The following is a 72,089-nucleotide window of genomic DNA, read 5'->3' as shown; positions in this document are numbered from 1 at the left end:
ACAATAATCTTTCCTGACCTAATTTCCTAATTTTCACATTCCTGATTTCTAATTCAGGTTTAGCTGTTAAATGGCTGAAAATACACTGGGTCAGTACCCCATCTCATTTTTACTGGGAGAAAAGAAGCAGAACAAGAAAACTCTGTTCTTCTCTCCCCTTCCTACATCTTTGGTGCTGATGAAATAAGAACAAACTTCAATTTTAAAATGTCAGGATGTAATTGGAAGGAAGGGAAAAAACTGTTGGGTTAAAACCAGGAAAGGTACAAAAAAACTACTGAGCGAGTACAAGATCCATTTTACTTCTTCTATAGAAGGGAAATATTTCCAAGGGGAAAATGTTGTTCCTGTTCTTTTCAGTGTTGTTGCTCTCCTTTTGCCAGGTGAAAGGGCAGTCAAAGGTGTCACCTCAATTCAGAGCTTCCCTCACTAAATGTCCCAGTCTTCCTGTGAATGTGTAGCATCAGTGCCAGACCAAAACAGATAAAGAAGGAACACATAACATCAAGAGGGAGCACCATAGAAGAAGGAAAGTGGAGATACAGGACAGTATTCTGTAAAATAAAGCAAGTAAACACACAAATTAAATAAGAGCAGAAAGTAAAGTATATATATATATATATATATATATATATATATATATATATATGTATATATATATCTGCTCAACTAGTGATTAGAGAGCAATTCCTATTAGAATTATTTATTGTGCAGACATTTGTTATGTTGTCCTGTAGATACCCAATAGCTCTCTAAGTTTACAAAGACATGGAATACATGAACAAGTTCATTGTATGTAGTAAAATACCAGGTTTGGTTGCTTTACATGGCTACAGTTCCAAAAACTTCACAGAGTAAACACTCAGCCATGTATAATCCAGAAGTAAATTAGATAAATAAAACTTTTTTTTTTAAATTATATTGCTTCTCTTGCAGATATTAATGTCCCAGTTCATGAATCCCTACCATGATGTAGTTTAAAAGCTGACACAAAATGCAGCATGCATTTAAACACCTGATTCTTACACTCAACAGTGACTCACTATTAATTCCCATAGTTAAAAAGCAAGCCTGGACGCTAAAGGAATTTTCTCTATTTTAAGGCACCCTGAAGTTCTCTCAGTATTTTTTCCATGTTACGGGAGCACAGAGTTTTGATGTTTAAACTCAACATTACTTCAGCTGTGACATATATTGGCGTTGATGTCAGTATAGAAAAAATGGATTTAAAAAGCTCTATTGGAAGCAGCACAGGAATTCCTGTAGCTTGGGTGCTAGACTGTATTGACACAGAAGAAAGCTGTATTAATTCTGCAAAACTGATATACACATGCCTCATCCTAACTAAAATTCAAAATTCAAAGGAAAAAGAAATCTCTAGCACCTTCCCATATTTGATGTGTTTTTTAATAGCTTTATTTAGAAAGTAAAGTGTTCAGCTTAGTAAGACTTGCCCCCAGGAGGTCTCTGTTTTCCTTTAATAAAGAATGGGGACAAGTTTATAAAACGAAAACTCCTGATTGCACAAAGACCCGTGTTTACCATGTAGGTGCAAGATAAGATTTAGATCTTCAGGCAAAGAGAAAAAACGGATGCAAAAGAGCATCAGCCCTCGGTTGTGAGCTCCAGAATCTGCAGTTACAGCCTCCACATCCATCTCTTCATTTAGATCAGAGCTTTGATAATCTTGATGTTGTGGGGAGTGTTCAGAAGAATTGATTTCATGTGACCTGCTGTGGTTTAACCCAGGCAGATAAGGTCTCCATCAGAAAGGGAGAGGGAATATTGGAAGGGTAAAAGTGAGACTACAGAGATTGAGAGAAACGCAAGACTAAGAAATAAAATAAAATAACCAAATATGCCAGCAAATAAAACATGCTGAGCACAAGGCCATATGATCTGGGACGTCCCTTGAGGAATTGGGATGGTTGTCCTGGCTGTGTCCCCTCCTGGACCCTTGTGCACCCCCAGCTCCTCTCTGGTGGGGTGGGGTGAGGAGCAGAAAAGGCCTTGGCTCTGTCTGAGCACTGTCCAGCAAAGGGAAAAGATCCCTGAATTATCCACGTTGTTCTGGTCACAAATCCCAACCACAGCACCCAAAGGGCTGCTATGAAGAAAATCAACTCAATCCCAGCCAAAAGCAGCATCCCTGTGGACTTCACATCTCTGGGCATCAGAGGTGGGAGCTTTGGCTTTAGGGCACAGAGCCAGCTGGGTCTTCTTCCCAAACAGCATGGCATTCCCCTGATATGGAGTATAAGGAGATTCTTCCCAAAGAAGCATGACATTCCCCTGATATGGAGTACATGGAGATTCTTCCCAAAGAAGCATGACATTCCCCTTGATACGGAGTATAAGGAGATTCTTCCCAAACAGCACAATATTCCCCTTTATATGGAGTATAGAGATAATTCCTTCCACAATCTCTGTGAGAAATATGATCTAGAAATGGCACACAGCCTATCCAATCCAGCCACCCTTTCCTGAAAGAGAATTTCCTCTCTATCTTCTTTTCCAAATAAGGGGGGGAAATCTCCTCCTCATTAGTTTGGAGCTAATGATGAGGCATTTGGAATATTTTCAGCAACATATCCCTCTCATACAGAGCTTGAAGTGTAAGTGTGACTTTGGAGAAAAATGTTTAAGATAAAATAAAAGATTCTTTAGAGCACAGATATTTAAATGGCATTTTGGTTAGGCACAACACAGTAAGGCTGTAATCATAGTTCAAATATTCATCCATTTCAATATACTTGTGAAAGGATTGACTTCTAGGGAGTTGATTACAAAACTTATTAAGAAATCTCCAAAAAATAAATGATGTCTCCAGAAACTGGGAAGAAAAAAGGTCAATACTTTTAAAAAATAGTATCTAAACTACTCAGAATTAATTTAAAAGTAGTACAGAATCACAGAATATTTGGGTTTAAGGGAACTTTAAAGATCATCTTGTTCCAACCCCCTGCCATGGGCAGGGACACCTTCAACCATCCCAGGTTGCTCCAAGCCCTTCCAACCTGGCCTTGAATACTTTAAGAAATGAGGCATCCACAGCTTCTCTGGGCAACCTCTGTGTCTTTATTCTTCCTAAATGTGATCTAAATCTACCTTTTTTCAGCTTAAAGCAATTCCCTTAAAACTAATACATATACACATATAAAGAAACAGCTTTAACTCCTGCCAGTTTTTTTATTCTTTAAGAAATCTCAGAAAATGCTCATAGAAGAAGAAAGATGTTCCACGTCTTCCTGGAATAAAGACTGGCACCACTATTAGCAAATTTCTTAAACTAATGAGACCACCAACAGCATCTGTAAAGGACTTATGCCAGTAAAAGATGAAAGCAGGAAATATATTTTTCTTCTCTTCAGCCTCTGAAGAAAAGTTTCATCCCCAAATTTCAGTATCATTCTCCTAATTTCTTAGACTGTTTCAGACTGTTTTTCTTAGACCTCAGCTGTTTTAAGGAAAGAAGCAGTGACCAGGATACAATGAACAAAGGATCCTCAAAGTGGCACCAAAAAGAAACAGCCAAGGAGCAGTTTCCCTGCCAGTTTCCCAATTTTTGCCATTATTAACACTTCAGTATCAAGGACAAGACAAACAAAGCTATGAGGATTACTCCCTTAGAAAAGCTTCCCAAATTATTTCAGTTTTGTCTGATTTTAATGGAAACCTGGAAAAATATTTATAGTCTTAAATAGGAACAGCTTCTCTAATTAAATATCAAAGTGATTTTGCATATGTATTTCTACAGAAAAAATATATTGAACTTGGTTAAATGAGAAGTATTTACATTCTTGCTATTCAATATATTGTGTATCTCAAGAGACTCTATTGCAAGATGTCTGTGTAGCAAGTGAATTTGTCTGCTTTCTTTGATTCATATTTATTTAAGTGCATACTTTTTGCCATGTGCATAACTTTTTAAAAATCATTTCTAACTGTTTAGGTTATCTCTGATTAAAACAAGCCAAAGAAACAGAAACAAAATTGAACAAAACCAGAACATACCTAGCCATGACCCATCTGGCCATTTCCAAAAATGTATGGAATATGAATTATTTCTGATGGCCCAAAACTGATTTTTTTTTTTCAATTTGAATATGTCACCTTTAGATTTAATTAGAAATCAATAATAATTCCGAGAGGGAATTGAATACTGTGTGTGTTTGAGTGAAGGAAGTAGTTCTATGGCAACTTACGAAAACCATTTTCATATTTAGTTTAATTTTTCCTTTCTCATTTTCTCTTCTTTAATAAGACAAGGATTTAGTAGTATTGTGATTGTTGTGCTTCCCTTTCATTATCCTGCTGTTTGACATAGGGTGGAGAACCCACATTGAAAGAACAGTCTCTGAGAAAATTTCAAACGGTTTCTTGCATGTTTTCCAATCCTATTGTTGCCTCATGAACAGGCCCTGCTTTATCAAATTTTCAAGGTAACATCCATGGTTTCTTTGATTTGGCCTTTTAAGTGTTATTGTGTCCTTCAGTTCCATCATTTATTACACCAAGACTGATTCGCTCCACCAAGCCACCACAAAGTGACCTTGTTTCAACAGCTCAAAGCACCCAGCAATGCAAATTAATCACAAAAGGGGGAAAAAAAATCTCTTCTCTTAAAACCACCTTGAACTGCATACCAGGAATAATGCTCTCAGCGTGGGATTTTGCCTCTAAAAATGTCATTGTTCAAAAGCTCTCACTTCTGCTTTTGAAGAAAATGGAATGTAAAATTTAAAAACAATGTTTTTTGGCAATATTTGTTCCTGATTATCTGCATAGTGCTGGCCCTGGGTGAGTGTTGTCTCAAGCAGACTTGGATGTGGGGATGAAGCCGTTTGTTCTGGAAGGCTCTGACAATTATCACATATTGGCCTTACCAATTACTAATGGAAATTTTCTTCCAGGCTCAGTGTTTTGTTAAAGGAAAGGAGCTCACATAGGCATCATTATTGTGACTCCATCACTTCCAAGTCATTCTGTTGCATTATTGTACAAGTATCAAGCCACAAAACCCTAAATTACAGCTGACTTCAGTTCTTCAGTATCTTTAATTGTGAAAGATCCTGACTGATGAAGCTTTCTTACAAAATTTGTGCAGAATAAACAACATCCATCTCCTTTCTCAGAAAAAAACAAGCAAAACTTGTGACCCACCTAAAGAAAAAAAATACTCCCAAGGATTATACTAATTACTCATTCTTTTGATATGAAATAGTAATTTTTAATCCATAAAATAAATTTTATTTCATACAAACATATTGTATTTGTGGGGTGCTCCATGGCAAGAAGAAATGATGAATCTGATTCCATGTTCTCAGAGAGTTAATTTATTACTTTATGATGCTATATTATATTAAAGAATACTATACTCTACTATACTAAAGAATGCAGAAAGGATACTTACAGAATGCTAAAAAGATAATAATGAAAACTCCTGACTCTCTCCAGAGTCCTGACACAGCTTGGCCCTGAGTGGCCAATAAGTCAAAATAATTCACAGCAATGAAACAATTACCTGTGGGTAAACAATCTTCAAAACAGCAAAACACAGGAGAAGCAAATGAGATAAGAATTGTTTTCCTTTTTCTCTGAGGCTTCTCAGCTTCCCAGGAGAAAAATCCTGGGCAAAGGGATTTTTTCAGAGAATATTAATGCGACACACCCACATTTAGCTGAAGATTGTGTATGTGGAACAAACTGCCTGGGAACTCTCCTACCATCAGAAGGAAAATGGAGAGAAGAAAGAGAGTCCATAGCCCATGACTAAATCTCATATTTGCTGTGCTTTTAAATGGCTGACACCTTTTCATGCAGTGATAGGGCTGCAGTGGAAAGAGATGTTTAGCAGTTCAATCTGTTCTCTTCAAAAAGATTAACTGAGGCTTCTTTCAGAATGAGACAGGTGTTTTTTTTTCATTCCTGAAATGGCAAAGACAGCAATTATTTCTGTAAAACCTCCTGTGTTTTATGCACACACATTTTTTCAGCTGCTTGAGATTGAGTGTCAGATGTAAAAAAGTCTGAAAACATAATGGATCATTAAATGATTTCACTATTTCTGAGAACAAAGATCTTGATTCCTGTCACTAAACAAATCAGGGAGAAGAACAAAGTGGCTGCTCGTGGAGCAATGAGAACATACAAGGCCAGGTTGGACAGGGCTTAGAGGAACCTGGTCTGGTGGAATGAGAAGCTCTTCCAACCCAAAAACATCCTCTGATTCTATGGTACCACTGTACTGTTCATAGTCATGTTTATGAATCACTTGCTCCTTGCAAAAAATGATTTTTTTTTTCAAATATTGACCCTTTGTTAAGAGGTCTGCATTTTGCAAGCAGAAAAAATTTGTACAATTTTTGCACATTAATTTCTCTCAATACCGTGAAACTATCAAGAGTTTTTCCTGAAAGATGCATCTCTGATGTCCTCAATTCAGAAATAACAAAGCATTTCCAGTAATTTTTCCCTTACACACTTAAAATGGGAGCAGTCCACTTGCTGCTTAATTACTTTCAAGAAAGCAAGGAATTTACACAAGAAAATTTTTGGAAACTGGAAAAAGTGTGTTGAAAATATAGAAACATCCATAGCTAATAAAAATAATTTTTAAAAGATTGTAGCTAATAATTAGAAAAACCTAAAAAATTGAAAGCTTTTAGAAAAAAATTCTGTCTACAAAATTTTAAAGTGGAAAAACTAAAGGTGCAAAAGCAACATAAATAATTATAATTATTGGTTCTTGAAGGTAAGATAAAGAAATCATTCATTGTATTTGCTAAAATAGAACTCATGAAGCTTGTAAATGTTGACAGTGGGGTGTAAAAAGAGATCATCTCAGCAGGAAAATGAGTGAGACTGGGAAAGGATTGAGTAAACCAACTCTCTAGTAGGTGACTTTAGAGACTCTGAAAAGTATGTGACTATTTATAAATGAGATTATAATAATCTGTCACCCCTTTCAAGGCAATTCCAATGTTTTTCCAGAGAATTATTAATTTATGGAGCAGTCTTGGAATCATAGAATGATTCGGGTTAAAGGGGACCTTAAAGATCATTCAATTCCAAGCCCCTGCCATGGGCAGGAACACTTTACACTGTCCCAAGTGCTCCAAGCCCTGTCCAAGCTGGCCTTGGACACTCCCAGAGGTGGGAATTCTACAATTCTACAACACTACAATTGTCTCTGGGTACCCAGTGCCAGGGCTTCACCATCCTCACAGGGAAGAATTTATTCCCAATATCCCATCCAACCCCACTCTCTGTCAGTTTGAAGCTGTTCCCACTTCTGGCTCTCCAAGCCCTTGACCAAAGTCCCTCTCCAGCTTTCCTGTCACCACTTCAGGAACTGACAGGGGCTCAGATGTCTCCCTGAAGCCTCCTCCTCTCTCAGCCTGACCAAACCCTTGAATGCAGCCTGGTAGTGTGAGAGACTGAGATTTAATACTTGTAGAATTTACTGTACCATTGCATTTTCAAATGCAAAAGTAGAAAAAAAGCCCCACATTTATGCTACAAAAAACCCCAGCCATATTGGAGAATGAAGCTACATATTGGTAGTCCTTAGGTTAAAACCAAAAATAAAGTTAACTCTTGTTGTGCCTTTGAAAAATTTTATTAAATTCCTAGGAAAAAGTGTAATGAAACATATTACAGTGGATTACCAGCATTAAACAATGCCTTAAATGCTGTAATAATGCTGATGCAGAAAGAAAAATTGTACATTTCTGGAATGATGCTCAAAATGAGATATTATTCCTTTTTTTTCCTATGGTTCCCCTGTTATCCAGCCAAAAGACACAGAGAACTGCTGGTGAGCTCATATGTCAGGATGTTCATCCTTAAAAGGTTTGCTCCAAAGGACATGCCCTGTCTTCATCTCAGACATTTCTGTGCTCCTGCAATGTGGGGAAAATTGTGAGAGACCTTCAGGGTGGCTTAAAATAGAGAATTTTTTGTCTGTGAAATTGCATTACATTAAAGAAAACCCATTACTCTCTCTTCATTTAAAATAACATTTTTTGCTTACTTTTGTGCAAAGCTGCCTGCATTCACTATGTGACAGCTGCTAGGAAGCACGGTTTCTGTGGTTATAACCAAAAACAAGGTTAGGAGGGGTTTGCAGGCACAAAGAATATATAAAAAAGGCCCTATTATCTAAAGATATTAATATAATTAGATATTATCTAATATCTAAAGTCTGCCCTATTAAATGCTGAGGAATGAGAGGACCAGCAGCGATTTCCATGAACTTCTGCATTCTGCCTCAGAAATCCCTGAAACTTCAGTCTAGCCTTGCTTCCTTTTGAAATTGAACTCATCTTTAAAAGAGACTTTGTCTCTCCTCTGAAATAAATCAAATTGAAACATTCCAGAGTGCTACAGTGGCTTTTTGCATAGAATCACAGAATATTCTGAGCTGGGAAGGACCCACAAGGATCATCCAAGTCCAGCTCCTGGCTCTGAACAGGATCTCCCCAAGAATCTCACCCTGAGAGCAGGCACAAGGCCCTGACAACTCCTTCTTCCATCCCCGGATCAGGAAAATGGCTTTGCAAAAATCATCGTCTTCATGTGAAATCTGTGATTCCAGCCTTGCATTGCTCAGCTGCCGTGGATGGTCTGTAAAGGTTAGAAAATATCAGAATAAAAACTTTGGGCTAAATAGGTGCCTTTCTGTCAGATTTGTCACTGATATAAGTTTGTGATGGGATTCCTGCACACACCGAAATGCAGAGGGATGTCACAGTCCCCTGGATCCAGGCAGTTGATTCAGCCCATCAGGCTCCAGCCTTTGATTAAAAGCTTTGGGAATTTGCAGGTGTTCAATTAGGCACCAGAGGGAGCCCATATTATGTCATAAACACGGGAAGGACAGAGTGAAAAGAAGGTGAGGGCAGAAAACCTTTAGGGTGACAGAGTGAGAGGATTGCCCTTGCTCCCCCCTGCTCCCTGACAATCAGGTTCCAGCAGTTTGCTGTGCAGGGCAGGGTGTTTTCAGCAATGTTACATTTTATGAAGTAAATTTTGAGGAGGATAAGCACAAACTCTCGTTTTCTTAAGCTCTTAGTGATTTTTTTTTTCAAATTTTCTGCTGTACTAAAGGTTGCTGGCAAGGAATCCACTTTACCAATATACCTTAATAAAGGTCAGATGTCAGTACAAAAAAATTCCAATTATCACAGACCCACTTTCATTACATGAAATATGTCTGGATAATCAAACACAATCAAAAAGAACACGAGATTAGACAGTTTATCTATTAATCTGTTATAAGAGGATGTTGGGATAATGCATGATGTTTTAAATTATGTTTTCGCTGGGATTTCTTCTCATATCCACTATGACCTGGGAAGGAAACAGCTTTCTGTGAATTGCAGGGAGGGTTTTGTTTATTCCTATACTGAGCAGATACTCTCTCATCCCCCTGCTTCAGTTTTCCTCCTTCACTCTATCAACAGCAAAAAATATTTTGCTGGAAGTGGTGTTTTTTGTGAGGTTGCTATATCTCTAACAAATCACTGATTCTATTTGGATATCTTCCCGAGTTATTTACCAGGGAAATGGCCTCAAATGTATCACATTTCATTTAGCAGTATTTGCTGTTAGTAGTCTCTGTAGAGAATTCTCTGTTTTGCTAACAAAATGAAGGGGGAAAAAAAGAAGGGGAATTTAATGCATTTCTAACTCTTATTTATAGGACTACCATGGCAAAATGACTCTGCTATGGAATCAACTGGAAGTTTTTATATTAATATCTTATCTGTCTCTTATGGTAGATGCTCCAGTCTTTAAGGGGCCTCTGGCATTGTTATAGCCTATATGAATTTTCCCACATTCGCACATTACTTTTCCACATCTACAAATGATCAGAGTATTTCAAAAGTCTTTGTTTTTCAGGAATGATTAATTGCTGGTCAAGCTGTCTTCCTGCCTAATAGAAGCTATTGCCCTCTCTCTGCCTTCACCCTTTAATTGCAAGACAATTAAATCCCCCACTGTTTGCAGTATCTGTGGCCAAAATGAGTCATCTTATCACGTCACCTTTTTTTTTATTTTTTAATTATTTTTTATTTTTTGCTTTTGCTACATGCTTAGCAAAATGCAGTTTAGTATTTCTTGGTCCTCATGGAGCTGGAGGTTTCTCCATTAACTGCTACTTTTCTAACCTTTATCCTTTAGTTGGTCAGAGCTTTCTTGCATCATTGCATGGAAAATAAAATAAAATTTCTGTTTCTCACCACAATGCACTAATTTTTGGGATGTATCCAATGACACCACATGAAAAGGAGAAAGCATGTCTGTGACTGATAAGCACTGATTTTAAGAAAAATAAAATCCATCTCCCACAAGGCTGGCACAGAATGCTCAGCATTTAATTTCAGATAGGATCTGAAGCATTTGAAGGGCCATCAATGCCTGCTAGGAAGAAAATGATGTGAAATGGTGTGGGTGTGATGTGTAACCCAGGTACAGGCGCTGTCCCAGGGACTGCAGACTGCCTTTGTCCAAGAGGACACATTCTGGAGCCTGCACTGAAGTGAAACCACGTGGTTCATTTGCCAGCATGAGCAGGCAGAGACTTTGTTTATGGCTCTGATGGTGCATTTGCAACTTGTTCAGGTTTTGCTGACAGCCCTGGTTCCAGAATGTCTTAGGTTGGAAGATGTGACCGGAATTGTGTGTTCTATTCCCATCTGTTGGACGTGGAGCAGTTATCTCCTGTTCACTGGGCATTTTCTTTATCTTTTCCACAGCCAATCCTCCTTCCAGGAGATCTCTGCTGTTCATGGGCCATCAATTATTAATTATCTTCTGTCCATGGCCAGTGAGTGTCCCTGCAGGGCTGATCCAATCCCAGCATCCCATGGGGAGATGCTCCGCCCAGGGGAGGAGCCAAGCATTCCTACCTGGATCCAATCTGAGCTTTGGGACACCCCAGCAGCCTTTGCCCCCTGCATTGCCAGAGGAGCAGCTTTCTGCTGCCCTGCATGGCCAGAGGGAGCCCAGGCCCATCTGCAGCAGCCCTGGAGCTGCAGAGGAAAACTCCCCCCTTGTGCAGGATCCCTGCTGCAGCAGAGCCACAGCTGGCACTGCAGGAGGGCTGAGCCCCCATGGATGGGGCTGGGACACCCCCCTGACACACAGGGGACAGGGCATGGTCTGACTCTGGCAGGGTTGTTTTGTATTACTGCATTTTTTATTTTATTATAATTTTCTTCCCTTATAAAGAACTGTTATTCCCACTCCCTTATCTTTGCCTGAGAGCCCCTTAATTTCAAATTTATAATAATTCAGAGGGATGGTGTTTATATTTTCCACTTCAGGGGAGGCTCCTGCCTTCCTTAGCAGACACCTGGCTTTTCAAACAAAGACACACAGGTGTCAGAACAACGACCAGGGAACAACAGTTAGTTTTCCTCCTGTGGTCTACACTCGGTGTCTGTACATTACAGGTGGGACACAAGGGTGCAATGAAGATTTTATATGCTCTTTATCAAGTCAGTGACTTCCTGCAGAGTTCAGTGAAAAGAAAATCCCCTTTTCTCAGACTCAAGTGTCTGGATTCAAATGTAAGAGTACCAAAGAAGGGGCATGGGTAGAAAAGAGCTTCTCTGTTCACACCAATCATTTATCAGGAAAACTCTGTGCAGACTCGTGTGACAGGAAGCAGAGTTTTCCTGAGCAGTCTCCTGCCCTGATTCCTCTGCAGTGAGATGCTCAGGGCAGCATTATGTGTGCTTTCTTAAAATCTTTTGGCTTACTAGCATTTGTGACCTACCTGTATTCTCTGTAACTGTGCTGCACAAGCTCATTGTTTCTGTTACAGGAGCCTCCACTTTTGACTCAGGTTTATGTAATCTTTTTGTTTATGTGTTTATTTGAAAGCCAAACATTCTTTGCTGCCAAATCTATTGGTGAACATGATTTTTTTTATTATTTATATAAATGCAAATACATTATAACAACCAGCCCATCCCTGCACTACTCTTAGCCCATTTTGAGAAGTGCTGTTAGGGAGAGCAGTCAGATGAAGTGACATGGCAATAGTGACATGGAAGTGATGGTAGAGGTACAAATAAAAACTAGGTTTTATTTTCCTAATTTTTTTCTGCATTGGGCCATGTCACCCTTTCTGAGTGATCCCTGACCTTTGAAATATTTGCTTTTCCTAAGTTTTTCTTACCTTACTTCAAGTTTTGCACAATATAAAGGCATTGGTTTCTCTGAAAACAGTTTGAAACCATGTTCAAGCCTCTTTTTGATTCCTGTCCCAGCATACCACTGGACCAGCTGTCCTCTCCTCACTGTGGGGGACAGCGAGAGAGAGAAAATTGTTGAATATATTATTTCTTCTGAAACCCAGTAGTTAATAGAGTTTGCATATTAAAAACTCAGGCAGACTTCCACTCCCCAGTCCCATCAGTTAATGCAGTTTATGTATCTCCATTAGCATGCTTGCTCACTCAGCAACCTTCCACCCTCAGTATCCCAATATTTCCCTCAGTATCAAGTGCATTGCCAACCTTTGCCAGGATAGCACTGAATTAAGGTTATTAGCTGCCCTTGCTGTTTCTCCTAAACTTCTTTGGCTTTGGAGGCCCCTAATCAAATGCTTAAAAGTTATTTCATTGCAGCCTTCTCTTGATGGTATTTGCTTCTTTTAAATGCGCTTTTCCTTTCCTGAGTAGTCAGCACATCTCCCTCTCAGGGCAATATTTACTCCTAAGAGTGCCAGTGGCCAAACTTTGCAGCACTTCTGAGGGTTCCACAAGGCAATAAATTGAATATAGCAGAGTGTGTGAACTCCTGCAACTCCTGGCTGTATATATTGTAATGAAGAGGGAGATGTGCTGATTATCACATAATACAGATGCATTATGTACAGAATAGGCACCGAGAGGAAAGAACGTGCTCTGGTTTTATCACTCACTATTATGAGAAGGAAAGGACCCAAGTATGTGTAATTATAAACCGCAAATGTCATGCCTCCTCCTGCTTCTTCCATCATCCAGAAAAATCAGCACATTAAGAAGGAAGCAATGCCCTGGATCTTGCCTATTAGCCTCACAAAACCAGGGAACAAAAAGTTCACAACTACTGTCTGCTCTAAAAGAACTTTTATATCTCAGGAGTCAGGTTCTCATTTTAGTTCTCATGGCACTTAAAATAAGAAGAAATGTGATTAATATAGTGAAGGAAGAATATCCACTAGTGGTCAACAGCAGCTGCTTCAAAAGGAAATGGAGAAAATGGAGAAAATAAAACAAAGTTGAAGGGACTGAATCAAGCAATGCATCCTTGTTGACATGGACAAGAAATCCTCAGATTTCAATTGAACCATATCTAACTAGCCCCCAGAGCTATAAACTTTACGGCTTAGCCATTGCATTTCTGTTTCCTTCCTTCAGCAGGTTCTTCCACATGTGTATATTTATGAAGTGGTGACTTGCAGAGGGAATGGCCTTTTAGAGCCATCACTGACCAAATCTGGAAAAAATCCCCCAAACAATGTACTGTAAACTCACTCTCCACCTCTGAATGAAATTTACACACAGGATGGTTATGAGGTGTGTCCTTTTTTTTATTCTACTGCTCAGATTATTTCATTTTGTTCCTGAAAGCAGGTGGGAATCCATATCTGCACAACTGTGCTGAAGATACTCCCTAGAAAAGATGTGGTTCACTTGCCTCTTCATTTTTAGCTATACACACTGCTATGCTTTGTTTTCTCCTTCAACTTCTTAATATTTTCTTTCCTATCTTTGTCTTCTATTGCATTTAAAGAACCTTTTATGTTTATCTTAATATTCTTCCTCAGTACTGCTTCATTATTCCCATTTGTACTGTCAATGCCCTCTTTATAGTCCCTCTGTTTCCTCACATAAAATTCTAACAATACTGCAGATCTTTCCTTTCCTATAGTTTTTTAAAGCTCTGTTTTGCTTTCTTTTAACTTAAAAGAGATATCAGTCATCCCCAGTGAAGTTTAATACCTGGTTTTACATAATGGCATATTCTCCTTTTAAGCTCACTCTATCACCACTAACATTTAGCTAATTTTGTCAGCCTTATCTCTCTCTAATAAGAATGGTCTGTTTATTTTATTAGGAATTCTTTACTCTTAGGGTGGTGAGGCTCTGGACCAGGGTGCCCAGAGCAGCTGTGGCTGCCCCTGGATCCCTGGAAATGCCCAAGGCCAGGTTGGACAGTGATTGGAGCAACCTGGGACAGTGGAAGGTGTTCCTGCCCATGGCAGGGTATTGGAAAAAAATGGTCTTGGAAGTCCCTTCCACTCCATGGAAGCCCAAACCACTCTGCGGTTCTAAGGTTCTATGATTAATGGTATTAAATGTGACCTTTTATAAGTTTAATTAACAAAATAACATCCAGGAAGTGAAATTTGAAATTTTAATTAATTCACCAATGCTTATCATCATGATGATAATAAAAAATAAAATAAAAAATTTATTATTATTATTATTATTATTATTATTATTATTATTATTATTATTATTATTATTATTATTATATTAATTCTGAAATAGCCTCTAAGAATCAAGTCCTTTATCCCAGCCTGTTCATTTGACATTACAAGTGTTATCCACCTTCTGGTATCCCTTAAACATTGTGTTTCTTTCCCCTTTTATCTCTTGATCCTTAGATGTTACAATTCATTTGCAGTAAATTTAAGTCCTCGATTGTTACTGTGATTTTAGATCTTTGAGAACATCCTGTGACCTTAGATTGAAGGATGATGAATATTTTCTGTTGTGTTACTCAATAGCCAATAAAGCAGCCCAAACCCTTTCTTAAAATTTTCTAACAGAACTGCAGAAACCACGATTCATTTATCTCCTGCTTCTCCTTTTCAGTACCACCCTAGAGAATTTAAGGAAAGCTGAATGTTGATTAAAGTACAATAAATCCAACAACACAGGATTTCTAAGAGAAATTATCAAAGATCTCAGATCTCGAAGGACAAAAATCAGCATAATTTCACAGAAGCAATATTGATAAACAGATTAGCCCTGGCTGGGGGTGCAGTTCTGGGTTTGTAGAGTGGTTTGTAAGCCATGAAGCACACCTGACTTTCTGAGTGTTTGCTTTATTAGTTCAGTGTTTTTTTGAGTCTGTTGACCAATTCCACCCAAATCTAATGGGCAAATAAATTGACATACTATAAACCCAGCCTTTGTTTTCTTGCCTTTCAAATTAAGAAGTTGGATAGAGTAGAACCATCCTATTGATTGCTCTGCTGAGGATGAAGTTCAGCTCAATCCTTATTAAAACACAGAGTATGTACCTTCACATGGGACACTGTGATCAGAAAAAAGGAAATTTTGCTGAAAATTGAAGCTTACTGGGAAGGTCAGACACAAAGCAATACAAAAACAGTTTTTACATGCTCCATAATTTGCAAATAAATGGAAGAATGTTATGGTCATGTGATAGCAGTATTCCTTGTCTTTGGGCATGTAATGGTTGCAATTCTTAAACTTATACTTCAAACAGCTACAGCTGCTATGAATTTGTGAGTGCTCAGGCTCCGTGAATTCAAGCCTCAAGGAACCTGAATTGGGTGCTCACAAAATGATCAGAAATAAATTTACACAGGAAATCAGTGACAGGACGGGATGAAATGGCCTCAGGCTGTGCCAGGGGAGGCTCAGGTTGGAAATTAGGAGGAATTTCTTCAATGAAAGGCTGGTCAGGCATTGGAACTGCCCAGGGAGGTTTGGAATCCCAGTCCCAACCTGGGATTGTTCAAGGAATGACTGGACATGGCACTCAGTGCTCTGGTCTGCGTGACGAGGTGGGGATGGGTCAAAGGCTGGACTTGATGATGTTGGGCATATTTGCCAACCTAAATTACTCTGTGATTCTGTATTTATAAAGCGCATTTTCCTCCTATTTTAACTGAAAAATTACTGGCATATTTCATAGTCCATTTTCAACTAAGCTTTTCTGTAGCAATGCACAAAATGAGTTTTCCACACTCAAAGCATTTACAGTGCTAATAAAGAGGAAAGCACATTTGATGAGCGAGCTTTGCAAGGAGTCATTGAGCACTCATCTCCAATTTGTGTTTTTGATGCTTTCCCACAGTGTTTGCAGAGGCCCTCGACAAAACTCTCAGAAGAAACACATTATTACATCTTCACTCAACTGAAACTGTGACAATTCACAGGAGCCCCATTCTGCACACAATGCATGCCAGGGAGAGAATCAGGAACAGAATCAGGGCTCTCGGAACACCAGCAGAGGGGAAATAATACACACACTGCAAATGTGGTGGGGTTTTGCATGAGAAATTAATTAAAACCTGTACAATTTACACTTTGATGTCAGGAACAAAGCTGAAGTGTGGAAAATCTCTGTTCCAAGTTGGGATGAGAAGGAATGTTCTAGGACTTCTGTTTCTTTTATAGTATTTCTTGGGGTACAGTTTTAACTGAGGAATGATGTGTTTTGCACTTAAGGTATTTCACAGCTGTGTGACATCACTCTGGGGTATGTTAATTATGTAACATTGGCACCAAGGCTAAATTATGATGTCTTTCCCCTTAATAGTACACTGTACATTAGAACTCTCGAGTGAGGGGGGGTTGTTTTTCATAAAGCTTTGTCAGAGAGAGAAAATGAGTATTTGTCCTGACTGCAGGGTGCCCAATGTCTTTGTGAGTAACTAATCTGGGATAATAAACACAACAGCAAAAACAAGAGAAAGCAGGAGGATGCAGATGGTTCCATCTGACAGTGCCTTGGGTCCAGGGTCCTTACAGTACTATAAATCACTTCTTCAATCACTTTAAAAATCATAGAATTATTTAAGCTGGGAAATACCTCTAAGATCTTTGAGTCCAGCCATGAATCCAGCACTGCCAAGCCGCCCCTAAATCAGGTATCTAAGTTCAGCATCTCTGTGAAAACCTGTGAAATAAAACAAAATCTCACAAACAGACCTCCTTCAATAACTGCATTAAGCCTAGCAAATGGGATAAGTATATAAACATCCTCCCAGAGATATTTAGTTCAGCTTAGCACACACATTCATTGTCCTGCCAATACTTCCACCTTCAGTGCTAAATTACTGATTTCAGCAGTGAGATGCTTCATTAGCACAAAAGAAGTTGTTCTTCATCTTCTCCAGTCATCCAGCAATTTGTGCTGTTGATTTTTTGGGGCAAAGGCTTCCAGCAAGTGGTGAAATTGAGTCCCTGAAGGATCTGAAAGAGGAACTGGTGTTCTGGAATTACCTCTTCTGTACCAGCACAAGCAGTAGGAAGAGGCCCCAGACTTTGGTGTTTCATTGCTAACTGGCTGATAATTCCAGATTTACCTCCTCCCATATGCTGTGTAGTACAGAAAATGGTACAGAGTGTGTCTAGAGATTGTCTTGGTCGCACATCTTCATGTATTCAGTGCAGGAACTCACATCAATACTGAGTAACTAAACTTATTGTAGCTCCCTACCTAAGGAGGCAGGACCTCTGCCTGGGAAGAGACAAAAGTAAAACAAAGCATTGCAGCTCACTTAATTTTCAGGGGTAATGGTGCTTGAAAAAGTATCTTGAATTCTACTTTTTTTTTCCTAATGTTATTACATTCTGGATGCTTCATTTGTATCTTGCCTAGTAAATAGAATTATTATTATATAAGTGCAACATAATACTACTACTCGTGCAGCAGCCAATACAGAGTGTGTTAGTTTTATTAAAATTCAAACCTAGATGGCTGCTGAGTGTTGGAAAGTAAATTACTAATGCAACTGAATTGATTTTGTTGAACCCATTGAAGGTAAAAGCACTGGGCATAATATGTCTACATTTAAAAAAAACCAAAAAAAAACCAAAAAAAGCCACATTTGAGACTTTACTACACAACAGATCCATTTATAAAGCCAGACAGAATAAACCAGAGTAAACAATGTCCTGGAAAATAGACACAAAGGTCAGTTAAAAGGAAAACATGCAGAACGAAAACTGATTATGTTCAGGTTGGTACAAAATGCAGCATTAAAATAATTCTTAAGTGTCGTCTTTGTAAGGACTGTTCCAAAGCTTATTAATCTCAGTATTTCATGCTTTTTTATTCTCATTTTACTACAGATCAGACACTGGATGCGTGCATTAACCTTTCAAGTTGGTCCTGGGAAAGTACTTCCTATAAAATACAAAAAATACATTATTTTGACCCCCTATACACACCCATCAGGACTAACAGAATATAACTTATTCCACCTTGTCACCATTCAGCACAAAGAAAAGAGAATGGATGAAATAAAATCTCCCCCAAAATTTTTCAGGGTCACATAGCAAACTAGTGTGTGTTGAGTGAGGTGCAAACCCAATGGAGCCCCTATCCAGCAGGTACCCATAAAATACATCTGCATTTCTGGATCAGCTGGAAGCAGAACTGCCAAAATACACTTGACTGGGAAGAATATTTCCTGCCCAGTTCATGACTATTCAGAGAAATTGGTCAGCACATAATAATGTCTTTTTGTTGGAGACAAAATGTGTGTTAATTATGAAAACAAAAATTGAAGTAGGTGAAAAAGTGTCATTTCATATTTTTGAGTTGGGTGCTGTGAATAAAAATCAGCCATCCTTGACCTATGTGTCTGATGAAAACCTAAGTGGGAGGATGAATTCTGATAGAGAGATAAGATGCTGAGAAAAGAAAGGAGTAGATTGAATAATGTGTCTGGGATTGTAACTAATTCAGAAATAAGTCATGGACTGAAGTGCAACCAAGGACTGGAATATAAATAGTTTGAGCAGAACAATGGGAGTCTGGAGTGGAAGCAAAGTGACAGGGTCAGTAATGGAAGGAAATACAAATTAACTCCAAAGCAGGAAAGATGAATGGAGAAAAGGAAATTTCAGGGGTACTGCAGATCTGTGGAAATATAATAATAAGAAATGCAGCATCAACACTAGGGAAAAGCAATGTTTTTGGACAAGATTTTGTTGTGAACAGAAATCAATTTTAAGTCAGATGTTTGTCCTGCCAAACAGGATCCAATGGACCTCTTAAATGCCTTAGGATAAGAGACTATATTTGTTATTTGATTAATCTCTATTTCGTCTACATTTTACCTCAATGTGGCTTTGTTATTTTCCTTTTTTTTTTCCTTTAATGCTTGACTGATGTGACATTCCCTAAAGATGTTGTTGGTCCTGTTATTCAGTCAGAACAACTTGACCTTGAGTAGAAACAGCAGAAAGTTCTGGATACACGAACTAGAGGCCTTCACAATGACAAGGGATAAGAATACCTCTAGTCAATCCATTTATTTATTTTCAATGTGTTTTCAGAAACTTCTAAAACAGCTGTGGTGACAGCACAAAACACATCACTGGGTACAGAATTGTGTCAGATAATGCTCTGACACACCCTGATGGTGTCAGGACTGAGGTCTGTATTCAGGTGTCTGTGTCTCCATCAAAAACCCAGATTATCATGTTCTCATTCTGTCATTCATGGCAAATATAGGAAACTGAGGAAAAAGGGGAAAAAAAGAGTTACTCTGTGTTATTCAAGGCCTCTATTAGGAGCTGGATCCAGAAAGCACTGCCCTTGGATCTCAGACAAGTGTGGAATTCTGTCAGGGAAAAAGCACCATGAAATCTTGCATTTACCCTGCCATTAACATTGACAATCTCCCCTCATTGTGCAGAAAGACTCAATGAACTTTGTTCTCAAATCTTGTTACTTAAGGAAATGAAATAAATTTCAGAATAAAATTACAAATGGCAAAAGCATTTTGTCTACTGAGGATATTCTCTTCTCAGCAAATTTTGGCTACCTTCCTATTCCCTAAAACCAGACATGTTGGAGGTCCTCAAGAAGAACTAACAAGCTGCTGTACTTTCAATTTTACATATGCCTTGCTTAGAAAATCACATTCTTTTACAAAGAATAAAGCCAGGAGGATAATATTTTAAATCCTCCCCCTTGAGTGCCAGGACTCTTCCAGTTTTGTAATATTTATGAAGAGTTTTGTAAATTCACTCCGGACTAAAACCAGAATGTCCATGTCACATGTGTTAATCGCACACTGGGATACATCCACGGCACAATAAGGCACAGGACAGAAAGCCAGGTACATTTCCACTTTTGGAATACTTTAAAAGCAGATCAAGCTTAAGAGTGGAGAGAAAACCATAGAACCAAAAATATGCTGAGTTGGAAGGAGCCCACAAAAATCATTGAAACCAACTCCTGGCCCTGCACAGGAGGATCCCAAAAACCACACTATGTTTCTGAGGGCATTTTACAAAATGCTGTGGTCCATGGCATGGTTCAGAGGATGATGGGTTTTATTTGCCAAGCTCCACAGCACTTTTTAGGGTTTTTTCAACAAAACCTTCAGGTTCAAAATGGGTGGCTGAGGGGCAGTGAGGAGTAGAAAGACCCCAATTATTGGAATGCTTGTATCGTGACTCGAGGAAAAGACAGGGGATATAAAAGTTCTTCTCCTCTGAAAGGTAGAAGGCTGGACATGCTGTCAAATTTAATAATGAAATGAAATCCAATAGGAAGGGCAAGGAAAAGTCTTGAAGGAAGTTGAAGGAATGCATCCAAAGCAGGAAGAGCTGTCAGACCTTTGAACAGGACCACGTTCCCCTTCAGCCTCCAAGGGTTTTGTTACCCTGCCTGGTGTTTCAGCCTTCACAGAAAAGCTGTTTTAACAGCTCCTCTCAGTGCTTCCCTGACCATCCTCCTACCCATGTCAGGGAACACAACTGAAATAAGGATCACAAAAAAAAAAAAAAAAAACAAGAAAAACCAATCACAGTTTGACATTTATTGCCATTGTGTAGATTGCACATAACCCATAAATCTCTCACTTTGAATCTGGACTGGATTTGTGTTGGTAAATCTGTTAAGTAAAAAAAAAAAATTATAATAAATATATATCCTTTTAAAAATTTCCTCTTAAAATGGGATACATTTTAAAGCCCTAAGTAGTAAACACACCCCCTTTATAATAATGGTCAAGGCTTCACACAGTTGATCTGCACAGATTTGCATTGGTCCAGAGAAGAGCTATCTTCTATGGACCCCACTGAAAACACTGCCCAGAAAATGCTATTCTCTTCCTCAGCATTTTCAGAAAATTAATCAAGTGCAGAAAATTGTGGCTTTTCAGAAGAATAATCCCTGCATGATTTATCATGTTGGTTTTTCACTGTACACAGGTTTGTCCCAAGACTTTTTGAGTGTCTATTTGAACAAGCACATGGAGTTGGTATTACTGGAAGAGATTATTAATTTGTGTTCCTTACTTGCCTCATTTTCTAGGACTGTACAGACACAGCATTATCCAACTTTCATGACCATTAAAAAGAAAGATTCTGTTTGCAGTCAAGACGTGTGAATAAATTAAAATGTTTATTAATAGAGATCAGACAGGTGTTCGAGAGATTTCCCAAGAGGTAATCAGTAGAGTGAAGCCCAGTTTCCAGAGTGAAGAATCACAGAAGCACTTCTATAACCATCTTGTCTTAACCTTCGTCAGTGGTTGTCTAATCTTTTACATGTAACAGCATTTTTATTGAAAAATTCACTTGATTTTAATTAGGTTTTCAGCCACATGCAACCTCCCAGTTAAAGACATTTCCTCCTAGCCATATTGTGCTCAGTTTTTGGGATTGTTTTGCACACTGCCAAGAAAGAGGAGGGTTGAAGTATCTCAGGAGCAGAACCAAGTGCTGCAGATCTGGGCTAATAAGGTTTGCCAGGCTCCAGTTAATTCCATGTGTTTTCACACATCAGCTCTGGTGGGTTATCCCACTGGCACTGGCAAAACAATGCAAACACATGGAATTAATTCACTGAATTCACAGAATGACCAGGTTGGAAGAGACCTTAAAGATCATCCAGTCCAACCCAGCCCCAACAGCTCAACTCAACCCTGGCACCCAGTGCCACATCCAGGCTTTGTTAAACACACCCAGGGATGGGGACTGCACCACCTCACCAGGCAGAACTTTATCACCTTTCTGTAAAAAAACTTTTTACTTCTCTCCACCCTGTATTTCCTTTGACACAGCTCGAGGCTGTGTGCTCTGGGTGTGTCAGTGCTGCTGCAGACAGAGCCCAGCCCCAGCTGAGCACAGGCACCTTTCAGCAGCTGTGCAGAGTGATGGGGGCACCCCTGAGCCTCCTTTTCTGCAGGCTGAGCACCCCCAGCTCCCCCATTGTTCCTCACAGGGTTTGTGTTCCCAGCCCCTCTCCAGCCTCGCTGCCTCCTCTGGATGGGCTCAAACATCTCAAAGTCCTCCCCAAACTGAGGGCCCAGAACTGGGCACAGCACTCCAGTTATGCAATCAGTTGGACTCTGGCAAACCTTATCAGCCCAGATAAGCACAAAGGCCTTACAGGTTCCAGACCTGCTTTGAACATCTCTATTCTGTGCTCTCAGGAATGAAAGGGGTTTGCCAACCCCACCTGGTGCTGACCTGAGGCAGCTCTGCACAGCTCTGTGTGTTTTGTCTTCATCCCAAACACCCCAGCTCTGGCTGCTGCTGAAGATTTATCACTATTTTATCACTACTGCTGCATTAATGCAACTGAGCTGTTCCTTGACCCGAGCTGTCGCTGTGAGTTATGGGACCGGAGCAGCAGGAGATTTATCCCTTCTGTTTTATTGGGTGTTTGATGTTTTGAAAAGGGAGGACTCCCATTGCCCCTACTCTGAAAGGGCTTTAAATTCACTTGCCTGGAGCCAGCTGTTGTGTTTTGATGTAGTTTCATTGAAGTCGGTGGAGTTATGTCAGGAAACCAAGTTACAAGGGAAAAGATTAAATGCCACGTACTTATTTCATATTGCTCTTGATCTCTTGTTAACATCTTAAACGCTATTTCCACATTTGCTTTGCTAAGGAGATGTATTCCAAGAATTTCCTTGGAACAAAATGTTAGAGGGATTCCTACAAATATATATGAAATCAATGATTTTACGCAATTTCAGTTTGAAAAACATTTACAAATGAACAGACAAATGGTGCTAAATTCAAATAATGTCACATTTGTGTGAGGGTTTTCTCCTTTATTTATTTTAAATGGCAGATGTCTGTTTAAATAAATTGTTCCTGCTCAACAAAATCTTAACCATATTATTTTTTCATTTGGTATGGTTTTGACTTGCATAGACAACTAGTTTTCAAGGAAATAATCTATAACACTGGAATAATATGTCAGTTCTAGACTGATCTTTTTAAGCTGCAATACTGAATTAGTACTTTTGCTAAAAGGTTTTTGATCCACTATACACTTCACCTGAGGGAAAGATTAACAAACATTGAACCAATAAACTACAATACATTTTTTAAATTCCTCTTGCAATTACCAGTGTTAGCCACAGAAAAGAAATATACTGAAGAATGAAATTTGGCAGTGCTGCTTCAATTCTCGTAGTAAAGAAAAAAATTGGTTTTAAAAGTCAAGGTAAATATAAAATTAAAATGTCAACATAAATATAAAATTAAAATATCCATGTAAACATAAAATTAAAATCTCAATGTAAACATAAAAGAAGGGATTTCCTTTTGGAAATCTTTTGGAAATTATATTTCTCTGTGGTCTACAAAGGTGCAGCCCATCAGCAGCATAGAAGATCAATCTGGCCTTCAATCAGTGCTCAAAAATATTTTTAAAAATTGGAACTCATTCAAAAGTTGGCTTTATACCATGTAGACAGTATGACTACAATGAGGACTTCAGAACAAAAAGACCCAAAAGATGGATAAAAATTGAGTGCTGCTATCCATACACAGCAGAATGTTAACTTTTTTACAATGCCTAATAGCATCCCCAATTGGAATTGTGTCAGAGAGAAGGAAAAGCAAGAGGAACTGAACCCCTGGGAATTCATGAACTGACTGCCCCTTGTAGTTGAGGGAAATCTATTTGCAGAAGCAAATTGACCTTGCCAGTGAGATAGAGGCACAGATGTTAAATGATGTAACCAGGCTCCGAATCTGCTGAATCACATGTAGCTCTTGCAGCAGTGAAGAAAGTGGTGGAGGCTATTTTTGCTAGCATAAAGGACATTTTTGTCAGAACAGAACTGCCTCTACTGAATCCTCAATGGATGCCTATGTGAAAATGTGAAAAATTTATTAAAAGTCTATTGTCCCGTCTGTAGAAGACATGTGAGAGACTGAAATCATTAGTGGCTTAAATGTTGCTAAAATCATCAGAGGATTTTTGCTCACTGGCAAACTGCAAGGAAAGAGCTGCTCACCTGTGACTGCTGAAGCCACCCTTCCCCAAGTACAGAATTTGGGCTGTGACACAAACTGGGGACAAGATAAAGGGGATATTACTGTCCAATCCCAGGTCTAGGGATAAAAATGCATCCAGAAGTGATCCTGGAAGGGAGCCTGGGATGCTGATGGCTCAATCAGAGGAAGCTGCTGCTGTGCAGAGTACCTGAGGGTGAACACAGCCCAGCCCAGGCTGCAGCTGGTGATGGATGAGATAAGGACAGAGGGGAGCCCTGTGAGGCAGGAACTGTCTCCTTGTCCTTATCAGAGAACTCAGCTGTGGTAACTCCCCTGCCCAGGAGGTCCTGGGGCATTCACAGGGGGCCTGAAGGTGCTCACTCTGCTGAGGGGCCATGATGGGGCCAGATGTGATGGGCAGCTGTATGGAATTAGAAGGCATCAAAGACTCCTGAAGTATCCCCTGATCCATAATATTCCATCCTCCAGGTGCCCCTGATCAACACAATATCACCCAGCTGAAACACCCTGACCAAGGGGAGGTTCCTGGGTGTTCTTACCTGAATCTGAGTAAATATAAACTGAGTAGCTCGTCTGCATTGGGGATTTTACTGGGAACTTTTTGTTGCTACCCAAAGGATCCAGTCTGTGATCAACACCATGACCATGACTGTTCAGCAACCAAACCTCATTATGAGGTGTATGAGTGGTGAGGTCTTCACATTCTTGTCCTTTCCTTCTCTTTCTTATGCATATTCTTAAGTGGTTTTTTTTAATTTTTTTATATTGTCACAGTACTATAGATAATAACAACCAAAATGGCTGCATACCTGTTTTCCTGGGCAACTAAATTATTCCGTGACAAGCCCTACACGTGTATATTTACAAACACTCTTCATTTGGTGTTGTTTGACTCTGATTCACCCCAAGGGATTTATTAACAGGAACCTGGGTTATCATTGCCTTCTGTAGAGGGTTGTAATAACATGAGACATGCAAAACACAGATCCAGCCTATTTTTTTCAGGTTTTCATGTTTTTAGAGACTTTTTTCCAAAATTAATAATTCTATATGAAACCTCACGTTTTCCAACGCTTACAACAAAACTCATTTTTCAGAAGAAATTAGCTCACAAAGGATGGATTTAGGGTTTTTATTGAACTAAAGATGTGTTGGTTTGGAAAGGTTTAGATGACCTGAAGGTGTGCCTAGAGCTGTCTGTGGAAGAGAAATCCATTGACAATTGCTAAATGCAAAGCCAGTGGTGGGACCTATGCAAATACGTGATTCTGCAAGGATAGATGCATAGAAATCTTGGTATAAGCTGGTCCTGTTCTATCAGTCTTTCTTAGGCACCTGGTTTAGCCACTACTACAAACAATTCTGGTTTGGTGGGATTTTGGTCTGGAGTGAGAACCATCCTGATGTTTTAGTGACATCCAGACTCAGGTAAGATCAGTTTTCACACGGTGGTTTATGCTGGCATGGGAGAAAAGGTTATTCCGTTACTGTGAGGTACGCTAGAGGTCAGACCTAGAGTTTGTCTAATATTGTGTACCCAAGCTTTAATATGGATGTCTTGTTTACTTCTGCAGCACGTCCTAGGACTTCGCAAGTAAGGACATTCCTTGATTGAAATTACCTTTATTCAACATTTCTTTTTGTTTCAAAACAAAAAATTGGCTTTGACTAAAAGTAGAATGCAAAGCAAACCTCAACTGAATGACCAATCTGGCTCATGGCTGCAGCACCCCAGTTTCTCAGTGTGGTTTTTTGGAAGGTCCAAGATTAGGTCAGGAAAACAGCTTGGATCAGGTTGAGTCCAGAGACGAAAGTAAAAACTTTGTTCACTCAGATCAGCTCCCACTGATTAAACCTTAGGGTTCACAGACTGCATTGTTGTTTGCTTCTTGATATAAATGGAAGGAATTAAATTACAGATTATTAATGCTGTCAAGAAACATGATAATTCCTTATACCTGCAGACACTAATGTGACAACCAAATGCCATTGCCTGAAATAGGGTGACAGTGGTGAATTCAAGGCAAGATTACTCTCAAATTAATTAGCTTGGGTATAGAGATCAGCCTAGCTTGAGCTGCGTGCAACTTGACAAAATCATACCCCAAAAAAGTTCATGAACATACAAGAGGTTGGTTTATCTTATTGTACTCTCTCAATAAAATAATCCTTATTAGTGACAGTTAAATCAGACCAGATGCCATTTAATTGCTGCATGTCTTTGAGCACTTAAAGAGAAAAGTGTTTATGTGGATTTAAAGAAAACTGTATGTATGTAAATACGGCTACAAACACTGATAAACTTCTACTGAATTTTCTAGTCGTAATAAAAACCAAAAATAACCAAATATCAGGAAGGCTTCTCTCTTTCTGGGAAGCTAATTAAATAGATGTACCTCCCATTCTCCTTAGAATTCACTGTTTGCTATATTTTTATACTGCATATCTAAGAGGAAAATGGAAAATTAAAAAGCATGTCAATGTAATGAGCTGTATTTATAAAACTCCGTTTTGCCAAGTGATTCAGGGTGCTATAAAGATAATAAAGTCAAGTTATAATCACACAAATTGTTATGAATGGATGTTATTAACTAATGAGAGAAAATCTAACCCCCAAAATTAGACGCAAATGTGGCACCATTGAAAGCACACAGCAGAGCAAGACAACAGGTTGTTAAATGGAGTTTTTTCAGGAAGTTTAAAGATACTCCAATTTTTTTTATGTGTGTGATTTTTTTAACTTGGATTTTGTTGTGGGTTTTCTACCTTAAAAGACATAAGGCAGGATTTTCAGACATCTCAAAAATCTCATGAAATATTTATGTGCCTGAAACTTATCCATGGATGGAATAGAGAATGCTGACCCTAGGCAGCTGGGCTTTCTGCAACATGTGCCAAAGAATAGCTTGAAAAATGCCTCTTCTTAACTAGGGAACAACTTAAAGTTGTCAGCAAGAAGGACACATTCCCTTCCAGAATTTGTGTGTGAAAATCAGGGCTGCCAGCAATTACCTCTGTCCTTTCAAAACTGACATCCTGAAATTTTCTCTTCCATCCATTAGGAAAAAAAAAGGATTCAGACTTCATTGCTGAAATGTACAGACTTCATAAATATTGATTTTTTTTTTCCTATGGAGGTAATTTAGTCTGCTTTCTCTTGAGTTCTCTTCTGAGAAAAGATTGATTTGTGTTTGGACCTTTTCCAGGAAAAGGTGAGAATTCAACCAAGTCTTCTATTCATTTTTACAGATGGCCACACTAATCAAGTTATGTTATTTGAAAAGAAAATGTCTGGCATTTCATATTGGGAGGAGCTTTGCATTTCTGATTTGTGTTAGATAGACTGAGCCTGTTTATTGAAGTCAGGCCTTGGGGATTTAGGCAGGGGAGGAGATGCATTTCAGTTGAGTTTAGACTTTGACAGCATCAATGTCTAACTCTAAGCTGATCATTTGGGATCTTTCCAGTGTCAGGGGGAAGAAGTGAGCACTTTAAGTGATTGTTTTGTCTAATCTCCTTAAGTTTCAGGTTCATTTTTAATTAAAAAATTCTTTTCATTGCTTAATTTTTTTTTTCTCAAAGGGAACCTCTGTTTATAAGGAGGTTTACTAGGCCCAAGAAAAAAAAAAATTAACTGATTTAATCCATGGTCATTTATGGATTATTAGACAATTAATTAAAAAAAAAAATTATGAGAGCAGCATCAAGTCATTATGCCTTTGACTCAAACCCCAGTCAATCAAAGAGTTGCCATTTCTGATTAATATTTGTCTTCTCTGGCCTTCAGTGTTTAGAGTGATGGAAATTATGTAGTTCTTTCAGCTAATCTATTAACAATTTCATGATCCTCACCATGATCCACTAGGAAAGTTTCCCTCCAGTTCAACATAAACCTCCCCAGACAGAATTTTAAGCCTCTTGTTTTTCAGCTGATCTATGGACATGGAGAAGAGGAAGTTTCCTGGTGTGCAGCAACCCTTCTGTGCATTTCAGTACTGCTAGCATGTCTTCCTTTCTCACTTTTGATAGCAGGAGACCTTCTTAACAACCAGAATTCATAATATTTTTACTGATAAGATCATGAAAAACAGAGAAATATATTGTATTTTGGGAGGACCCCCGTGGCAGGGAGGAATGATAAATCTGACTCCATGTTCTCAGAAGGCTAATTTATTATTTTATAATACTCTATTATATTAAATAATACTATACTGTACTAAAGAATACAGAAAAGATACAGACAGAAGGCTAAAAAGATAATGAAATCTCCTGACTCTCTCCAAAGTCTCCACACAGCTTGGCCTGATTGGCCAAAGAGTGAAAACAACTCCCAGCAGAATGCAATGGAACAATCACCTGTGGGTGAACAATCTCCAAACACATTCCACATGAGCACAGCACAGGAGAAGCAAATGAGATAAGAATTGTTTTCCTTTTCTCTGAGGCTTTTCAGCTTCCCAGGAGAAAAATCCTGGGTGAAGGGAATTTATCAGAGAATGTGAATGCTACAGAAATATACTTAAAATTCTTTCACTGCTTTTAAAAACTGAGGCTTTCATTTTTCTTTTCTCTGAAACTTAAGTGATTTTAGTAATGCTAGTTTGACAGTTTGATGTTGTTTGACCCCAGCTGGCAACTATGTGCCACTCAACCCCTTGCTCATTTCCTCAATCCCCTGGCCTAGTGGGATGGGCAACAGAATCAAAGACAGGCAAAACTTGTGGATTAAAATAAGAACTAATATAATAATTGATAATGTGAAGAATGAATTAATAAATATGTATATAAAGTAAAATATCTTTAAAGAATGACAGAATAATTTGGGTTGGGAGGGACCTTTTAAAGAACATCAACCCCCTCGGCGTGGAACAGAGTTAATTTTCTTCATAGTATCAGTGATGGATGTTTGATCCCATGGCCAGGCACAATGCCATTTCAATTGACCCTTCCTAGGAATTGTGAAATTCCTCCATCACTTTATGTATCCCTTGATGATCAATACAGCCCTAAATGAAAAATAAATAAATAAATAAAGTGTGAGCTGTTTGACTAAGTGTGTTAAATTAATGTTTTCCTTGACAATTGGGACAGTCTAAAAACATGCCCAGGATCAATAATGGTGGCCAGAAAAACATGTTTATTGCTCTTCAAAATGTGCCCATTCTTTGTTAATCTTTCAAAACTCTTCTGTTTAACAAACAGCTGTTCCTACCATTAGAATCACCATTAAGGTGAATCTCTTCCTAGTGTATAATTTCTTCCCTCTGATTTATCCTGGAGTTCAAAAGCATATACAGAGACATGAAGATAAGGGGGAGGAGAGATGACATCTCCCTTTAAAATGCAACTGATTTCAGGCAAACAACTTATGTTTTCACTATTCAACATTAAACATGTACTTCCCATTAAAAGCAATCAGGCCAGAAGAGAGAGAAGCAATTAAAGCCAAAAGAGACAGAGAGGAAATGTTTCAGTAGCAGTTATTTTTCTTTTCCATTTTTTTCTCCTCCCTTTCTTCCTTCATGACGCCAATTTCATTTTCAGAGCCTGAAATTACATTGCAATCTCAAAGCAATTTCTCTTCTTTTTGCTGGAATACAGAGATTGGTGGTTTCTGTTGTTCTAGGGGTTTTTTTTCACCCTCTGTAAAACAGAAGGCTTGCAGGAGTACTATTTTGACAGGCACTAAAAAGACGGCAGAGACAGGCTTGCTGTGGAAGTGCTTTAAAATCTCGTGTGCAGTGTATTGTGTTACAGCACAGTCATCTGACTGGAAGCAAAACACAAGTCCTGTCTCTGATAAGCTTCTCTCCAAAAAAAGTGAAACCAACTGCAACACAGTCCTGAAGCACAAAAAGGTTTAGGTCTGAATTTGAGGGTGAACAAGAAGGTGTGAAGACTTTGGTCTCAGGAATTGCATTTGAGGTGCTTGTTGCTGGTTGAGCAAACGAGATCACTGCTGTATATCACTCAGATTTTAAATTAAGCACAGATCAAAATGAAAATCACATCAAAGGTCTTAATTTAATTATTCATAAAGAACCCTAAAGTAAAATGGCAGTGGTGAACTTCACTGTACAGTCAGTAGTAGGAAGGGTCATAGACTGGGTCTTAGTACTGAAAAAAGCACAATCTCTCCGCTTTTATTTTTGGGCAGTTCATGCTTTAATTGTAGATTCTGGACTGCCAGCACCCTCCAGTCTTTTTATCCCATCATGATGGACAGGAATAATGATGGCTGTGCCTACCTTTACCTCTCAGAGAGGGAGCCTATTGTATATGCAGGGACCCCCGTGGCAGGCAGGAATGATGGATCCGATTCCATATTCTCAGAAGGATAATTTATTACTTTATGATACTATATTATATTAAAGAATATTGTACTATACTAAAGATCACAGAAAGGATATTTACTCAATGCTAAAAGGATAATAATGAAAACTCCTGACTCTCTCCAGAGTCCAGACACAGCTTGGCCCGGACTGGCCAAAGAGTGAAAACAACTCCCAGCAGAATGCAATGGAACAATCACCTGTGGGTGAACAATCTCCAAACACATTCCACATGAGCACAACACAGGAGAAGCAAATGAGATAAGAATTGTTTTCCTTTTCTCTGAGGCTTTTCAGCTTCCCAGGAGAAGAATCCTGGGAAAAGGGATTTTATCAGAGAATGTGGGTGTTACAGAGCCCTGGCCCAACAATGATTCACATCTGCACAGGTGATCTACAACTATGAATACAACCAGAATTCAGAGACTAAAAGGATGTATGGAGGTGCTCCCAGGATGGCATAATTCCTCCTGGGACTCTTCTTTGTTTCACAGTCAGCTCTAAAGCTGTGTTGGAATTCCTGACACAAACTCAGATGGACAGGCTACCGTGGCAGCCATCCACCAAACCCACCTCTAGATTCTGCCCTAGGAATAGAAGAATCTGCACTAGGAATGGTTTGCACTCAAAGTAAGATAATAATTTATATTAGAGAGCTTTCCTATAATGTCCCATGATGTAAAGCATAGGATTTGCATTTTTGGAGCAAATCCATTGCTGTCAATGAATCCAATCATGTGAGGAGGACTGCAGAGTTGGGGTCACCTCTTGGAATCTGATTAGAACATTAGAAACTATCAGAGCCTCCTTAAAGACTTTAACATAGAACAATATTCTCCTTTTAACAATTTATAGGATGGTTAAAAAAGCAATTTTAAAAAGACTCTCATTTCATTTAAATTCTATAGGGTTTTTACAATTATATCTATGGAACTTGGTATTTTCATGTCTATGTACAGATCTGTAAAAGTTTATTGTAATATTCTTACTAAATCCACCAGGCTGTTCCAGAAAGCTCTGTAGCTTCCTATTTTCAGTGCATTTAATTTTGGAAGAGCTGGGGGTTTTGTTTCTTTGCTTTAAAAACGCGTACAAAAAAACTTGCTGTCATAAAATTCAAGGTGACCAATTGTCGCAGACATTTTTTCACAGAAATCCTTTCTTTCAGATTTCTGTGTCTTCTGGAAGGCAGAGGCCTCAGAAGAGAATGTAAACAATTGATATCAGCTGCTGTGGAATGCAATAGGATGCACCTATTTTGATTGGTGATTGGTTCATGTTCCCATGTTTATAATTAAGGGCCAATCACAAAGTGCAAGCTAGGGACAGAGTCCCTGGACACAACTTTGTTATAGATTCTTTCTTTCTATTCTTAGCGTAGCAGCAGCTCTGCAAACTTCTCTCTTTATTCTATTTAGTATAGTTATAATGTATTATATATCATAGATCAATAAATCCAGCCTTCTGATCAAGAAACAAGATTCTCGTCTTTCTCTCACCTCCAGTGACCCACTCAGGATGCTGTAATAACCAATAAAGAGTTAAAATAACTCACAGCCTTCCTCACTCCCACACGGCTGGCAAGCAGCTTCTGCTTCAGCTGTTGGTAGACTTGCAGCATGAATGTACACACAGAAATTAATGGTGCTGTTTGTGAAATAAGGGAGGAAAAAGGAAAATGTCTCTGTTAACCCTTGATCCACCTGGGACAGCACAAGGTAAGCCGTGCACAGCACACTGTGCATCACAACTCTCATCACAGATGAATGGCCAAAGCCTCTGGAAAGCATATGGCTTAAGCAAATTAAGAGTGTCTGGAGCTGTTTACTAATGAGGAAAAAGCAAGCAAACAAAACTGAATGTATTAGTCCATCACTAAATAAAGGGCATAGTATGACAGCAGCAAAATAAACAGATAAATCAGTAAAATCCAGTAATCCTGCCAAATAAATCACAGGCTCAGTGACAAGTAAATGCAGCCTGCTTTGACTCATAAATAGCATCACATCCTTACAGGCTAAAAAAAGGCATTGCAAAGCCTTCCATGCAATCATGTTAGTTCAAATCACCTGTGAAGGAGCAAACAATAGATGGCATTTAATATGAGAGGGAGAATAATTTGGCAGAAAGGTTGTCAAGGTTTGTTACTTTCTCTGATTTTCTCAAAAGACCAAGGCCTCGAAAGGTCTTTGTAACTGGACCATCAAGAGACTGTTCAGCCCTGGTGGGAAGGAAGTTCCTACACAAGAAGCACAGACTAAGACTTGTTTGACAACTCAAAAGCTCATATGAATTTTTTAGTGGATTTCTATCAACTTTTCAGCAATAAATCAGCCCCTATTTAGACCATCCACTCAGTTCTAACATGAGGACTCATGGCAAGGAACATCAAAGTGTTATGCTTTAGGGGTAATAGTTTCATACCAGTACCACGAGTAAATTCAGTCAAACCAAGCTCTCCTGCCCCAAATTAGTCAAATTAGGTTTCATGTTGCCTCCTCTTCTTCCAGCAGGGCAGCATAGGGGTATATCTAAGCTAAGTACATTTCTTGAAAAGCCCTCTGATTTATAACACTCTTGATTAACTTGGATCAAATTTAAATCTTCATAACACACCTTATTCTCATACTCAAAGCAGAGCTGTCCAATCCAGTCATAGTTCAAAAAAACAGTAAAAAAATCACACCTACATGTGCCTGACAGCTTTTTACTACAGATGTGACTGAAAGCATCTTGTGAATGTGGTGTTAATGCAGTATTCTGGTATATTCTCTTTAATGTTTTTAGAAAAATAAGGTTAACATTACTATGCATACGCTTGGAATTATGTCTTTATCATCAGAGGCGATAACTTGTTTGCCTTCAGCTACCAGCTCTGAACTGTATAATAACAAGGCAAGAGAAGAGTTGAGTTTTATTTTCTTTCATGAACAGACATCTCTGTTGGTTTGGAACATAGCAGCCTTACTGGCTTGGCCCCTCCGCCAAAATAATTTTTCATATATGATTCCAGAAATACAATTTTGCCAGAATATACCTATCCCTTTACAGCACTGTTTTCTGAAATATGAAGTGGCAGAGTCAAAAACTTCTATTACTTTGATTTTTCAAAAACTGGATAGCACTGGTCAATCAGAGATTTTGGTATGAATTTCTGAACTGTCCTCTTGTTGAACATGTCTTTAATGAATATTGATAGGGTCAGATTTCTTCCCAAGACATGATTTCCCAACTGAGACAAACATGGTAAAGACATCCTGCGAGGAAAGAAAGAGTTAATGGAATTTAATGGATACTTCCAGAATGCAGTTCTATTTCCACATAACCATGCCTGTGTCATAGCAGACTGATATTTTTAATTCAGTGAGATGTTGAAAAGGCATGGAATTCTTTGCTGTCCTAAACGTTTTGTGACCACAAGCAATGAAGATGAAATCTGAAGTCCTGGTTAAACTGAGGGTCCCTATTCTACACTGAAATTACTGTAATGGTAATACTGCCTATTAGAAAGAGAACGAAAGAAAAATGGAACAAATGAAAAGCACACAAAAAATCTTTCCTGAGAGAAAAAAAAATAAAAGGAATGGCATGGGTGAATTTTTACAAGGGATTCAGTTAGAAAGACTATTAGGTAGAATTATGCATGGAGATGCTGATAGAAAAACAGAAAACAGGAAACAGATGATTGACCCTGCTCTAAAGTTTAACACCAAAGTTAGAAATAACTGCTTGTTCTGAATGATGTCTGCTTATTCAGAGTGTGGGATTTCCAGCGATTATTCCATTCAAAAACCAGAAATTGTTGTTCTGATTACCAGGAGTTTAGGAGTTCCAGGTGTCCATACATCACTCCAAAATTTTTCAAGGAGTTGAGAGCCTGGACTACCAATCTTCCTTTTCAGTGTTGGACCTAAATCCTACTTATCTGGTGAGACTCAGCAGGAAAACCCCATAAGATTCAAACTGCTTCTTTAGGAATTGCTTTTCTGGGAAAAGAAGTTCACAGTTTCTTTTAGCTATTGTTCTACCACTCAGAACTCTAAAGAGAGGTAATTATTTGGACAGTGCTGAATTATTCAGAATGCACTCACACTGCTGAGCAGAAACTGACTTGACTCCTTTTGGAAAGCTTGGTGAGAATAATTATCTAATTTACAGGCACTGCAGAAAATATCTGTAATAAATGATGGTCCCTGTTCAGATCAGAATGCATCACACAGCCAGATTAAAATACAGTTAATTGTACAGAATGAGGGGGTTGCAGGGGGACAGAAATAGGATGCAATTTACAAAAGAGAAAACATTCTTTAGAGAGGCATCTCTAAAATACATCTCTAAATATAGAGTGATGATAGACAAGGAAACTAAACCCACAGACTTGAACATCTTTGTGCCTTGAAATCCATGTCCAAGCTACAGCTGGTGCTCATCTCCAACAGGAAATGTCATTTCTAAACTTTTAGTACCATCTGATTTTAAGGGCCAAGTCACCACAACTGAATTATAATCAAGTGTGTAAGAGTTATGTCGTTTTCTTTAATTAATATCACTAGTTCAGAATAATAAAGGTTAAAAAAATGGGGAAATACAGAGGGAGTCAAAGAGCAACCACATATTTCCAGAAAATGGAGTGCATATAATAGAGACATTTGATCTACACAAGTCTTACACTAGGATGAATACCCCTCTATTTGAATAATCTTCAGTCTTACTGTCAATTATATTTACCCAGGTTCTTTAAAACTCAAGGATGTGATAAAATTTCTAAAGCTTCAATGCCAATGTCAGGCTTCCTAAGTGATATTTTATGTCCTTCTGGCCATGGGAATAATAACATAATTTCACAACACAGAAAATTTCCATCTACCATCAGCAGAAAATTAAGATTAATGATACAAGGCTTTTAAATAAAAAACTAAACAGTTGCTTCAGCCACTTTAGGCAATACAAGCATGTTTTCAATAATGCCATCAGAGAAATGCCACTGTCCTGGATAATGAGGTGAAAATTTATCTGGAGTCATCAAGATAAAGGCCAACTAATGCAACAAGAATTCAAGGATTTAGCCACAGATCTGAGCACAACTCTCAGTGAATTTGAGGTCTGTCCATAAGATCAACAATTTTTTAATAATAAACCAAGAGTACCAAACCATTAGTTCTATGGAGTAACAATCTTGAAAAGGGATTTTATACACAGAAGGAAAATTCACATCCAAGGTGTGTGAATATACACCTTTGTGAAATCTGCATCTGCTCATCAACTGATACTGGTTAGAACATCTCCAACACACATGTCTGGAACATAAAAGTGGATTAATGTTCTACTGGAATGGGCTGTACTGTGTTGGAATGCAGAATAACCAGATGCCCTGGCAAATTTGGCGCATCAAAGTTTGTCCTCACATAGCTGGATATCCACTTGGAAAACCATACACAAAGAGGGATGAACTTCACAGTTCCCAGTGGTGAAAACAGGAAAAAGTGGGAAAATATGCAGGAAATGCATCCTGATGGATGGCGCCAAACAAGAAGCCTGGATGTCTCTTGGAATGAGGCCTGTGTTGGTGACAGACATTCTGTGCTGGAAACAGCACAAGACAGATATGATGAAGAATGTGATGAGGAGAGACCAGAACCTAAAGAGTCAGGCACCAGAGGAGTTACAAATAGGGAAATTCTGATTGGACATAATGGAAAAAATGCTTAGGTGTGATGGTGGTTAAGGATTAAATCATCCCAAGGGGTTGTGGAACATTTGTCCTTGAAGACTTTCGGGATCTGACTGGATGAGACACTGAGTAAATTGATTTAACTTTGTCAGCTTGAAAGCTTGTCCTCACATAGCTGGATATCCACTTGGAAAACCATACACAAAGAGGGATGAACTTCACAGTTCCCAGTGGTGAAAACAGGAAAAAATGGGAGGAAGATGCAGGAAATGCATCCTGATGGATGGCGCCAAACAAGAAGCCTGGATGTCTCTTGGAATGAGGCCTGTGTTGATGACAGACATTCTGTGCTGGAAACAGCACAAGACAGATATGATGAAGAATGTGATGAGGAGAGACCAGAACCTAAAGAGTCAGGCACCAGAGGAGTTACAAATAGGGAAATTCTGATTGGACATAATGGAAAAAATGCTTAGGTGTGATGGTGGTTAAGGATTAAATCATCCCAAGGGGTTGTGGAACATCTGTCCTTGAAGATTTTCAGGATCTGACTGGATAAAACCCCAAGTAAATTGATTTAACTTTGTCAGTCCTTCACTGAAAAGTCCCTTTTCCTTAAATCTTTCTATGATTGTGTTCTGTCAGCCTGCCAGATCAGAATAAGCCCCACATCAGAGGCTGCCTTTGAGAGCCTGTCTGCACAGCAGGCACATTCTCTGAATTCTCTAACAGAGGGAATATTTTCCTGAAGAGAATAACACACAGGAACTCTTTCCAGGAAGAGTCTGTCTCTCTCCATTGGCTGTAGAAGTAACTCACTTACTCATACACATCTCACTGTGGATGTCTAAAATCAGATGGAATAAATCCCACTCCCTGTACATCCATGAACTCAGCACTCACTTCTGCAAATTGCCACTTGCAAAGGATCATATACACTCTTTCATCCTGTAAGATCAGTATCTTTCAAGTGCTTTTCAATTCTGCCATAAAAATGAAAGGAAAACAGCAGTTCACTTTAATGACCAACATAACATTACACTGTTTTGAATCCAAAGGCACTTCTTTCATTTAATCATCATCCATAAAGATTTTTTTTTTTTACTTCATCTAGAGGAGTCAGAGAATTGTCAGGTTTTACTGTAAGTCTCCTGGCACCATATTTCATAAGAATAACATTAATTCTGGCACTTTTATTTAGATTAAGCGATGATATTCTGCTGAAACCTCTAAAAATGTGGCATAGCTATCCTAATTTGGGCAGCATTTAAGTTTTGGCATGTTCAAATACCACTTTGTGAAAGTGAAGTACATCACAAAGTAATGCACACCTATGGGTCTTACTTTAAAATATATCTTATGGTGTAATAACAGTTGATTTCCATTCCCTCTAATTTTGAAACAAATGAAAATGCAGGATAAATATCAGTATTTTTGTAGTCAGGAAGACAAACTGCATTGTGGGTGAATGATATTGCTGGTTCTGCAAGTGCAACAGCTGCAATACAAAATATCTTGTGCAGAAGTGGATGAGAACTTTGTCCCATTCTCATAGAATATTGTAGAATATTAGTGTTTGGGATGCTGGTGGAGACAATTATCAGATAGTTTAAATCATGATCCACTCACTTCCCAAAAAAAAAAAAAATCAAAGACCGTAAAGTCTGCAGTATCCTTATACTTGAATCTGCATCAGAAGTGATGTTCACTATACATTCACAAAATTGAAAATTCTCTCAAACGTGTGCCTGTAAAGATTGCAAGTCACTGCTCCACTGTTTTAATTTGTGCTCTGGTCTCTCACAGATTCAGGTGGGAGCCTTCACCCTCCTCAGGGATCTTGTATCTTTGTTCAAAGTTTTTCAGACATCCTGATTCCCAGTCTTGTATCTAAAGCTTTTCCACCTCTTCTCTTCCTTTGATAGTAGGGAGATTATGGAAACCTGCTTTCAGGCAGATTACTGCATCTCCAGCCTTCTCAAAGATGTTCAAGCACAAATGGTGAGATCCTGCTTTTGCAGAAGAAGGAGCTGTCATCTTCTCTCAGATTTTCAGCCCAAAATGTTTAGAAGAGGGATCTGAGTATCCTGTACAACAGCAACAGTGACTTATCTTGTTCCTTTCTTTTCTGTTTTAGTACAGAACACTAAGGATACATTTAGTTATTGTTAGTTTCCAACACTAACCATCAAATATTTTAAAAGACTACGGAGATGAACAGTGGAACAATGAACATTCAAAAGAATTACCACAGATTTTCCTGATTTTTGGGAAGGAGTTCTGTGCTGATGGTCCTGTGAGTTTTCACAGTCAAAGAACAGAAGTTGAAATTGGAATGATTTTTGTTCCTTTAAGGAATATATACCACTAATGATTGGTATATTTTGGTATATTGAATGATATAATGATATATATAATGATTGGTATATTTCCTTTCAGGAATATATACCACTAATGACCCATATTCTTCTTCAAGCTTTAAATACCATTAGTAAAATATCTGAATTATGCTTATAGCTGCCAAACACTGGGAGAGAGAGCATGAATATTATCTATCTTGCATTTTCCAAGACTAAAGAAAAAGGTGTGATCAGAGCACACAAGTAAACTACAGCTGGCAAAGAACCCTGCTTCAGTCTACAATCACCATTTTTTGGTTAAAACAATAGTCTTTGTTCTGCTTCTTTGGTTGATGATCATCAGAAACATGAATTTAGTACAGCAGATGTAGATGTTAAGATTCCTAGGGAGGGCTATTCTGTTCAGCCCAAGGGCATTTTCCTAAAGGTATTTCAGGCTAATAACTTAAATATCAGTATTTGAATTAATGCAGTATGAGAAAAAGGTAATATATGAGCATTTCCTGAGTGCATTATTTCTTTCTAACAGTAAAGATTAGTAGCATATAAAAGTTGATGTTTTATCCCCAACCAGTGCAAAGCTGAGCTCTTAAAAGCCTTTTGGTGTCCTTGGTTGCACCACTAATCAGCTGGACTGCATTGTCCTGTCAAGAACATCTGCATAACACTTTTACTAGTCTGGATTTAATTTGTTGATTTTTAAAGATAAATGAAATGAGCTACTGCCTTCTGAACTGTCTCAAGTGGCCATGTACACGGGCCATATGTTTGTACTGAGTTATTTTTTAAAGGTTCAGAAAGACAAGCAACATCAATTGGATAAACACACAAAAGTGCAGTGAATGTTGGTGGTTTCATTTTTTTTTCTTAAGTTATTTATTGTTGGAATCCTAGATGCTGAGAATTTTTAACTTTCTGTGCTTAAAGGCACAGACCCACAAGAGAACACTGCATTTGACTTGAGGCTGTGAAGAAGGCTTCCAAAATTGGTTAATAGAACTGGGATTAAGGGTGTGGAGTTGGTTAGAAGCGTGTAATATCACAGGGTGGAAAAGTTAGAGTTTGAGATTTTAAAATATAGAAATAAATATGAAGCAAGATAGAAGTTTTAGAATAAAAGCAAGTTGTTCTTTACCTTCTTCTTCATGGGTTTGGGTGGCATTTTGTAATTGGGCAGACCAGTCTGCATTGTGGGCTCCTTGGGATCAATCATTGGGTTAAAAGGGAAAATAATCCAGGTGTCAGTTCTTAATTGGATAGTTTAGTGTTAAAAGACCTCATAACAAGAAATAGCCATTTTGTGCCTTGCTAATGAAAAGCTACCAAACACATAGCTGTGAGACTGTTGTACTAAGAAATAATAAACACTTGAGTCTGAACATGAACTACCGTATCAAGTGCCTTCAATCCAGACCCAGAGAAACCAATAATGTATATTTGATAAAATAATCAGGAAAAGAAGGCAAGATATATTAGTTCTTCCTCTTGGTCCACTGACTTTACTCCAAAGGACAGATTAAATGTCTTTAGCACATTTACAAGCCCTTACAATATTATTTACTTCAGTTTAAATAAATATAAGCAGCAGCAAATGAATATCTATAAAATATAGGTAAGTAATAAATATTTGTATATATATTTATAGGAAGAGGAAACTTTCTGAAGAAAAATGAATCCTTTATGACGAGATGGAGGTATCATAATGCTCTTACTGCCTCTCAGTCTATGAATTAGACACCAGGGATTATCCATCTTTACTACATCATCAGACACCTACACCTGACTCTTGAAGGACTTCATCTTGGAGGTCTTTCACACTCTTGATGATTTTATGATTCCAATCCATTTTAAAAGGCCAATTCTGACTCCCTTCAGGAGCCTCCTGAGCTATTTGCACCCTTCCACACTCCCCTTTCAGTAACTGGCAGGACAGAATCTCCAGTTCCATGGAGTTTATCCGCTTCTTCCCCATGACCATGTCTGTAAAATCCCCTGCCCAAATTTTCCCTGCCTGGCTCTGCGCTAATCCTGAGGCTGTTGTCCAGAACAGCTCCCCACGCCTGAGCAGCCCTTTCTCTTGGAGGCTGAGGCTGTGCTCTCTGTGTTCCTTGCCTTTCCTGCAGAGCCTGCGTCTGTCCATCAGCACAGATCTCCAGGCAAGGCAGCCATCTGCTCCATCCTCAATAATCCAGTTCTGCAGCCACATCAGCACTTGTTCCTTATTTACCAGGCTCTACAAGTCTCTGAACAGACTCTGCTATGCCCATTTTTGACCAGGTTCATCCCTCTCAAGGCTTATTACTCTGTCTCATGCACTCACTACCTTATTCTATTCTATTGGATCCTAGGAAGGCAGGACTTGGATACAAGACTCTCTTGAGCATTTCATCTTAAGAAATACATAAAAACCATCATGAATAGACTTGAAAAAAAATAGTTTGGGAGTAAAAACAAGCGTAAGACTTTCTGAAGTGGAAGATACTAAAGAAGCAGCAGAGTAGAAATAAAAATGGTTGATTCCACCTGAGCACTCTTTCTTTGCAGGTGCAAATTTCTTTCATTTAAGCTTAGTCTCAGGCCAATCTCTTTTCAATGGGATCCAGAACTGCACCAAAATTCATCTCTGGTCACTCAGGAAAAAATATAATTTCTGCTACACAAGGTCTGGTTATGTGTCAGCTCCACCTTTGTCTGCATTTTCTGATCTGTGCTGTGGGTTATGTATTCCTGCTGTTCCGTGCCCACCTGTGCACTCCAAAAACTTCCTTTTCCTCCAGCTGTCTGGGAAATGCCAGTCACAGCCTTCCTCCAGAGGCTTTCCCCACTGGGAAGCTTCCTAAACAGAGGGAAATGGTGAAATCCTGCCCTGACACTGAGCCAGAGCCACTTAAAGGAGCAAAAAGTGCATCCAGTGACTGCGCCCGAGAGCTGTAAAACCTCTCATGGACACTCCAGAAAGAATCAGGTTTATTCTCTTGTACCTCTCCCTGACACACTTAGTGAGCTCATATACCTGTGTGGAGGACTCCTGAAAATCCCTCATCCCTCAGAGCACCACTGCAAAGCTCCTTGCTTCTAATGGGATTTCAGTTGTGTAGGACTGAAGCATCCCCTGCCACTAACTCAGATTTACACTGGCATGGTGGATCAGAATTTGCCCTGAGAACCTATTTAAAAGAATAATTGTATTAAATTCTGTAAAGTTATAGAATTAAATACATATTTACTATTTTTAAGATAATTATATCTTAAATACATATCTTCTACATATCTTAAATGCAAAATTTATATCTTAATAAAAATAATAGATTGATTTCACAGACAGAAAGAGAGTGACAGAAGGCAAAAAAGCAGCAGCAAGGACCACCTAGACCAATTCTTTAAAAATAATAAAAATAACTTCATAGCTTAATTCCTAGCTAAGCAATACATCATCCTGTATCTCTTCAAACCCTTAAGGTTCTGGTCTGAAAAGCTTTGAGGATTTTATCCCAGACAGTACAGATAAGATCTTATCAGATAAGCACATACCAGCAAAAATCATCAGAGCGTATGGATACTCTATTTTTAGAGATGAAATACACAACCTCACATGGAAACTGTATACAACTAAATAAGATTTAAATATATATGTCAGGAAAATATTTCTGATGGAGACCTGTGTGCATTCACCATACTCATACCCACATGGAGCTGGATTCATCTCTCACAGGGGGATTACCCTGCAATTCCACTTTCTGGTTGTTTTCAGATCTGGCACATGAGGTGCTCATCCTGTTTCTTAGAGGAGTGTCTTGAGATAAGGATCTGAGCCATTTCTAATGCAAGTAAAAGGTTATAAAAGCCGTATGTGTCTCCCTGGGGATGAAAACAAGACAGATGTCACCCACCTTTCCACTAACACCATCTGTCTGCAACTATCTTTTCCCACATCTTTTCTGTTCCTTTCAATTTTCCTTGGCCATGTCCAGAAACAGAAACACTTTTCCAGGACAGATGAGGCATTTCAATGAGGTTCCTGAGCATTTCCTCTGTGAAACTGTGAATCAGAAATAAGAGCAGCTGATGGCAATCCTGGCTAAGTCAATACAACATGTTTTCCCACAGCATTTTTAAGTGGTGTTTGTATTTAAGTCACAACTGTCCCAGGAAGTACTGAGGCATTTAATGCCTGTCCATTCCAGCACCTCATTCTACCTGTCAGTCATAACTGCATCAAGTTTTAGGACAAATTCCATTCTGATAAGATTTCTTGAATTGTTCATGTAAGATTGAGTAATTTCAGATATGTTACACCAAAATACACAGACCACAGACTCAAAAATGAAGCAAGATAAGTGTTAAGTAACTACCAAAGAAAGAGAACTGATTTCAAGGCAATAAAATCCTATAAATTAGGAATACTCATCAAGCTCTCCTGAGGAAAGGAACACCATTTTAGGCAAAGAGAGGCAAGCAAAGAAGCAAGAGCTAAACACAGTGATGCATAATTTGAAATCTTTCAGAAAGAGCAACAAACACTTAGAATTCAACTGTTGCACCCAGCCAGGGATCTGTTTCTACACATCTCTTGCCACAGTCATTCACAGAGCAGCTGTTGCAAAACTTTATTAGCAAACCTCATGGCTTCACACAAGACTCTTCACAGTTCAGAACCATCTTTTCTTTCATAATTAACATCCTGCTTCAGTTTTGCCCCAGATAACTGGACAAGCATTTCAGAAGCCACACATACTGAGGAGTAGAGTCTCTTAAAAAACCAGAGGTTATTAGAAGAGCTAGAGGAAAGGTGATGCAGTGTTCCTACCTGAATAATGCTGTGTAACACAACCTGAAAGGTCTATCTTGTTTCACTGCTCCTGCCTCGAGGCTGAAATCTGTCGCACACATGTCTTTAGGCAGTGCTGCCAGCAGGCTCTGAGACCCTGGGCAGCCTCCCCACACCCACGAGCACTGAATTTTGTCCAGGCACTGAATTTTAGCTCAGCACTTGGTTCCAGCGTTTGTTTGAGCACTGCTGTGTCTGTGATACTCAATTCTGTGCTGATCTGACCCTGCTTGCCGCTTTTGCGGTGTTATCTCGGACCTGCCCTATGGCTGGCGGCTTACTTCTAAATCTCCACTGCTGCACTGATTGTTGAGCGGATCTGTTCCTCTTGTTCAGGCACTTGAATGATACTTATTCACCTTCTGCAGGATAGAAGTGCAGAGCAAATAGAAAGCATTGTAGGTGTCTCCTGGCTGCTGGTGGTGTAGGTGTTCCACAGATTCTCTGTGCCACGATCTCTTCCCCAGGGCTGGCGCAGAGCTGGGATCAGCTGTGCTGTCAGGCTGTTTGGTGCTGCTAAATCCATGCAAGAGGTGCCAGCAGGAAAAAAAAAAAAAGGTGTGCGGGAGACCTTGAGCAACCAGGTCTGGTGAAAGGTTCCCTGACCATGGAGGGGTGTTGGAACTGGATTATCTTTAAGGTCCTTTCAAACGCAAACCATTCTGTGATTCTATGAAATGACCTCTTCTTCTGCCCCTATTTGGCTCAGTTTTTACAGCTGATATGAGGAATCTGGGAGAGGCAAACACAGGCTCTCCCACTGTAACTTGCAGTGTTATAATTGGTTTTTTCTATATTTATTTCTAAAAAAAGCATGTGTTTGAGATCCTCTGACCTTACTTCCATAGATCCATAAGTGCCATTAGGTCTACAAGTTCCAAGCTGGTTTCTTGCAGTGAAATATAGATTCTTAAATAAAAGTTAAAATATTTGAATCTTGTGTGTGAAGAGGAAAGCAGTGCAATGCTGAAGCCACTCAGAGTTCTGTAATCTGTAGTGATATTATTCTGCCAGAATTTAAAAGTAAATGTACTTGAACCTGTCTGTAATTCTAACATGTCCAAAGAGGTGCAATCATTTGCACCAAGGTTCTTTAAAATCAGACAGAAATAAAGCATATTATTAACTACAGAAGCATCTGCTAGATAAAAGCATCTAATAAAAGGCTCAATAAAGACAAGTCTCTATTGTATTTTTCCTTCCAGCTTTAGTCTGTTCAATAGCTTACTTTGGATGGGAAACCAACAAATTTTTCACAGCTCTTTTTGGGACCTAGAAAGGTTTTACATTCATTTACTTACTGGACTTCAAGGTGAATACTATGAATTTAGTACTGATACAGATTTGGGACACTGGAAATCAGGGCAGGAATATAAAATTACATCAAGTTTTGTGTTTGTGTTCCCAGAGAAATGAGCAATGTCCATCATCAGAGTAATAAAATCTCAAAACCAGTTTGGCTACAGTTACTTTTTTCCTTAGAACAGAGCAGGGCAAACTAAGATGATCAAGAGTGCAAAACAAGAAAATGAGTATTTGTTAGATGAAGATGCTGAATCCCCAAAACTCAAGTCAACAAATTCACAAATCTTTTTTATTTGAGTGAGTATCACACTGAGCATCTTTTGTGGCTGTTTCTGTGATTCAATTAATTGTTAACTGTTGTCAGCAGCCTGTTATGAAGGTGCTTATAAAACGCCTACTAAATTGGGGGAGGTGGAATCCCCATATGGATCAGAATGTTCAAATCTATCTATTTACTTATCTTGTGAATTCCTCACATTTGAATACTGTGCTCACTGAGGAGTGAAGAATAAATATTTATGAAAACACAGGGCTTTCAACAAAGCTATTTTCTTGAGAAATTAGTTTTGTTTCTCATGCAGAAGTTCAGATCCTTTTAATGATTTATTCAGCAAGAACTCAGTGCAGACTTTTGCACCCAAGTTTGTAGAGTGATATTTGATACATGAAAATAATTGAATATGAGAGTTATTTAGGACCCATATTTTATTTATTTGTGCTTCTGCCTTTATCTCTAAATGTTTTTAGACTCATCATATTTAATTTTCCTGCTTTTCCATGAATCTTTTGATGTCATGCCAGTGATTGTGTTAGCGTTATTTCACATAACTGAACTAAGGATGATATTGGAGTATTCTTATGTGATCACCTTAAATATCTCCAGCAACTGCTGAGGTAACAGGAAAATCACTTCCACAGCATTGCTGTTCTGGGATACAAGTGAAAAGATATCCAAGAAATTGATTTAAAGCTCTCAAAGAAGTGTTGTTGTGTTTTGTGTTTACTAATGATTGAAAGAATAAGTGAGGGCTTTTTGCCAGGCTTCTGTATATCTTCAAAGATTTAGTATGAGATTGGGAATATTCCTTCCCAGGTGCCCATTTCCACAAGGGTTCTCTGCTCCCCTAACACAGAAGGGAAAGAGAAGATGTTTCTAGTAAGAATTAGCAGTTTGGTTCTCTGAGATAGGCAAGAAAACATTTCAGAGCTCTGGAACTTTGAGTAGGTTTTTAAATGCCAACCGATTAATTTGGAGGTGATTAAACTCCTTTGTTCAGCACTGGGAGGGATTTATGATCCCACCAGATTCTGTGGAGATCTTTTAACACCAAATGTGAAAAAGTTTAAGAAATTTGACTGGGTGTTTGCTGGCATTTGTAAGTTCCAAAACTTCTGGTGTCCTGTAGCCCTGAGTCAATGGATGGAAAGGTGTCACTGTCATATTTTATGAAAAATCCCTTCTGCAGGATTTCTTCTCCTGGAAAGATGAGAAGCCTCAGCTTCTCCATGTTTTGCTGCTCTGGAATGTGATTTGGAAAGTTGTTTACCAAGCATGTGAATTGTTTAACTTAATGACCAATCCCAGTCCAGCTGTGTCAGACTCTCTGTTCAGTCAGGAGTTTTTGTTATTCATTCTTTTCCAGCCTTCTGATGTCTCCTTTCTCTTTCTTTAATATAGTTTTAGTATAAAACTTTCTTTTAATATAATTTAATATCATAAAATAATAAATCAGCCTTTGAGAACTTGGAGTCAATTCTCATCTCTCACCTCATCCTGGGGACCCTCAACAAAACCACAACAACTGATGACCACAGAAAGGTAGGTGAATAATACATGCAGGGAGTAAGAATTAGATATTCTACTTTACTAACAACAAAAGGAAAAGAAAATATCTGTTCTATTTCTACCATCACCTCATACAACATGTTAATGAAATTGAAGACACAGAAACCAGTTATGGACTGAAAATAACTCTTTTCAGTGATAAGGTAATGATATCCCATGATATTATAACCATAAGCTGAAATTCCCAATTTCTAGGCAACTGACACAGGGTGCAGGACCATGTGATTGGTAGAGTTTATTTTATGTTTGAGATGAACTCAGAAAATCTGATAGAAAGCAGTGCAGAAGTGACTTTGGCAGCCTTGCCAGCTCACATAGGCAGAAAGCTCGAGCTGCTGGCAGTGCTTCCATGAAGCTCAGGATACACTGGAAAAAGGGTCCAACTTGTCTGCAGTGCCTGGGGAAGGCTCAGAAGTCATGGCAGGAATATCAGTTTTATGTGAGAAATTTGTAAGATGCGCGTAAGTGATGCAGGTGGCGGAATAACTCCAGAGTGGCTCTGAGTGCAATCATGGGTGTTAAGGAAAAGCTGGAAGGATCCAAGGCTGCTGCAGGAAGAGCCTTGAGCAGCAGCTATGACAGCCAGAGATGAGTTTAAATAAGATGCTCTCACCTGCCAGTGAAAACCTTTCCCCTTGGACTCGGGAAGGAGTGATGACAGGGGAGGCAGAGATAACAGAGGAAATGAATGAATTTGTCCTGGAATTGTGAGACTCATTCTATCAAAGAAGGGGTAGAGTTGTCAGTAGTGTCAATGCATTCAGGCTTAGATGAGCTTGGAGGTGCAATTCATAATATCTGTACCAATCTTCTCACTGGTTTCTTGAAGAAATCTATTGTTCCTGACAATGGCACACAAAGCAATTATTTCTTTATGAATAAAGTTTCTCTTTAAAACACTGAAAAAAATATAGTGCAGGCAACACTAGACCAATCCACCTCTGTCCCTGTCAGTGAGAAATCACCTCTAGCACAGCTCTTCCATGGAAAATTAATTCATTATACTTTTAGCTATTATGAATGTTTTTCACCTATTGATCCCTGCTCAGATTTGTCATCACCTTTTGTCATCAGGTTATTCTCGATAACCACAAATAACCTTACAGGAAAGGATAAAACACAAATTATTTTTTCTAATTACAATTCCAGGAATTGTTGTCATGATTTGAGTAATTACTTGGCTTCAGGTAAACTCTTCAGATTCTTTCTGATTTACTGGGTATAAATTCAGTTTCTTCACAAACTGGCCCCAATGTTTTGTACCCCAAGCCTTCTGTACCATCTGAGCAAATATTTGGATGTGGGGTTTTTGTCTTAGTCCTCTCTTTAAGTCAAGCTTGTTGGGCTGCAGGGCACAGCATTCATATAGGAAGTATATAAAGAAAAAGAAAATAGGAAGAGATGGATGGATGGATGGATGGATGGATGGATGGATGGATGGATGGATGAATATCGTTGGCTTTTATTATTGTAAGACACTGGAGGTAATTTAAATAGTAGTTGACTTCCAGAATATAATCTGTATATATTGGACAGCTTCTATTCAAAGTACATTAATTCAAAGCTAATACTAATGTATAAATTACACCTTAGCAAATGAAAAACCTCCACATCTTCTTTCAGTGATATAAGCGTGGGTTTATACACTCACCGCTAAACGATTTTTGAGTATCTCTCAGCTGCCTGTCCTTCAGTTCTCAAGAATCCTCTTGCATCCTCGAGTCTAAAAAAAGAGAAAAGCAGTTCTGCCTCAGTTGCTGGGGCTGTCAGGGTAGTTCAGAACAGGCATATTTCACACTAAAATTAGAATTATTCAATGCTATTTGCTCCTACTTCAAAATGGAACTAGGATACACTTTGCAAGTGATTACCTGCAGTAAAAAGTACTAATCCAAATTCAACTGAAGAGGGGGACAGAGTTCCACTAGCCAAGCTCACAGAAAGGCATTTCACAGCCTCTGAGATGGTTCTGGGTATCTGTGGAAATCCAAGTCAGTCAAGCCCTGAGCAGAACAGCTTGGTCTCATCCTGCCAAGCACACATACGTGGAGGCTTTATGCAGATTCATGTGTCATTTCTGGAATCCATGTTCCATGGGTGCTATAATGCTTCTCCACTCAGCAAGCTCTCTGCAGCTTTTAATCAAATTTCCAATCAATTCAGCATCAAAAAAATGATTGGTTAACATCTGTGATTTTTAAACTTCTTCCCCATAAAATAAGCTGTGCTGTATGATGTAGGTTCTAATCTGGTTCATCTTTATTGAAGATGTTTTCTCAAGCCAGGAAGAGTTATGAATAAACTTCAGGAGTCTCTGCTGTCTATTGAGTGGCTGGAACCAACCCCAGAACATTTTTAGTCTCTACAGAGGCAGCACTGGCCCTCCACAAAGAAGCTGCAGGTAACTCTGCCCAATATTACCAATTTACCAATATAAAATTAAAGTTTTTTTCTTCTCAGACTGTCTTGTTACTGCAGCAAGAGTATTAAGAAAGATATATCCTATTTTCCATCTGGATTACTCTCATGCATTTGATTTCTGGTCATTTATAATCCAAGATAAAATTCCATGTGTTGAATAAACATCCAGTAATATTATACATTGGAGCTGACCATCATGAGCTACAGTTCAGTGCCTAGTGCTGAACACCCAAAGCAGTGAAAGAAAGAAAAGTATTTCACCATTTAGGTTCTAGTTTATGTTCCTTACTGCATTTTTCTTCTCTGGCTTTCTGAGAAATAGAATTTATTACCACAGAAGAACGGGATTCCTGCACGGTCAGCATCTTGTGAACTTTGGGAGAAGATCAGCTAACTCAAGATGACTTATACTTTCCTCCTGCACTTCAGAGAATTTCAACTTTTTGTACGTATCAGCTGGAAGTAAAAATGCTGAAAAACTCAAAGAGGGCAGTAATTCCTGATTTTACCTTTAGCCAAGTCAATTACAGTGTGGAGGACAACCAACAACTTGATAAGTGTAAGTTTTTAGAGGAGCTGGGCATCTAGGAGGTTTCTGTAACTTATCTGTGAATGTCTCACATTCACAGGCTTGAGGAGGAAGAATGTAGGTTTGGCATGTGCATTGGAAAATTTTTTACTCTGGAAACCTGAAGATTTTTTACAATGAAATCTCACTGAACTTCTAAGGGAAATTGTCGCAGACATCTTTTACGAAAAATCCTTTCTTTAGGATTTTTCTTGCTCCTGAGAAGCTGAAAGGCCTCAGGAACAAAATGTAAACATTGATTATCTGCTGCTGTGGAATGCAACAGGTGCATCTGTGATTGGCCCATGTTGGATGTTTGTAATTAATGGCCAATCACAGTCAGCTGGCTTGGACAGAGAGTCTGAGACAGTCTTTGTTATTCATTCTTTCTCTTTCTATTCTTAGCCAGCCTTCTGATGAAACCCTTTCTTCTATTCTTTTAGTATAGTTTTAATGTAATATATATCATAAAATAATAAATCAGCCTTCTGAAACATGGAATCAAATCCTCGTCTCTTCCCTCAGCTAAAAACCCCTGTGAACACCGTCACAGAAAATGTTTCCCCAAGTTATCCTTTTTAGCCCTTTGTTATCAGAGGGAGAGAGTCTGAACATACTGAAGTTAGTGTGAATTCCTCCTGCAATAATATAAAATTACTACTGGATTATTCAGAGTAGAATTGGCAATTGTGATAACAACAGCTGTGATCACCCTTGTTTTCCCCAAAGTCTTCTGCAGCCAATCTGCCATCTCCAGGAAAGCTTTCCTTAAGCAGGCAAGCAACATTTCTGCAAGCTCAGAAACATGACAGATATTTTCTTTTTTGCTTGTAGTCTCCTCTTCCCAAAGTTTAGAATGCAGTCAGGAAATGTATTTCTCATTGGAAACCTTGTCTAGTAGAGGTCTTTGAATCAGTTGTTGCATCAAGGTCTGGGAGGATGACAGCATCATTTGTAAGAGAAATTTTTAAAGAGGTTTGTGAGAACTTTACTACTCATCAGCAAGTAAATAGATTACAGCATGAAAAAATTCTCACTTATTATTTGAGATTCCATCTTGGAAAAAAGCACTTTTTGAATATATTCTGGCTTTTCAGAAACATACCAGGTTTTGATTACTTACCAATTTGCTACATTGTCTGCTATAAAAAAGCAAATGGATATGAAAGAAATACAAAAATTGAGAGTTTAAGCAGATATTCTTATAGATTACACTTGATTTAGAGCTATACTTTTCTCCACGCTTCTTCTATACTTAATATCATTGTTTGAATTTAAAAAAAAAGTTGTTGTTTTTTTTTTAAATTCAAACAATGATATTAAGTATAGAAGAAGTGTGGAGAAGAGCATACCTCCTTATGGTGTAACCTCAAAGATACCCCAAGTCCATCTAAAAATCCAGCACTACTGTGTGAAATCTGAGCATAAATTTATACAATTAAGTCATTACTTGACTTAAAAGGTTGAAGGACTGTGGAAAATGACAGAATGACAGTCACATTTCACAGACCCATTCTTTCAGATAATTTATAGACAGCAGCACACATCTTGTGTGGCTCTTGTTGCTTTTCCCTTCCAATTACTTGGACTGGTAAAAATAAATGGGTTTTCCTTAAAAAAGCAGTCTGTGAGTGGATTTTTTTTTTTTTTTTCAGAATCTTATTCTTTCTCTCAAGGTATTCTTATAACCTGCCATAGTGGAGAAACACAATTTAAAGACAAAATTAAATTTCTTAGCAGGTAAAGTCCATTGCATGCTTAGCTGAGGTAAGAAATATAGAGCAGATGGGTTGAGATTTTCCAACACTGAAAATTCAGATTGTGAAATGAGCTTTCCAGATGGTCACTACACATTTATTTTGGTCATTTGTATGTAATGACAATACCCATTTAATAGTGATGGTTCTGGAGCTAAAAAAAGAACATATTCATTTGCTGTATATAATCTAATCACCAAGACTGACATGTTTTCAGAAAAGCTGTTAACAATATAAGAAATTTATCCCATACACTCAAAATGAATGGTATTTCTGTGTGAATAAGAAAATATTGAAACTAAAGCAGGGAAAAGTTTTGGTATATGGAAGAGTGACAGATTTATGCAAGATCAAGGCCAGTGTAGAAGCCCAAAATTTTGTGGCCGCTCTTCACATGCTGCCAAGACCTCGTATTTACCATATCAACTCGAGAGATCTGCTTTCATTGACAACCTAATCCACTCAGCTGAATTCAGTCAGTCCCACTTAATGATGTCCTGGGACCTAAATACAGCAAACTACTCTACAGCCAGTCGATTTAGATGGCACACAATGTGTTTGTCATGTTCAAAGCATGGGACAGACAGCAAAGGCCACCAGGGACACTTCTCCCAAACCAAAACATTGATTTTACTTCCATTTTGTGGCTTATTCAAGTCTCTGCTGTCTGTAACAAAGAAATCCAACAGAATGGATTGGGTTGGAAGGTCCTATGAAGGCCACCTCATTCCAACCCCCTTGCCCTGGGCAGACACCTCCCACCAGGCCAGGTTGATGTGAGTGGCCCCCACTCTGCTAAGAGATGCCATAAAAACATCATTTTTCTATGGACACACCCCTATTTTCCTCAAAGATCTCTTTGCTACATGGACATTTATCAGAGCCATGCTTTTAATTCTCATTTATTGTGAGTCTTTTGCGTGATGTCAGCCAGAAAATTATATTTATGGATTCCTGAATCTACCACAAGCACTGAAATTTGAAATATAGGGCATCATTGAGAAGCTCGTGAAACATAAGTGTAATTAAGTAAAATTATAACATAGGCCTTGGTTCTATTAAGCTCCTTATTTCAACAAATAAGCAACCAACTGTCCAACAAAATAAATAAATAAATAAACAAATTAATTTGCAGTATATTTGTCCACCAAATATATATATTTTTTTTTATTATTTTTTGCTGGCATGACAATTAAAGGTTGTTTTTAGTCCAAGTTTTAAGCCAACATGGAATAATTTAGCAATTAGGTTTAAATTAAAAATTACAAAGCACAAAGGGAGCCTATTTTCCTCTCTTCCAAAGTAAAAGAAAGCAGGAAAGTGAACATTGACAATGAAACTGTCCTACAGTACTGACCCTTAATACTTTTTCTGTTTAATTCTGCAGATCTTTTTTCACACTGGATGGTGAGGCAAAGACAGTCAATTCAAATAAACCTCAGAATGGCTGGCCATATTTAGTTTTCACACATTATTTTCAATGCTTTCATTTCATGGACGTAACTGAAAAAACAAACTTTTTTTTTTTTTTATCGTAGATAAGAAAGCTGAAAGGGCAGGAGAGAGAATTATTTGCTCAAATACCATACAAACTGATATTGATAGAGCCAGGAGTAAAATCCATGTCTCCTGGCTGATATTCTGATGCAGCAGTGTGGGATCTCAGCACCTCAGGATGGAGGTGCAGAGTGGCCGAGAACACCCTTGGGGGGCTCGGGAGTCCTGGAATGTTGCCAGAAGTGTCTGGTGGCTGCACTTTGATCCTACACAGGAGACGACGCCTGTATGAGGACTGGGAAGGTTTCACTGGGTGAATGGTGAAGGGATAAGTTAATTAGAGTGTAAGACACAGGGTTTAGGATTTCTGTACAGGGGGGTCTAAAGAAGTAAGATGGAGGAATTGGGGTGTGTCCTGTCCTTCTTCTTCTTCTTCTTGGCCTCCATCTTCTGTGGTGATGGTGGCACTTTGGGATTGGTTATTACTAGAAGTGCACCGGTTAATAAGGGTAGAAGGTATTGGGGAAAAATGATAAATATTGTACACGTAACTTCGGGTATAAAGATAAGTGACCGCCCCGGGGGCTCTCAGTGTGCCCATGGCTGACTTGCTGTGCAGACCTCTGTCGGGCTGAAAGAAAATCTTTTAGATAAACAATTAATAAACACCGAGACCGAGACAAGATCAGGAGTCTCTCCTCGTCCTTTGAAGCGCCGGGCTCTTCAAGGCCACCCTGGGCCTTTCCAGGCCACCTAGACAGCTGAGAAAGCTTACACAGCAGTGACCAGTTCGTGTTGTTTCATTTCTCCTTGCTGCAGATGCTGCTCTGCAGTCCGACCTCTGGAGCCAACACAGGCACAACGTGGCATTTGTTAATCCAAAGACTCTCAGGAGAGGGAGGAAATGTGACAGCAGGTATTAGACAGAGTGCAGGCAAACACACCACAAATAGAGACACAGGTTTTGTGTGGAGTTACAGAAGCTATTTTAAGTAAATCTGGCTGAGTCATTACCTTCATTACTCACTCAAAGAAGAGGATGTCCAAACTGAAAGAATTTGGGCATTGTACCTCTATGGAGGAGGTTTGCCTTCAGATTTCCCATGTTATCTAATACACATTTTATTTGCTGTAAACAGAGAAGACTGGTGTAGTCAAAGCAGGGCACTGTGACAATTTCAAACTAAAAATTCATTAATCAGGTAAAAAAAAAATTAGCTGGCCTTGAACTTAGGTATAAACACACTAAAATGGTCTAACAGCACACCAACAACATGTGATTAATGTTTGTAAAGCTCTTCCAGCATGTGATGACTAAAGGTATAAAACCTGAAGACACCCACATGGTAAAAATGGTGCCAAATAAAGAATAAGGTAAGTACAAGGTGGCCAAGCCATCCTGCCCAATACACATAAAGGAGAACTGGCAAAACTGGCAAAACAACCTTGAGAACAAGGTTGGCACTGAGAGGAGCAGAGGAGGTCCCCCTGCTCTGCCTGGGCAGACTGGAATAGGCAATTAGCATTAAAAAAACAGGTATGGAAAGGAAAGACAAAATATCTACCACAGAAAAACCAAAACAAAACTTTAAAACTAAACCAAGAGGAAATGGTTTGATTGTGATCTAAAAGATTTCAGGCAACACATAACGTGAACACAGATTTCTTGACCACACGGGCTTTTAAAAACATCTGTTGAAGCTCTGGGGTTTAGTTGGAGTCCCAGTGATGAAATACAATGTCCTTTTTAAGGACAAGTGATGTTTTAAGGGGTGTCTTGCTGAGCTTTGGTGTTATAAATCCTTCTGATTATTATTGCAAATGTTCCCAGACAGTCACTCCAGGAGTGTGACTCAGCATCAGATTCCCTGCTGAGTCAACCTAAAGGAAAATGCTTAACTGTCCCTACAGCTGGATCTCATAAATCATACATTTCTCTTTTTTTCTTTAAAACAAAAAAACCAAACCAAACCAAAACAAAACAGTTGTGTCAAGTGATTTTGTATATGTGTAGTTTATCATATAAAATTTCTAGAAGACTTCAAGTGATGGATAAGAGGTTCACAACAGTTTTATTAGTTGGGAACATGCATCTTGGTAGCAGAACATGTACTTACTTCACTAAAATGTTCCTTGGTGTAGAGGGGCTGTCTGCAAACCCCTGCCCTGCCCTTAACTCTTTCTGGTTATTTCATGGTCTCAGTTATTGGTGTAAAGATGCATCCTGCCCTAAGAGAGGAAGGAGTTTTGTTACAAAATCAGAAGTGACTAGTAAAGTACTAAACCAAGCTTAAGGTACATTTTATTCTATGCATTTAGGTTTGTTTCACCTCTATGTAATGCAAAAAAATTTAAAATAACTTTATCTGTGGTGCTGTTTCAAAATTACCTGAAACCAATTAAAATCTGCTCTTTTTATTTACACAGGCTTAAGTTCAATCTTTATACAAGAATGAACCCCTGCCCTCTTACAAGAGAGGGCAAAAAATTGGTTGGCATGAAAATGGATGAGCCTCTTGACATTTTATCTGGTAGAAAAGTATGTTTTCTTTATTTAAAAATTCCAGTTTAATTGTTCCTTGTTTTGTTTGTTCATTCTCCACGCAGACAAAATACACACTCATCACCTTTATTTATCAGCTGGCAAAACTGAGTTTTCTTTTAGCACATTGATAATGGTCATAAAGTACCTTTATAAATATACATCAGTGTAAGTGTTTACCAACTGGGTTATGCACTGTTTTTTTCACTGACCAGATACTGTTACATTAACAATATCTGCAATCCATGTTTTTTTTAAAAATGTATAACAAAAGTCTGACAGTAGGACATCACTGTAATGGAAAAGGCATCCATTTGTCTTTTGTTCATTGACAATCTTTAAATTTGACCAGGTAAATCAATCAGGATATCTCTTTTTCCTATTTGAATATCTGACTCCTGTGCAATTTCTCTTTCTGTAGGTGTCTGATTCAGGTATTAGCTGGGTGTCAGTGATTTAGAAGCTCTATGTCTTGATATACAAAGAAGACTAAAGGTTCTTTTTGAGTAGCCAGCAGAATTTACAGAAGTAGCTTAATAAATTGTTGTTTAAGTCCTGCTGAGTATCAGCAAACTTCCTGGAGAGACAATGCTGATCACATGAAACCTGAACGGAAAAAAAAAAAGAAATCCATCTATTCAAGGGACAAGTCAGTGCAATTTTTACTGTTATTGCCAGTCTGACAATATCTCCAGTGATGTGCAAGTCTGATGCATTTGCACACCTTGATGGAAGCAGGTTATGGCTGTGTGTTCCTTTTTGTTAAATTTCTTTATGAGGGAATGGTATTATGTACTGTATGCAGTGTTTCTGAGTATATAAAAGGAGAAAACATAATGTATTTTCCTCGGAGAATAGAATTTATGTGCTGCAAATGCCTGATATGAAGGAATGGCTTTGTGAGGGATTACTGTCAATACTGCCTGTTTATGAATCAAAACCTATTCAGCAATCGTAAGCAGCTGGAAGCTGAACATCTGGGCCAAGAGTCAGCAGAAAATTTTGCTACCTCTAGATATTGTCTTTGTAGGGGATCAGTTTATCTAGGTTGAAATGCGGGCCAGCTGTGGAAAGCCAAATGGAGAAATAAACTTCCCTCAATGGAGCAAGGGCAGCAAAGCTGGCAGGAATGGAAGAACAGAACCTGCTCCTCAAGAGCTATGCCCTTCCCTAAAACAGTATGCATAGGTAGACAGAGGGGGAACTTGCATTTCCCCTCTGCGGGATACTCCAGTGTCTTATGGGCATGAAAAAATGGAATTGTCAGAATTCAGGACATCCCTCTGGCTGTCCTGGATTGCCCAAACCCCTGCCAGGGGACTCAGAGACCTTGGCACAGAGCCCAAGATATCTTTGACTTTGATCATGACCCATGGAAAAAATTACCAACCTTATATGAGGATCTTCAGGCCACAAAAGTATAAGTAGAATAATAATTAGTTTGTAACAAGATGAAAAATAGATTTTTTGGGGTTTTAGAATGAGGGTTCAGGAGGCAAGATGGAGGAATCTGGGCGTGTCCAGCCTTTCTCCTTCTTCTCCTTGGCCTCCATCTTCTGCTGTGATGGTGGCACTTTTAGATTGGTTTAGAGTAGAAGCTCACTGTCTGACATAGGTGATAGGTATTGGGAAGTATCTTTAAATATTGTACATGTAGTTTTTTAGTATAAAAAGATAACACTGCCCTGGGGGATGGCCAGAGTGCCTCTGTCTGTCCTGCTGAGCTGACCTCAGCACGCCAGAGAAAGAATATTATAGATAAGAAACAATAAACAACCTTGAGACCAAGAACTGAAAAGTTTTGACTCCTCCTTCGACAGCGGGCTGGGAAAAGAGGCTTTCTAACACATCTCGGGGTCACTCGGAGCAGCAAAACCCCGAGAAACAACCTCCTCAGGCAATGGTCCATAGCTGTGGGTTTTACCCTCCCCCAGTGCAGACTCAAACTGGGATTTCAGGAAATTGCAGAGGAGACATCCAGCCTTGGATGTGTGGATTTCTGCAATTTCCTGAAGGAAGGAAAAGGGAAAGGAGGATGGGACTGAGTGGGTTTGGTCAGAAGATTATTTTACCGTGAATACAAAGTAATTTCTCCCCTAATTTTCTAATATGTATTCTAAGGAGTTCAAGGTTCTCTCCAGGCTGTACAGGGATGTGCCTCTTTTCTCTCTGTAAAAATGGGCAACAAATTAATTTCAAGCTTTTCTGTTGAATTTTATGAGCTTTCAATTGGGCCTTTTAAAGGGAGTATAACAGAGCTCTCAGGCAGTAATTAATCCTTCCTTTTACTTTTAAGAAATGAATGTGACAAAAGGCTGCAATTGTAATGACTGTTGAACATGGGTAGGGAAGGGGGTGTATCCAGGACCAGGACTAACTTCCAGATGTTAGTTCTCCACCATCACAACCATGGTATGATCAAGGTTATCTACTAAAACCAAGGTCTTGATTTTGGCCAAGAAAACTTAGTTTGACAAGCCTAAAACACTAAAACTGACATTTTTGCCTGCTAAATGTCCACTCTAGGCTAAAAATATTTTGGAAGATTTAAGCCAAGACAGCCCATCTTACCACTAATCATTTGAAAGCTATGCTATCAAAGCATATTCCATCCTCAGGATATCAGGCAGAGAATAAAAAAGCACACGGATCTACACAGTGAAGGCAAATCTCCCTACTGACCCTTCTTGAGGGCATGAGTGTTTTTCCACATAATGCAATTTTCATTTTCAGTTTACTTAGTGGAAAATGGCTCTAGGAGAAATATAGGAACAAAAGACAACATAAATTTTAATGTTCCTTAGCTTTTGTGCACTCAGCTTTGTAAGCTTATTTCAGGAAATTAATGGAATTGTTCTTCGGTGTGATTATTTATTTGTAATAAGGTGGTGCAAGAGTTTATAAATTGTAATGTTGGTAAACAAGACTTACATTCCTGGCCTGGGAAAAACAGGGTTTTATATTAACAGCTAGTGTTGCAACATTTTGTTGTTCCTTCATGTTCATGAAGTAATTTTTCTTTACAGCCACTACAACAGCAAATGGTTCTGTCATTAAGCTCTTCGCAGAAATTTACTGTGATTTTATTGAAATGGAAAAGACACAGTGCTTTGAGACTTTAAAGGATTTCTTAATGCACTTCACTAATTTCTGCTTTATTTGAAAACTGCTCTTCAATATTAACACATCTTCCCCTGCCTGAAATAATTCCTGTTATTGCCACCTCTCTATCCCCAGCCATAGAATGGGTCTGCTGGCTTGTCAGATTTAATCTCTAAAAAGAAGCAAAGTAATCAAAATCTGTCAGAAATGTATGTGCATTAACATCTGATTTAGCCCACAAAGACAAGGAATGGAGAGTGAAGAGTATGGCTGGATAGTCTAATGAAATTTTAATGGAACTTCAGTTCTATTTATTGGATCTGTATTTGTCACAAAGTTTATTTCTTTGGTTATTTCAAAAACTGTCAGTGTTTAACAGAATTCTGACCATGCTATCATACTACCCAGAGCAATTCAACTGCATAGGCCACAGCCTCTGCAATTTCTGCAATTTTGCCTCTCTCCAAGGGAAAAAAATGAACAAAACTGCCACATAATATGTGATGAGAGGAAAAACACAAAAAAAAATTGTACATACTACTAACACTGGAATTTCATGTTCTGGGAAGACACTGGGATGATCATAGTGAAGGAAAAAAAAAATTGGTATAGTGTGGTCAATCTATTTTTGTTGTTATTTCCAGTTGTATTTCTACTATATAGAAAGTTTTCAGCCATGACTCATTATTTTATGCCAGGCCTGGATATTTCTGCTTCAAGTAACTTCTTGTCTAAATTCATGAAGAGCTCACAGGAAAGGTAATAAAAACTGAAAACAGAAGGCACAGAATATCAACAACTAATGATCAAAAGAGTCTAGATAAGGTTCTGCACCAGACCACATGAGGAAAACATTCCTCCACCAAAAATCCAATGAGGTTTGGTGCCTTGAATAAGATAGACAAGATCTACATCATTGCCCACATTGAATCACTAAAACTTGTTCTATAAATATGTTTTTATAAAACTAGAGGCTAAATAGTCACCTGCTTTGTTTCATATTTTACAGCATCTTTACAATTAAATAGTACCTCTGTGCTATAATCTTACAGAGAAATGGCAGAAGACTGAGATTTTGCAATATTTCATGTAAGAACAGAATTAAACACCTTTTTGTATTGACACAAATTCTTCAAATTGAAAATTTGGCAGTAGTATTTTTCTGAAAGCAGGCAAAAGAACAAAATCTGCAGATTTCCTAACATCTTGACACTTACATCTACCTAGAGATATGAATATTGAGATATTATAATGCTTCTGGATATAATCTTCATTTGGAGAACTTTGAAAAATGCTTTTAAATGTCTTTCCAAACTCTGGGATAGAAATTTGCACACAGAGTCACATCCTTTGTATTTCAGGTCCTTTTGCCATCCTCTGATCTTAGTTTAGTGAAGAGGAAAAAAAATATAATGAAAGATTATTTGGATGCTTAGTTCATACAGCTTCTATCTGTAATCCACTTTGCTTTTATTTGATTTATTCTATCCTATAAAAGGAAACACTCTCAAATAAAAGAAAAAACACATAGCCAACCAAAAAAAAAGGGTTGAAGGAACTGAGATTCTAATGAATCTGTTCCTAGTGAGCAGCGGTTCAAAGAAATGTTGTGTTGTCAGATGGAGAGGAGAGATTCAGATAACTTCACAGAAAGGGGTTTTGGATTAGAAGTTCAATAATCAATGCCAGAAATAGCAATTAAATAGAGAATAATGACAATGTTTAAAGAAAGTTTTTGTGACAAAAATTATATTGAACTTCTCTTTTGTTGCTGAACCTGGAGAGTTGCATCAGGTGTCCCAAAAGCTCCTCCAGCTGGCACTGCCTAAAATATGGATCAACAGCTTCCATGTCCATTGGGTCATTGTGACTTTCAGCAGAAGAAAAATTTACTCCTGCCCCAGGTACAGGTGTGTGTGATATTCATCCATGACTGGAGGAATCTGAGGGGCTTTTTTCTAATGACAAGGGCACATCCAGGTGGGACAGGCCAGACTTCCTAAGAGAATTTAATTTGTGAGAATAGGAGTTTAGATCCAACAAATAGCTGAGTCATGGGACCTCTAAAACATCTTGACTTCCAGTGAAAGTGTTTTCCTCCCTTTTGTGATCCTGGCCTCAGCTTGGTACCCCACTTCTGACACTAAGTACAAAGAACAAAGCTCAGATTGGTGTGCTTGAAGTTTCATTTCCTCTTCAGCAGTCTCAGAACTAACACATGAAAACCTCTGTAGAGCTTTCAGGAAATTTTAGTATAAAAAAATATTACATGAAAAACCAATAGGTTTGAGGGAAGCTGAGGTTTGCTCTGTTTTTTTTTTTTTTGCCTTCTTCACACAGCTGGGTTGGGGAGCAAATAACCCAAGATTGGCCAATTCTATCCTACCCTAACATAAATCACCCTGGAGATTCATGAGAGCAGTTGTAAGGGAGAGAAGGACTGAGTGACTTCTCTTAACCTCAAAACTCAAAAGGAAGATATTCCAAGCTTTTATAAAATGAGAACTGTCTTTCCCTGTCAGAACAATCAGGGTTCCATCCCTCCTGCCTGACATCAGAGGAGTTCAAGGAAATGCAGTGTTTTGGCTGGATTTATGTATTCAGCACCGACATATGCCTGAAAAAGACTTTTCCAAACTGGCTTTGGACATTCTCCAGAGGCAGCTCCAGCAGAGATCAAGGTCTGACAGAGCCCAGAGTTTGTCTCAGAGACAATTGTTTGAAAAAAAGGGGTTCAGGGACAAATAGCTAAGGAGTGTGCTCACGATCAGTGTCTTTTATTGCTTCCACAGGCCAGCTGCCTCAGTCCTTGGGCAGACAGCCCTCATTCCTAGGCAACACCAAAATTGGACCAAAAATTGAGTGGGATTCTTTCTGGGCTAAGGACAAGTGCTGACAGGGTGTCAGTAATTTGGAAGATAAGAAAAATGGTTTTACAGCAGTACCTGTCTGTCAGGGAGCATTTGGTCCCAGGACACCAGCAGCCTACTTGTGGCTCCTTGTTAAGGATTCTGCAAAGCAGAAGGGTGTAGGGGGACACAGTATGGGTAAATGAAGGTAATGTAGAATGTAATCTTATCCCCCAACGAGTTGCAGCTGCAACCAATTACTAAAGATTAGGAGCAGGCTGGATGATAACAACCAACACTTGTAACAAGTAAGAACAAGTGGTACAAAAGAGTGGATTGGTGGGAACTAGGGTCAGAGAAGTCTGATGACTGCTGCAAGGACCAGTCAGTGCTTAGAGGAGAAACCTATGAGAAATATCAATGAGGTATGAAACTCTGGCAATATGGAATTCCTGTACTATAATGATAATAGAACTCTTATGTAAGGCAACAAATGGTGATCCCGATGTGATCTGGGACCTGTGGATTTAAATACTAAACTATATGACTGATGTGATTCAGGAGATGACCTCATGATTTGGAAAAGAAAAAGGACCTGAGTACTAAACTATATTGTCCCATGGATTTGGGATGACCTGTGCATTTTGGACTAAACTATATAACCCTGTAGATTCAGGGAAGCCAGATTTGACCATGCAGGATTTGACTATATAACCCCATGGATTCAGGGAAACAGGATTTGAGTACTAAACTATTGGCAAAATGTATCAATTACAGCTATTGGTGTTTGTTAAATATGAGTGTAAAAGACCTTAAAGATAAGTGATTTGTAAACTGGGAAAAGCTATTGAACTGAACTAACATGTAGACATATATATCTACGCTTTAATATGCTGTTTGAATGCTTGTATAACTCCTAGTTTTAAATGAAATGTACAAATATGTCATAATGTTAAATATGTGCTCCTGGAAATGCTGCAGCTCTGTGGTTAAAAGAAAAAGGGGGAACTGTAGGGGGACACAGTATGGGTAAATGAAGGTAATGTAGAATGTAATCTTATCCCCCATGAGCCACAGCTGGAACTAATTACTAAAGACTAGGAGCGGGCCGGATGATAACAGGTAATACCTGTAGCAAATAAGAACAAGTGGTGTAAAAGAGTGGATTGGTGGGAACTGGAGTCAGATGACTACTGCAAGGACCAGGAACAGTCAGTGCTTAGAGGAGAAGCCTACGAGAAACATTGAGGAGGTATGAAGCTCTGGTGATATGGAATCCTTGCACTATAATGATAGTAGAACTCTTGATATATAAGACAACAGAAGGGGACAAAAGTTCTCTCAGGAAAGACTTTTAGGTGACCACAGACAGCTAAACACCAGACACTGGGAGGGGACACAGCCAGGACAGGTGACAAGGGACATCCCAAACATAGGGCCTCATGCTCAGCATATAAAACCAGGAGAATAAGAAAGAGGCAAATTAAAAGTGATTGCTGAGCACCTGCCTGCCCATGGGAATTAGGGAATTCATTCCTTTCTTTTCTTTGTTTGTGGGTGTGACTTTTGTTTTATCTATTAAACTGTCTTCATCCCAACCCATGAGTTTTCTCACTTTTCTACTTCTCTCCCCCATCCCACTGTGGGAGAGCGATTGAGTGGCTGTGTGGGACTTCCTTGCCAGCTGAGGTTAGATCACAACACTCCTATAGATATTATTTTATTATGGTGATATGTTTTAATAGCCCAGACAAGAAGCAAGAAAAGCTACCTTGGTGCTATAAATTGGACAGATTAGCTGTAATGTTATATTTAGTACAGCACAAAATAGATGTGCTGGCTGCTTCGCTCAGACAAGGAACATTTTCTCTTTCTGTTTAGTGGGCAGCAAATCATCAGCCTAGAACTTGCTTTGTGTTCTTAAAATCCTTATTAAATTTCTTTTTGTTTTTAACTTTCTCTCTTTTTGTGGACTCCTTGTTGCAGACATCACACATGCTCTTGTGATGACTTAACCATGATTAAGAACCAAATTCCCTCCCAGCTTCTCACATAGAAGCTAATCACCAGGACGGGAGAAAATAGGATGAGAGCTCATGAGCTGAGATAAACAGAGTTACATCACTTTACTTACAGTCATTGCCAAAATAGGCTCAACTTTGAGAAAGTTATCAGCAGTTGAATGTTCTGCCCAGGGAAGTGGCTGAGTCCTTGTCCCTGGAGACATCTAAAAGATGTGTAAATGTGGCACCTGTGAACATGGTTTAGTGATGGGCATAAGGTCTTAAAGGTCTTTTCCAACACAAATGATTCTGTGATTCTAATTTGTTACAAGTTAAACTAGATTTGGGTAGTGAGAGCAAAAAAGCTATGCCCTTTTCTCTCCCAAGTGTCACTTCACTCTCTTGCTCCATGGCTGTTAGTAAATTTTATGTATTTAATAACTTTATTGAGCCTTTCAAATCATAGGATGGTTTGGCTTGGAAGGCACCTTAAAGAGCACCAAGTTCCAACCCCCTGCCATGGGCAGGGACATTTTACCCTAGGCCAGCTCACTCAGAGCCCCATCCAGCCTGGTCCTGAACACTGGCAGGGCTGTTCCATTGGGAAAACAAAACTGTTTGGGGCTTTTCTGCTGTTTGACGGCCTTTGGCATTTGTCTTGTTGCTGTTTGGTGTGGTTTCTGTTTGGTTGGTTTTGGTTTTGTGGGGTTTATTTTTGTTTATAGATTTTGCTGGTTTGGTCAGGGTTTTTGTGGTGTTCTTTGGTCGAGGTTTGTTTGGGGGTTTTTGGTTGGTTGGTTTGGATTGGTTGATTTTGTTGGGGGTTTGTTGGTTTCTGGCTTTGTTTGTTTTGATTTGTTTTGGGTTCCTTTTAATCTTTATTGGCTTTTTGTGGTTCTGTTTTGATTAGTTATCACAATTGCTTCCACTGGCCAATTCTGAAGCAGCCTTTGTTGTAGAAGTGAAGAGCTGCTATCCTTATGCTTCTTCAACAGTGCCTTAAGTTATCATTCCAGATTTATTAGCGGAGCCTTGCGAATTGTTGGGTGTCACAAGGGCTAACCTCTGTGTTCCTGCCTGATTTAGGGTCCTTGCTATTATACAAAATGGGAGAAAAAAAGTGCTGTAATTTTGGGTATGAGCTCTGACTTGGGCATTTGTGATGTGGGGCTGCTTTAGGTGATTTGATTTTCCAGTCTGAATGGTAATTAGAGATTAAAACTGAATTAGTGCTGGGTTTTTAAAACTGAGAAAAATCATTGCTAGACTGTTAAATGTAACATCCTGAAGCCTTATGCTTCAAACTTTCTTATTGATTAGCCTGCATTACTTTATTATTTTTTCCTACAAGTCCATTTATATCTTATTGAGCCAATTATCTTCCAGGTGGGAAACTGAACTGTCTGGGATATAATAAAGCTCCAGGTTGTCATTCTGATCAATGCAAAATTAATTTATAATGTACACTGGATAGAAAAGGCTCAAAGAGGTTTGCAGCAATGCCACTTCTGTATGTTCTGCTAAATCCTTTTCCTGCCCTGTGCAGTACCTGAAAGAGTTTTGCCCTTGAGGTTCTGTATTTAGGGGCTATGTCTGGGCTGGGTCATGTAGCAATGAGTGCATTTGCAAATTTATATGCAGCGTTATATTTTGTCATCTTAAAAATGCCATTTTATACCAAAAGGGTAATGAAATCTGTTTCATGGTGTACAGATTTAAAGGGTAGCAAGGGAAAAAATTTCATTCTGTTTCTTTTTCACTTCATAGGTATGAATGTAGAAATAGAAGTTAAACTTTGTGTGGTGTTCTATGAATTCTGTATTTTCTGAAATGCATGAGTAGAATTTTTAGATTTTTGCTTTTTCACTTTCCATTTAATATGTGCATATATGTGTGTTAACTGGAAGTAATTCTTAATTTCCTGAAAGCCAGAGAACTGTCAGAGGGTAAAAAAAGTAGCATTATAAAAGAAACAACCCAATTCCAACAATTTTTACACCTCATTCAAAGAAAAATAAGAAAAGCCTAACATTTTATATTAAGAACTAAGGGATTTGTTGCTCAGTCTCAGACAAAAAAACTGCATGTCAATAGTGTTTGGTTTTCTAAGATTGATCTGTTAGAAATCTCATTATTTTTCAGTTCTGGATTCCAGAATGGATCCAGATTGCAAGCAGTAATGTACCACTATAAAACAAGTTCTGCAACATGTAAATGCAATATTCAGACATGGAGCATAATGGAGAAAAGATGGGAAAAGCATTGGCATCAAATGGAAGAGCAGCAGTTAGGAACTGGATATTTAAGTGTTCTTGTTGCTGTTTTTAATGAAGGGATGGGATTATTGTTGGATTAAGAATTATTTATTGTTCAGATGAACATTAGTTTTAGAGATTAGTTGAGATTTTAGAGGAGTAAGTAGTTGGTTATAGCTTAAATTAGTTACAAGTTTTTTGTTATAAGATATATATAACTTTCTTAATAGACAGATGCTAAAAAGTTTATTTTACTTTTAGCTTACTACCTTTATTTAATTTTGCTGTATTGTGAATATTTTCATCTAACAGGGTGTTGTAAGTACACACGTTTTTATTATAACTTCTAAACTTTTAATTGTATACAATCTCCTCACTATAGTATAGACCTTTCACACTCTTACTCAATATAGTTTTTAGTTACTTAAGGTATATTCTTACCTATAGCTAAAGAAACATAAGGTTATGATTTTCCTACTTAATGTCTGTGTATTTTATTTTTACATCAATCCAAGCTCCTTCCAAGGCTGCAGATCTAAACCCTCTTGAATCTGTGGAAGTTTCTGTCTTTCCATTTCCCATATTTGAGGCTCAGATTCAAGGATGTGCTCCATGAGCTAGTTTCTCCTTTAGGCTTTTATACAAGGTAATGCAGATATTCTTGAATTGCCTGTGCTCAGAATGTGTCTGTGGAGGGGGCACATAATTTGTCTTCTAAGCTTTTAACTGATAAAGATCTCTCAGAGGGAAAAATTTTACAGCTGAAGGTTTCAGTGAGGAAACGTAGGACTTGGGGCTTTAATCCAATATTTGTTGAAGTTAAGGGAGAATTACTGTGTTCCTGAGTTGGTACGGAATTACTGATGTGTACTCTGAAAGTTCAGCTGGTTTGCTGTTGATGTTACACCTCAGTGTGTTCCTGGCCAGGTTTGTAGCAGGAGTAAATTGCATTTCTGTCTGGTGGAAAAGAGTGGCTCAGATGTACCACAGCTGTTTTTTTAAACCAACACTGGTTGTTGCATTTAGTATACATATCAATTTCTTTTCCCTTTTCCTTTCCCTTCTCCCCTCTCCTCTCCTGCAGAAGGCCATATTTCTGTCCAGATTTCAGATTTTAACTAATATTGCTACAACACTATTTCTTTCTGTGTTTTTCTAAAATATTATTTCCACTAAAATATGTATGTTTGTCTCAGCAATAATTTTCATTTTTCACTAGAAAATGTGGCACGCTCATCACTGAAATGTCTGATGGTGGGCAGGTTTCAGTGAAAAATAGTTCAAAACTTGGCAACAGCGCAAGTTTTAGAGTTACTCTGCTGTTCCAAAAGATGTATGGGCACTCTTGGAAGCCTTCAAGTATGTTGAGCTCTATTAAACGTTTGATTATGCTACCTTAATTACTGCCTTGCTATTTCTTATTTTCTCATGTAATTTTTGGTGCATGGTAGTTTCATTAATTCTACCAGTTTACTTTGCAGGAGTCCTAAACTGCGGATTTCCTGTGTGGATGTGGCATTTGGGGACAAGGTCTTGTGATGGCCTTGGCTGTCTTGGGGGAATGATTGGGTGTCATGGACACATTTTATCAAAAATCCTTTCCTTAGGATTTTTAGTCCTGAGAAGCTGAGAGGCCTCAGAAATTAAATGTAAACATTGATTATCTGCTGCTGTGGAATGCAACAGGTGGAGCTGTGATTGGTCTCATGTAGTTGTTTCTAATTAATGGCCAATCACAGTCAGCTGGCTCAGACTGTGTGGTCAGTCACAAGATTTTATTATCATTCCATTCTTTCCTTTCCTTGCTGGCCTTCTGATGAAAGCCTTTCTTCTATTCTTCCCAAATCTAAACAGTTCAGGGATTCTGAACTGAGTTGGCAATGAGGGATGGAAAAGTCTCTAATTGTTTATTTTCTTAATAATGGCTCCACTGTGGCTGTTGGGTCAGGAGTGACAGGCAGTTAATCAATCAAACAATCAATCAATCCACCTTCATTCCCTGATCACTGGAATGTCTGAGCCTACCCAACAATGCCCATGGTCTCTCTCCCTCCCTTCCTGTTGCATCCAACCTCCCAGGCATGGGGATTGCTCTGCCCTTTCTCAATAAAAGGATTTGAGGGAACTGCTGAACTTACAGGAAATCATGGTCAGGCTTTTCATTTGGTTCTTAATGGTGTGAACTCAAAGGTTGCTTTTATTCCTTTTGGCTTAGAAATTTTTGTTTGATCTACTCACAGCAGAAGTTCCCACTCCCACCAGCATGACCTGCCCTACACCAGGCAACAATACTGTAATTTCAGAAAAGCTCAGCTTCCAAACAGTCAAAATTGTTCTTTTCAAAAGTTCTGAAAATCAGAGCAGGGTTCTGGCCAAGGTTCAGCAAGGAAGAAGCTGCACAGGGCAGCATCATGTACACCTGGTCATCTGTGTTCATCCACTGAAACAGTAAAATCTGCTGCAAAAACTCCCAGTATCTCCAGGACGTGATTTTTCTCTAGATAGATAAAGTGGAGCTGCCAAAAGGATTTGCAAGTGGCTACATTGGTGTTTGCTCTGTCTGAAGGGGAATGACATCCAGATCCAGGAGCTGGCTGGAAATGAGATGGGACAGTGCTGATCTCAGTGCTACAAATGAGGCATTTAGAACCAAATTGGACAGAGATGGGCTAAAGGGCAGATGGAGGTGACAAATGTCAGCAGAATTGTGCAATGGGAAAAGGGATATCTTGACCTGACATAATAGCTGGTGGAAGATTCAGAGCACATAAGTCACTGCAGTGCCTGCGATGTTATAAATTCAGATTTCTTAAAGGTTGGACAGAATGTGACTAACAGAGGCCTGAAAGGGCTTATGCCAACCTGGTTTACATACACATACTGAAATTAGGAGGATGGGAAGGAAAGCATGAAATCCTTAGAATGAACTGAAGTTATTAGAAGTATTAGAGTTTGAATTTACTTTTTCATTTCAAAAGTGAAATTTGTTGTGAAATAGTTGTTAATAATCCTTCTTCTTGTTAAATGCTTCCCAGTTCCAGTGAGGGACAGTTAAAAAGAATGGTGCAAAGACAAACCACAGTATTGTAGCAGTATTTGTCCACCCCATCTGGAACTTGCTTGAGTGCTATAGGTTTAGCCACAGCTCTTAAAAAAGTAAAAGAAAACCAAAGATGTTGCCATTAGAGCAGCAGAATATTTGAAGAATTTATTTGATGCACTGCATAGTAAATAAGCAAAGCTTGATATTGCATTCAGGTCTGTGTCTGGTGCGTCACTTTAACAACCATAAATATAAAATAAAAACCTAAGAATGTTGAGCTGCCAGGGTTTGCTGTTCCTGGTATTCAGTGTAAGCAGTTGGCATTGCTTCTTGTCATCAATCATCCTTTTGGTGGGCTAAGCATGCCTAACAAATTAGCTGCTTGTTGCTTATTTGGCTGATATTTTGCTGCTGTGTCAGACTCCATTTGACTGTTAAAGCTGCAGACTTTTCCAGGTACTGTGTCTTTCTCTCTGGATGGTGCTATTAATAGAATGTTCCTTTTGTTATTTGCAGTTCTCATAATTGCCTTAAGCTCATAGCCTGAGTTTGTTCACCTTGTTTGAGTTTTATGTTGCCTGGCTGAAGCATTTTGCATATGGAATTTGTGTTTCAGAAAAAGCAAGGAGCAAATTATTGGGACCTAGAGAAGACCAGCATCTAAATCTCTTAAAATTTGATGTAAAGTGAGGTACAGACCATGCACTCAGAAATGTGAAATCTAAAGAGACAAGATGAGATGTGAACACTCAGAGCAGAAGTGACTGGAGTGAGAATAGAGCAAAAATAGTACAATTACTGACCTTTGTGTGAGAGGAGAAAGGAAATGAAAGCACCTCTAAACACTGTTTAAAAAAATAAATTAAAAAAAAATAGGGGCTATGTATGAGGGATACTTGAATGTAGATGCATGGACATGGCAGTAGTGAGAGGTTCTAAAGGATAAAGTTTTCTTAGTGGATATTTAGCACCAAGAATTCCTAAATCATGTTTTAGTCATGAAATGACAAATGCACTCAAGGAATAGGCATTTTCTGATGTAGGTACCAGCAAAGGGTTTTGTTTTCCCACATTCTGTGAATGCAGAAAGTTTTACAATGCTGTAACAGACTTTAGAATAGAAGTAATCTGCCAGCATGAAGTCTTTATGAGTGTTTTTTTCAGAGGGGAAAATGGAACTTATTTGGGATTGATTGAAACATTATGGTAGGGGCAGGTAGAGCTGACTGTCAAGTATCCCTTTCCATACTATAATTCTAACACTCAGAAACAAATTCAAAACAAATATGGAAATGTTTCACTTCTGGGAGTTTGAATTGGTTCACTCCAATGTGTTCAGATGACACTTGGTTGTATTTTAAAAAAACTTTTGCTGAAATTAGCACTGATTTGTAAAGTCCTTGTTTATTAGCAGAGCTTTGTGACAAAAAGTGATTCACTCATGTCTTTTATTTTCCTCCAAGCCAGCTTTACCTGAAAGTTTCTTGATGTTGGATCAGGTGCACAGATCCTTTCTAGAGAGCTGACAGAATATGTGTAAACTGTGAGAACACCTGACAGCTGCATTTCAGCTGCAGTGTGGTAGAAGAGGTGTGAATAAAACAGAACAAGGCAGGCCTACCCCAAGAGCCTGAATTCCAGACAAGGTAAAAGACATGAGCACAGTGAAATGATAGAAAAATCTGTTACCAGAATATTTACAGCTGCTGCTGTGCGACCCTTGCTCATAGATGCTGTCTGCAGAAGTAAGTTTGGTTTTGCTAAGTTTTTTGTTTGTTTTGTTTGGGTTATTTTTTTGAGTACATAGAGATGAGAATAGAAAATAAATCCATCCAGCCTGCATTACTCTATAGCCTTGAATTTTCCCTTAGCCTTGAATTTCCCCAAACCAAAATAACTCTCTAAACCAACTTGAAGTTACTTCTGACTTTTCTTTTATTAAAGAAAAACCCAGCTGTGACCATGTACAATTTGTAATGTTTTTAAATTGCAGCTCAAGCTTTATGAAACAGATTTGCATTTGTAAATATCATTATTAAGAATTTAAGCAGCTCAGACAATAATTAAGTATTAAAGGTGCCCTCATGTTAAAACAAAATATGTCCATACCTGACCTCTATTTACTTGTCGTTTAAGTGAGATTTACAATGTGTATAAATCCTTATTCAGTAGAGTGGGAAATTCCTGAGTGTCTAAAATGAGCTTCATAACACCACAGCAAATGCGTGGAAGTGGAGATAGTGCAATATAGTTTCTTCAGTGAGAGAGAAAGACAGTGTGTAAATTATTGAAAACACAAACAAGCATCACATTGTATAACATACATATGTCTCAAAAAACCAAAACAAGACAGAAACCCCCAGAGAGACTCAGGTGCTTCCCAGAGGTAGAAATTTAAATAATCTAGGTGTTGTAGCTGTCTGATACTCCTCTTTCAGAGTAGAAACTATTAATTGTCTTGCCCATCTCTTGAATACTTGTTAAATAGCTGCAGGAAGGTGGGAGAGTAACGTGTTAGAGAACACATTGGTTGGGAATAGCTTCCACAGTTTTTATTGAAACTGGATCACAGTGCAGCCAAGAATTCAGGGATCATGGTGCCATAGGAGTCCCAGAAAGCAGGAAAATTATTCTGTGGAATAGGAATTCGAGTTCACATTTGTGAGGGTGACAATGTGCTCTCTGGAATCTGGAATGTTCAGTGTCATCTCGAGGCTGTTTAAGAGCTGTTAAATGCGCTGGGGGAGGAACAGATGAGGTTTGAAACCTGTAACATTTTCTTCTGGGGGAACGTATGGACCAAAGAGAAGTGCAGAGCTGTGAGGTTGGTAGAAGCCTCTTGAGGTTGTGTGGTTCCACCCTGGTGCCCAGTGCAAGGGCTTTCTCAGGGCCACGAGAAGCTTGGAGTATCCCAAAGGATAAAAATTCCATAAAATCTCTGAATAAACATGTTCCAGTGACTCTCAGTGCAAAGTGTGTGTGGCATTTTTCTTGTGTTTGAACTTTCAACCAGTATTGTATTTGCTGGGACTCCCCTGGCAGGAAGGAATGGACAATCTGACTCCATGTTCTCAGAAGGCTAATTTATTACTTTATTATACTATATTAAAGAATACTATATTAAACAATACTAAAGAATACAGAAAGGATACTTACAGAATAATAAAAAGATAATAATGAAAACTCGTGACTCTTTCCAGAGTCCTGACACAGCTTGGCCCTGACTGGCCAAAGAGTGAAAACAACTCCCAGCAGAATCCAATGGAACAATCACCTGTGGGTGAACAATCTCCAAGCACATTCCACATGAGCACAACACAGGAGAAGCAAATGAGATAAGAATTGTTTTCCTTTTTCTCTGAGTCTTCTCAGCTTCCCAGGAGAAAAATCCTGGGCAAGGGGATTTTTCAGAAAATGTGAATGTGACAAACCAGGGCTTCC

The sequence above is a fragment of the Ammospiza caudacuta genome, chromosome 4 (assembly GCF_027887145.1).
Source record: "Ammospiza caudacuta isolate bAmmCau1 chromosome 4, bAmmCau1.pri, whole genome shotgun sequence".
NCBI classification, from domain to species: Eukaryota; Metazoa; Chordata; class Aves; order Passeriformes; family Passerellidae; genus Ammospiza; species Ammospiza caudacuta.
Note: the sequence above shows the minus strand (reverse complement) of the source record.